Below are 72,089 nucleotides of genomic sequence, written 5' to 3' on the forward strand. Positions count from 1 at the left end.
TTTCTTAAATTTCACATAGAGCCAGTGTGTACATGACCTGGAGGAAACTTTCTTGAGATAATTATGATGTTCCAGCAGGGAGAAGAGAAAAATGAAAATACCATCTAAAAATACAACAACACATTGATTAAGGAAGACAAAAAGGCAGCAGGATTACATTACTGGATAAACATCAGGACAACTGACCAAAATCAGCTCTAAAAGCCTCCTGTGGCTCAATGCATAAATGCAAGCACATAGCCCAGAGTTTGATTCAACACAGTTCCTGACAGAAAGCAGTTGGAGCACGACCATTTGGACTGTGATAGGTCTTAGATATATTATTTTTTGATTGCCTTTCCGGAGATCTTAAGACACCTCCTGAAGGCCCAATACTCGAGAAGTAAGACTTTCAGGAATGTATCTAGAACAGTGGTCCCCAACCTTTTTTTTTTTACCCTTGAGCCATATTCATATGTAAGAAAAGTTAGAGAGCAACACAAACAAACATTCGAAAAAAACATGGGGCTTCCAAATATTGTGATTGACTATTTGTATCCTCTATGTGGACTGGCAGCCTACAGGAGGCTTTGTTTGGAAGTATGCATGATTTAGATGCAATTAAAGCTTGCCTTCAAGCCAGAAATTTAAAAACAAACACCTGCTTTGAGGTCACTGAGAGCAATGGGTTGTTGAGTAACATGTTCACGAGCCACTGGTTAGGGATCACTTATCTAGAAGGAAGTCAGTAATCAACATTGTGTGGCTGCAGCATACCCACAAAACTCAGTAATATAGTCCTTCACAGGTCTCTTCCCTTGATGAAGACCTACTACAGTAGTCTTCCTCCTGGGGTTGTCCTAAATAATAGCCACAGCCTGGGGAAAACTATATCATTTGAGAGTGAACTCACTGCAATGAGCCCAAAACTGAAACTCAAAACACAACAAACTCAAAACACAACGGAAAATAACTACTCCCACTGAAGGCTGTATACTGGAGAAGTAAAACTCTGGGATGAACCGAGAAAGGATCCAGTAATCAAGGAAGGCAGCCACTCCTGGATCTCCCACTGATAACAGTGCCTGGGATGGAAACAGAGCAGCCCCAGTAAAGGAGTAGCAGAAGCGTTAGAAACTTTGTGGCCAGGAACTCAGAAGTAGGCAAGAACTTCTTTGAAAAGAGTGTGGTTACCAAAACAGAAGGCAGAAGGCAAGGTCAGAATGAGGCCAGGTCAGGACAAGCAGCAAAGGATCAGAAAGGGGTATCTAGGCCGGAGTCAGAAGAACCAGATTATCTTAGCAATACATGCAGAGGTCAGGCAGAAATGAAGGTCCAGTAGAATCCAGGGATCAGGAACCAGATCACCAGAGAAGGGGAAAGGGCAGACTAATTACTAACAATACAGTAAAGCTGCCCATTTTAACGCTTTGTTCAAGATAACCTGGTAAAGGAAAACGAATAAAGCTACATCAATGTTGCTTCTCTATATAATAAAGTTACTTCATACTGTATATCTGATCAAGATCAAACTGATAGTAATAAAACAGATTTAAACATTTTAGTGGTATTAGGTTAGCAAGGAAAATACAGATTTAGATTCCCAGAAACTAATTAACACCTATAAGAGTGGTGATCAGACAAACTGATGATGTTTGAAATCTAAATCTACAGTTGTGCCCAAAGGGTTTTGTCACAGAAACCAGAGTAATCAGGATACCGTAAGAGTAACATTAAAATGAGAAAGGAGAGAGACTACATGAACAACAGTAAATACACTTTACTGTTTTTTAAGCATAACTAAGCTTTTTATTTTAAAATCCCCTTAAAGACCAAACAGTTTTCAGAATAACCTACATTTCTCCCTGCGTTTAGTGGACCTATGGCACACAGGAAGAATGCAAGTATTTTGCTGTACTTGCAGGCCAGGTGACTATTGCTTGGAAACATGGCAGAAAGCATTTTTTGAATGATAATCACCTGTGCTTGAGTGCACTGGCTGGACCCAAGTGATTACCATTTAGGTCAATGGAGGCCATTCGAGCATGTCGTCATTCACACATATCTCCCTATGTACTGGGAAAACCTGCATGCAATGACTGAAATTGCACTGTAAACCATCTGTAGTTTTGTAGTGCCACCTAGTGACAAAAGACTACAGTAAAACCCAAATATATATCTGGCAGGTGGATTTGTTTTGGAGCAATCCCGTTCTATTACATTATTAAAAAACAGAAGCAACTTTACTAGAGCCTGCTGTGCAGTAGTGAAAAGAACAGTGAAAACAACATGCAGCTGGTTCCTGTTTCCTCTTGTTCATAGTAAGCCAACTATTCCCTGTTTTGTTGCCTTTGTTAATTTCCACATTTCTTGCAGACATTAGGTGCATTAGCATTTGCAGAACTATGTTCCCTAGAATCACTGAGCCTATTTAGGTAGAAATACTGGGTCTACAATACTTTCACAAATGTAAACACAGGTAAAGATTGCGCCTATTCCTACCTTTATGTTGTCTGGTAAAAGGGGAAGGCTAATGCTTGAACAGAGGGTAGCCAGAAAAAGGAAAACCAGGCCCAATGCCATGTTACAGTCTAGGGAAATCCAGAGTGATTATGATCTAATTTTCCTGTTTATTCGATTGGCAGTAATCATAATGGAACCAGCCCAAACTGTTTCCACATAAAGCACAGAGACGCATAGTGACAACAAAAACATTACTGTACAGTCACAGCTGTTTCATAGACTGTTTTATAAAAATACTGTATTTATGCTGAGCAAACTATATTCAATTGTACATTTTCTTGTACTGACATTACATAGCATTGTAGGCTTCCTTGATTCAGAAAACAATCCATTTGGTTATTTCAGACTTACCCTTGATTTTGCCAATTTTCTGATGGTTTAAGCTCTTTAAAAGCTTCGTGCCATTTTTATTTTTCCTCCATGCAAAGGGATTGGTGAAACTAAAGTATCTTGTTTATATGATAGCCTGAATAGCAGGTCACAGTGATGCTCAATGAGTAGTGACAAGGAGAAACCATGGAAACATTTACAAAGTGCCGAAATTTCACTGAAATGCATGGGGGTCAATGGGGAGTCGAAATTACATTGTGGTTAGAGCATTTTTAGCTCTGCAATAGCATATACATTGTCCTGCCTGTTAGAGAAGCTCTGTAACTATTAAGTTACAGTTTACTAGTGGGTTGCCAACAGACACAGTGCATGGACAGCTCCTAGGATAGACAAGGGGAAGCCTGAGGAGGCCACTAATCCAATTAATAGATGTGAAACAGAAGCAGAAACATCAGTTTGAAAATTTGTGTATTTCATTTAGTGACAGTAGTGGCTTGTGTAACTGCCAAGGACCATATGACAATGGCTATCCTAGGGCCAATGGATGACAGGAACTCTTGTCAGCATGGACAAAGTGGATGTATCTACAATGGGAAACCTCTTATAACAGGGTGCTTAGCATTACCTCTTCCTAATTGAAGCACACTACAATGCCAAAGAGCAGGAAAAACAAAAGCATTTCAGAGTCTATATTTCATTTTAAATTTCTATGCACCTTGGGGCACCTCAGCTACACTGCAAATCATCTTATACTAGACATATCTCTTACAGAAAAGCCTAATTTGAGAACCCATCTCCATTTAAGGTATATACAAAAAGAGTACCCCTACAACTGCAGCTACGTGGGTGCTTCACTAGAATCTCTCTAGTTATTCCAGTAGCACTAAATCCTTATGTACAGATCGGGGATTTAAAAGGTACTTGACTGCAGCACTGTGATGCTGTAAGCCACCTGATGTTGCTCCTAAGCAGAGTATATGGTAGATAATAACATATTGAACTTACTGAGTGCATAACACAATTATATTGCCAGTGTTACACTGAATAAGGGCATTCTATTTATCAAATAGGGAAAATAGGCTACAACAGTTTATCAGGGAAAGTTCAGTGCTCTCTATTTACTTTTATTATTTGTTTAAGTGAAGCATGGATCAAATGTAATTAACACTATTTGCGTCTTTTGATAGTGTGCTCTTAAAAATGCTTCAGGGGGAAACACAAGGCTCCTCATTATCCCTGGAAGGCAACAAGCTGGAGTACTGATTAGCATTGCTGCCTCTCAACTGTACATTACTGGTTGCTTCTTAACCAAATGATGCATAAATTAATTACTGATTAGCTATATGTATCAGCTCAGGGCTGCCATCAGAAATTGTGGGGGCCCTATACTTTAGGCAGCAGGGCCCTTTCCAAGAGCTCTAGTTATTAGTACACTACCCAACTGTGCCCTTTGAATGGTGGTCCCTGCTGACTAAGTAGAATGTGGCTCCAATTAAAAAGAAATGGCCACTCCACCCCAGCCATGCTGCATCATGCCCAGAACTCACCAGTGTTTAAACCAAACCCTGCACATCCCACAACCCTGGCCCCCATTGCTACCCACAAACTGACCTTGATGCGGTGCATGCTTTTAGTGCAATACATTATGAATTTGAATTTAAAAACACATAAACTGATTTTATTTGGTGGCAAATATTATTTGTAATGTTTGTAACTATGTTTGGAATTCTGGTTTCTGTAGACTTTTTATGATTTGGGGTTGCTATTCTTGTGATCTTACTCAGCAACGTTACATAGGCATCCAGTTATTGCCAATCTTACAGTACAAGGCCTCTGGCTATTAGTTTGTCTGAGCATGGGCCTATAGCAATAACACTTCTGACTGTGCAGTGACCTCCAGTAATTACCAATCCGTATCATGCATGATTCATTTGTTGTTACCAGTCCAACTCTGCATCTGCATATTCCAGATATTCAACAAGTATATTTGAGAGTATTAGTCTTTCAGGATTGTTTTCTCTTGCTTATTTTCTCACAATTTCACAGCTCCACATGATATCACAGAATACTAAAATACTGTAGATCAGCACCTATAGCAACAGAGAAATCAGGAACTCTTATAGTGTAGTATTTCAAATACGCTTATGTTATTACCCAGTGTTTTAGAAAAGTGTATTTTCCTTTTTATATTCCAAACAGATATAAAAATCCAAATAGTATAATGCCATTTGATATATAAAATCATTAAAACCAATTGCACTCACATTTAGTCCATTGAGATAAGTCACATAAAACTCCCCACTTCGCAAGGCTACTATCCCATTCCAGAGGAGCATTTTGCTGACCAATAATGCCTGAGGAAGCTGCCCCAGAGATTTTAACTGTCTTTCTCCTTAAAATAACTTCTTTAATAGCCCCTTTAACAGTAGAGCTATCCCATCTTGCTCTAGTGCAATAGCAGATGTAAACAGGGGTCACCGACACCAAGATAAACCCCTGTGTTTTTATTTCAATAAATGCAGTTAAAATCATTGGGCACTTGCAAAAATATGTAGTTAAAGATTAAAACTACTTTTATTCTTTGGCCATGTTAAATACAGTGACCAAGAATAGGGAAAACTAAAGAGTGTGAAAAGACTGATCCAGCCCAGAAGCTATTTTGTGTTATTGTTTGTTGTTGTTTATTCACTTATTTACAAATCCCTCCCTTTTTTGCTATAAAGCGACAGTAACACTAAAACTTTATAAGCAAAAATCCACAATACCCTCCCCCAATAACACTTATATCCTGGACAAAGTTCATTATGTTTAATGTTTTATTCATAAATAATGCCATAAAATCCCTCTTCCAGTTGTGTACTGTGTATTAAAAAAGGGATGTAGCGACATGCACTGCGTGCACTCAAATCTCCTGCTAGCTGACTCTCTTTTTAGATCTGGAAGTTCCAAGCAGTGAAGGCAGCAGCCAGGTCAGCAATCAATCTTTCAGGGACCTGAGAAGACCCCCAACAAAGCACCTCATGCTCGCTCCTTCACAGCTGCAGCTTGTAGCAAAATAAATCAAACTGACCAAAGGGGAGAACAGATCAGGCTTCTAATCCTCCCTGAAGCTAACTTTCGGGTTTAAAAAAAGAAAAAAGTCAACTAGGAACTAGCACATAAGTGCATGTTTCGCCACATCGCCTTTTATTAATATAAAGTACAAAACTGGAAGAGAGATTTTATGGCACTATTTATGTATAAACATAAAGAACTTTGTCCTGGGTAGATGTGTTATTGGGGGAAGGTAGAATGGATTTATGGGCTTGTACATTTTTAGTGTTATTGTTCCTTTGTTACTATTTAAGAACTAAACCATGCAACTGTTGGTGATGCAGAACTAAACTACCATTTCTCTAAAATCTTAAAATAATGTAGGAAATTGTTGTTTTGCAGCATCTGGTGCAAACCATGTGCAATGTTACCTCTGCTGAAAATACTCATACATCTCTAGAGCATAATGACACACCCAAGCAATATGTATAGAAGGTATAACCTGAACACTGTCTTGCACAATAACTTGGCAGCTATTAGTGGAGACGAAAACACAAAAGGTTATATACAATTCCCCACGCAGTGGGCAAAATGCTTGCACACTGTGTGGGGAATTGTATATAGCCTTTTGTGTTTTTTGGGGCATTGTGTGAATAGCTGCTGGCCAGAAGACTGCTGTTTGAATTTAGTCTAGCTAACTAGACCCACCCCACCCCCAATTTGCACATCATTTGCTGACGCAAGTTAGGGAGTCAAAGGAGTAGCAGCACGTATCAGGGTCTTTACTTGCTGCCTGCCCAAAAAGGATGGCTTGTGTCCGGACACTGCTCTCTGCATGCTGGCATTCTACACAGGCTGCAACAACTGCAAGGGGCACAAATTCTGTTAAATGAGCACACTTTTGCTGCCTTAGTGCTCTTGTAATTGCAACCACCCCCCCCAGGCTTGTAAATAAGCCCCTAAAGTCATTAACAGCTGCAAGTCACAAATATCACCCAATATTAAAAACAAGCTGTTGGCTGCTGCAGCTGGAGAGAGAAATACACCAAGTAAATTGCTAAGAGACATAATAAATAAAAATTTGTATCTCTCTCTCATAGCAGATATTGTTAAGTAGCATATTCTTGCAAAAACAGGCTGGAGTTCTTCTTTCACACTTCATATCGTAACAAAATATCAAACCAAGTATTTTATTTTTAAAAGCCTTTGTATGTATATGATATCACTTAAATACAGGAGTTATTTTTTTTTCAAATTGCACTTATAAAAGTCCACTTTCTTGCACTTGTCTGATCTTGTTTTGTGTTAAAGCAGCTCCAATGTTTCAGATGACTTTCAGAGGCAAACAGGCTATGATGTCCAGCGCCACCAAGCCACTTTCATTCTGTCCCAGATCGCACCCATACTGTCAAATGCAGGACGGACATCTAAAATTGTGAACTGATAGTTCTTATCAACTTCACCTCCATCGTAATAGTCAATGACATATCGAACTTCTTTTCCACAGCGGTCAACAATCCAATCATGACGATCAAATGGAAGCTCATACCTGAAGAAGACATTTGAAAAATAAAATTTTACAAGTTCATTAAAGCATTGGATGGAGTGGCGCCCATCATATTGAGGGAGATTTGAAATTAAATTATTTATTATTTTACCAAATTACTGTATAAATATGTAACCTTATCATGAGTGAACCAACACATGACTGGAAGATTAACTGCAAGTGGTGGCATTAAGTCTGAAAACTAAAGCTGGGCAAGAAGCTAACTTCAGTTTTCTTGTGTGCCTCTACAGTAAAAGCAACAGTCTCTAGTAGATTAAAAAGTGTCTATTTACCGGAAAATATTGGACTTAACTGAACACTATCCTCTAAACAGAAAGTTTGGTGGACAGAAGAGCTCTGTAAGGGAATAAGTGCAGTCCTTAGCAAATATAGACACATGGTAGATGCCCACTGCCTTTAGCCTAAGCAACATTAAGGGAAAACAGGCAGGCCTTCTCTCAGGGGTCCAGACTTCCATGAAAGGATCTGGGCTTCCTGCCAAGGGGTATGGCTGGGTAAACATATGGGTCACACTCTAGCAACCTTGCCTTCAACATTCCAATATTTGGCCTGGCATCTGAAAAATAAGTTGAGAGAAACTTGGCAGTGCACCTGAGCAGCCAAATGGTACAAGATATAGTTGTTTGGTCCTTGGTAAAATGTTTTAATCTTTGCAGAATTAGCCTGTGTTTAGAAGATTTAACTCTTATAAATTGTAAGGTGATTTTTGTTCACAAAATAAGTTGTAAAAATCATACCCCATCCATGAGCGCATCCGTGCTCTCGGAGAATACTCCGTTGCTTTTCCGCCAAACCGAACCAATGTAGGGCCACAAGGGCATTCTCTAAATATTGAAAAAAGAAAAAAAAAAAAAACAGACAGACATCTTCTTTGAAAATGGAACATTTGCCCTTTAAAATAACTGAACATTTTTTTCATTAAACGATGTCACAAAAAGAAGTAGGCAGAAAGAGTAAAAGTGGCCATACACAGGCTGATTCTAGCTGCCGATATCGGCCCCTTAGACCGATTCGGCAGCTTATCAGCCCATGTACGGACACTAACAGGCCTGCCCGACCAACATCTGGCCTGAAATCGGGCAGGTTGGATCTGGGACCGCATCAACGAGCCGAGGCGGTCCCTGATCTGACTAAAAATCAAACCTGCCCGATTTACTACCAAATAGGCAGCCTCTATGCACACTATCAGCTTACAGGAGGCTTTAATAGCCAATCTTAGCCCTTATTTGGCACCTCCGTGAACTTTTATGATGCTTGTGTTTCTGTCCAAGTCTTTTTTACATTTGACTGTGGCTCACAAGTAAGAAAGGTTGGGGATCCCTGTTCTATAGGCTATTTTAAGTCTTAGCTACAAAGTGCCTCCATGAATACTGTGCTCCCTATGGTTTCAGCATACTTTAACTAAATACAAAATAAATACACCAAAGAATACTGCTGAAGGTTCTCTTCAGATAAAGACCGCAACTTACTTCTGTTTTCTGCACAATTTTAGCAATTGCAACACTGTGCAAGGGGCCCAAAGGCTAACTCAATATGCAGGCATCTTTTCCAATAAGCTTAAGCATTCAACTTACTTGGCATGGAGGGCTTCCCACTTTAGAATTTCTGACCACGCCTGTTCATTGTTCTTGTTGTGAATTCTGATAATGTTTGTCATATCTTCTGGTTTAAGATCATCCTCTTTCCACCTCCATCTAAAGAACACCCCAACAGTTAAAATTGCCAAATGCAAAATGGTTTTACATGGGAGAAAGTAAACCTTACCAAATGTGTCTGCATCTTAACATTTATAACACCATTTATAGATACACACCCTGTTTATAACAGTTAAATCACAAACCCATGGTTGCTCTTGATTTTATGTATGTATATAGGTTACAAGTGTAACAAGAAGCAAAAGACTCTATATTGTGCACATGTATAACACATACAGATGTCCTCACGGAAGTTATATGCATACATAGAATGACCACACGAGATTAGAGCAACACAAAAGCAGCCCACAGGCAATGTGGATGGTTGTAGAAGAATAATTAGTAATTATTATTTGATTCTAGTGCTTAAAATGCACTATTGGGTGATACTGAACAACATTTGTTAGCTAGCATCTAGAAAGAGAGCAGGAGAAGACTTACCCCTTCCTTAACATTGCATTCCAAAACATCTGTTCAGATGGGTACACCCAATTCTTGTCAGTGCTGGATCGTGGAATGGTGGATTCTTCTCTTGCCAGAGACAAACTGAATGGCTGGTCAGTAGCTGGAGTCTGATTTGGAGGTGGCATCTATAAAAAATAGCAGGGGCAGCGATCTAAATTTTAACAAAGGGATTATTGTAATATCCTTTCTTAAAAAATTTTAGCAGGCTACTTTAACCCATGTGCTCAGATAAAACTGCCATAACTGCAGTTACAACATCACAAATATTAAAGATAAAAGTATGTCCAAGAAATGAATGCACTGAACTAATTTGAAAAATATTACTTTACACGCATGTAAACTCAGTGAAAGCCATACCACCGAGCAACATCTTAGAGTGCAGTAAATAGTACAAAATGAATGCTTGCATGCATAATCAGGGGTAAAACAACCACCAGCTGCATGACAAAATGCTCAAAATTGCCCTGTGTGCAATTGCCCTCAATGCAGACAATGAGATAAAAACGGAGATGAGAAAGACCCCTTCTCACTACAGCAGATTATCCAGGAGGTAAAAAAAAAAAAAAAAAAGAAAAAGAAAAGAGATGGCTGGTTGGATTATTTAGGGAAAGGCTTCTATTTAAAAGACATGTGTTGAGAGTTCTGATTCAGAATCTCCCACACTGCTATATTTCAAGATAACGAATCCAAATTTGAGTTGAGCTACAATAATATACTGTAGAACGAATGTGCTCATACAGAAAATGGCAGGGTTAAGACTAAATCTACATTTTGCAAATTTTCCACCAACAACATTGGAGACAGATGGGCCTATATTAAGGATGTATTATATGTGATTTCCACAGGCATATCATACCATATTGCTGGGATCAATGTCATCCTTTACTCCTGATCTCATTGGACACTGAACATATCTATAGGCCTCTTCTTGATGTGTAGGCCCAGAACAGTTTTCTGTATTTTGTATAGATTCCTTGTGCATGGGACAGCCTAGAAAATACATAAGATTAAAACAAAAAAAAACATTTCCACTCACAATCACCTATTGTCTATCAGATAATAGAAATTATATATGTTAGAGAAAGGGCTTATCATACAAGCAATGCCTCTGAATTATGCCACATGTTAGAACTCTAACTAGAATACGTGAAGCATCAAGACTAAATGCTGAATGGATAGGTAGCTATCCAAAATGGCAGCACATCAAACCTTGCAGGCTGGTACAATTATAAACCACAAGGTTAACAACATTATATGGAGGCATTTAGTTTACAATTTTCTAGTAATTTTTCTAGAAAAATAAGAGATTTTGTTAAAAAAAATTTAAATTTTTTTTAAATTTGACTAAACTATTAAAGGAGAAGAAAAGTCTCAATCATTGGGGGCTGCCAAATGTAAAGTACCCCCCTCAGTGACTGTAACCACTTACCTGATACCTCAGGCTGGTGTTTCGGTTAGAAGAAAACTGCACCGGCCTGGGGCACATGCGAGCAGGTGATCATCTTCTTCGCTTGTTCTTTCTTCAAAATTCCAGAGCCAATGCATGTGCAGTAGAGTGAAAAAGTTGGCTTTTTTGTTAAAGTTCTGGTTTTTGCTCTACTGTGCATGGGCACCTGACGTAAAGTAAGAAGGATGAAGAGAATCGCTCACCTCACTCGTACCCAGGTGAAGTTTTTTGGTAACAGGAGCACCAGCCTGGGGTATCAGGTAAGTGATTAAATCACTGGGGGTGCCTAATATTAAAAAAAGAACATCTTACAAATTCCTTCTCTTAACCTTCAAAGCCCTCCATTCCTCTGCTCCTCACTACATCTCTTCTTTTGTGTCTCTGTATGTTCCTGGCCGACTCCTTTGGGCCCCCACTACTACTGCTGTCTCCCGCCTTAAACCTTTCTGCCCCTTACATTTGGAATGCCCTCCCCGATTTCCTCCAGAGAGAATCCTCCCTCAGTCTTTTTAAAACTAAACTTGACTACCTTTTGGAGCACTCACCCAGCACCTGATCTGGGAACTGGCACTTATATTATATTGTCACCCACTGTAACCCGCAGCACTTATATTTGCCTATTTGTGTCTGTAAGTTACCCTCCCATATAGATTGAAAGCTCTACGGGGCAGGGACCTCCATCCTCTTATGTCTTTGACTCTTAACTTATTGCAACTGTATCTTGTATTTATTTATTTGTATTTATTCTTATACTTTGTATTTATCTATTTTTATCTCAATAACCCCGTTTGTATTAATGTATTCTACTGTACAGCGGTGCGTACATAAGTAGCGCTTTATAAATAAATATATACATATTCGGCACCCCCCAGTGACTGAACCCTTTTTTCTCCTTTAAGGTAAAAAATCTTACAGCATGAAAGGGAAAAGGGTTTGTAGACAACACACATTCTGTAATATCCAGATTACAGGTATTTAATCAGTTTGCACTTAGATTGGAATTAAGCAAACACCAGTACCTTCCATCTTCTTCTGATGCATTGGACATTCTGCTGGGTGGGTCTTTGCTGATTCAGTAGATGATTGTGAAGGAATACTTGATGGGTTTATAGCTGAAGCTCCCATTCCTTCCATCTTCTTCTGATGCATGGGACATTCAGGGGGAGGTGATTCTGCCGAGTAGGTCTTTGCAGATTCAGTAGATGACTGTGGAGGAGCACTTGATGGAGTTGATGCTGAAGCTCCCATGTCAGCTGTTTAGCAGAAAGTTAAACACACATTGTAGCCTCAAAAATGTTAAAAATATACAGAAACTGAACAACAACAAATTAAATAAAAGGTTTTCCACATTTGTAATATGTTTTATATGTAATCTTGCAGCCATTTTAACTCTACCACTGTACTGAGTAGATCCCTACTCAGATACAGACTCTTCATTGTGAATCCTATCCACAGAGCAAGATTATGATTCATATTAGTAGTAGATGGGCTTATTGCCACACTACCTGCCAAACTCAATACCTTCACAGGAAGCAGAACAAAAAACCTTTAACCACCATAACTGTTCTACATTTTCAGAAACAGCAGCTCACAAGGCGTTGCCAAACTACAACTCCCAACTACCTTCCACTTGGAGCCCCCACATGTGTTAGAGATCACCTTCTGCCCTAGACATGTTCCCTGCACCACTCTCACCCATAGAGGTCACCACATAGAGGTCCCAACAAGCCTTTTCTCCTACCAGGAAAATGCGTTGCACATAAATAGTCGCAGCAAAATGAACACAACCCTAGGGACCAGTGACACAAATCTACCTTCTCGCAATGCGAAAGCAATTACCTGCCCTTTACCGGAGCGCAGAACACCTCTAAATGATGGCGCGCACAGTTATGACGTCACCCACTCTGCACGTTATCCTTAGCGTGCCAAGCCTCGATTTAGGTTTTTTTTTTAGCTCCGCCTTAAGTAGTTATAATGAGAACGTTATCTTACTGACGCGTACTACTGGACATGTGATGTAGGTGAGCAGCGCCCCCACCTGTTGGTTTCCTCCGCGTATTCCCGAGCGGCAAGTAGATATTGTTGGGTGATGGCGCCACCTAGTGAACGGCCGCTGCATTGGCTGGGGAGAAGGGGAAGTCTCGCGTTATGTGGCCATAGACATGTCTGAGTCGGCGTTGGAGGAGGTTGCAGCGTTGTCTGCGATATACTGTAGGGTCGGGGAATGTGAAGTACTCTCCAGTTCAGGTGATTCTTTGTAAATGGCACAAATGTTTATACGTGACAACTAGAAGAGTTCGGGTCTGATGGCGTCTCCCTGCTCACTAAGCCACGTCCTTAGGGGGATGTGAAGCCACAAATAAAAATGTCGCTTAATAAAAGAAAATATAATTCTAAGCAACCTCCCAACATGTATTTATTGCACACTACAAGTCGCAAGCTGTTCCCATCCTCATATGCACTGCTGGTTCAGAGTTTTGACAGAAAGTGGCAGCCTTGCATACTTCTTTGCTGGTTCTTTAATCATTTTGACGTCTGCAACATTGTGTGTAAAGTCCGAACCACTAGGGCTTTCAGTAGCAGTTATACTTACAAGTGTCTAAAGTTATATAATCAGTGTATAATGGAAAGTTGCTTAGAATTATATTCTCTTGCAACAGGAAAATGTACTTTGGGTTTGTCTCCTCTTTAAAATGAAATCATCTTGTGATTATAAGCATGAACAGCACTTTACGCTGTCAGATAAAGGGGTCAGGGGTATGTTGTAGTCAATGGAACAGGACACTACCTTCAAGCTGTTGGAGAAGTACAACACTCCCCATTAGTTCAGATGCTATAGACCAGCTGTGCACAAGAGATAGTGATCTACCACACCAGTAAATCTTAATTCGATAAAGAGAAGATCATAGCAGAAACAACTGTTCCCATCACCATTTTATATATTACACATTATCCACTTGTAGTAACTATTGCTTGAAAAAATAATGGAAATTGTTGGAGCAGATGTGTTTCCTTCCCAGGCTTCCATTGGTTTTTGCATACATACACAAGAGTTTTTTTCTTTGACTGTTAATGTGATCATTCCTGGGAAGTGGGATCAGATTCGGAATCTCTTGCATTCGGTTATATGGAGTGAGCCCTATATAGTGAGATTATAAGCAAAGTGCAAATATAGCTCTGGACTCATGTACTACGTAGATAAGGATATATCACTGCTGTCAACTTTGTCAGCTTCAGAAAGGATTCCCTTCATTTGAAATACCATTGATAGTTGTAGAAAAAAAGTTCCTTGGAGGCTGGCTCCTTATATGATATGGCTACCAAACGCAGTGTATCAAATTGGGATGATCTGATCCTTTGGCCCCTTGGCCAGTGATCATAATTCTAGTTTATTCTAGTTTATTCACAGGCTGGAGGGGCAGAATCAGCAGATTTTATCGGCCATGAAAATAAACCACTGGTTGGATTCTTATTCACAAATTGGCATTAAAGTGCACATTTTTGCTTTGTATCAACACTGCAGTTCAATTATTCAAATGCAAAGTGAGTTTTGGACAAAAAATAAAATAAAAAAGCAAAAAACACTGAAATATATGAGCCTTTTTAGTTTAAGGCAATTTCCATCCATGGACATGCTAGTTTTCCTTTAATAGCTATATTTCTTTGTACAAAGTCATGTTCAAGGAACGCAGCTGGCACTTAGGCTATAAGTAATGAGTTCCATATCATTTGTTCATGGTAATAATAGCAAAGCATTTTCTTTATGACTTGATGTTTTTGCAGATAGAAATTTTAGACACGTATGCATTTTATGCTAATCTTTTCGAAATCCCCCTCTTTGAATATTTGTAGTAAATGTGCTGATAAAGCCGCATTAAGAACAAAATGACATCAAAGTTTTATGAGGTCTGACTTTATTAGCACAATGAAAGCCGGCACAATAATAATTCACTTGTTTATTTCCAGCACCACTGCACTGATATACAGTTAAAGGGGTGCAAACATTACAATATAAATTCATCTAATAAAATGAATATTTTTGGAAGTTGGGAACTAGTTCTGTCCTGAAGGATTCAGCTGCCTAAACTGACAGGATCTCCTTGTTTCTCTGTTGCTGCCACTATTTTGCTTTTGGGCTTTAAGTAAGTGTAGAAACTGCCCTGTATTTTAGTGACTGGGGAAACGATAACTGCCCATAAGGCCCCCCATCCACTTTAAGAACTACAGCACATATGAAGTGTGACTGCTGCTGCTGTTTTAAAATCCAACGCTGGCTAGATCACCCGTCTCCCTGTCACTGCTTCTGATAATATCAAATGAGAACCACAGTGGCTGCTGCACACAGAGTAGCGATAGGTGGACCCCTACATGGATGTTATAGGAACCTGTGTCTGCAGTGCTTAACCCCCTAATATGCAGTTACAGCGACACTGTTAAGGAAGGTTTATGTCACATTTTAATTCACATACTTACCAAAAAACTCAAAGTCCCAAATCAGTGTTGATCCCATTCCAAAAGAGCAGAGCAGGTTCTCTTCCACCTCCAAAGTCTCATCTTTTAAACTCTACGGTGACCTTTTAATTCACAAGATGTTTTAGAGGGGGTTTTGGCACATATGGATTTGGGCAATGCTAGGAAAAAAGACCAAATTACTGAATCGGGGCAATAACAGATTTTAATTTTGACCAGTTATGTTGAAAACTACAAAAGTTTGTCAGGTTAACCTCATCCAAACCAGCTATAGTAATTAATCAAAGAGTGAGCCCCCAAGAAAGATTTGGCTGGACATTTTGTACCTTATGTGCTACATACATACATTTTTAAATAAATGCTGCCTGTAGAAATCATTTATTTTAAATTATCCCAAGAATAATGGATGATCTTGCAAGAAGTACTGTTATCTGGTTATCTGGAAGTACTGTTATCTGGTTATCTGGAAGTACTGTTATCTGGTTATCTGGAAGTACTGTTATCTGGTTATCTGAAAGTACTGTTATCTGGAAGTACGGTTATCTGGAAGTACTGTTATCTGGAAGTACGGTTATCTGGAAGTACTGTTATCTGGAAGTACTGTTATCTGGTTATCTGAAAGTACTGTTATCTGGTTATCTGGAAGTACTGTTATCTGGTTATCTGGAAGTACGGTTATCTGGAAGTACTGTTATCTGGTTATCTGGAAGTACGGTTATCTGGAAGTACTGTTATCTGGTTATCTGGAAGTACTGTTATCTGGTTATCTGGAAGTACTGTTATCTGGTTATCTGAAAGTACTGTTATCTGGTTATCTGGAAGTACTGTTATCTGGTTATCTGGAAGTACTGTTATCTGGTTATCTGGAAGTACTGTTATCTGGTTATCTGGAAGTACTGTTATCTGGTTATCTGAAAGTACTGTTATCTGGTTATCTGGAAGTACTGTTATCTGGTTATCTGGAAGTACTGTTATCTGGTTATCTGGAAGTACTGTTATCTGGTTATCTGGAAGTACGGTTATCTGGTTATCTGGAAGTACTGTTATCTGGTCGTTGGCAGCAGTCACCTATCAATAGGGATTGTTCTGAATGACATACTAGAACATGATTTGATGACACTTTCATCACAAGATTAAAAAAATATAACTTTGCCTAATGGAAGAAAATGTAGTTCTAATAAGCCTTCCAATATACATTTCTGCATTGCTGGTTCTGGCTGACGAAACAGTGTATCAAAAGTCAGTTCCATTCCTGCTTTTCCTGCTACCAGCGTTTGCTATACTGTTTCAAGCAGAAGTGCAGGCAATAGAGAGAGACAGACATATACTGTCTCAGTAGCAATTACATTACAAACAATTGTAGAAGCACTAAAAATGTTTAATGAATGTATGCTGGGAACTTGCTTTGAATTATATTTTCTTTCATTAGGCAACATTTTAGGTATGGGCCTTCAACCCTCATTATACTCGCAATACAAATATAGGCTCAAAACCGCACCCGGGAATAGCATAACTATTCTCTTTTTAATGAAAAGCTAATAATTAAAAAAAAAAAATACAGTATGAGGCCCCAGGGGAAATTGGCTTAGATTAATTACATATACAGCACAGGTTCAGGGGAAATCACAACATGGTTTGTACTCGCAGATAATAATTGATGCTTATTTTAGTAGCCCCAGCAGGTAAACAGGCATAGTGCTCTGCTGTAAATCCATTGGACAATGTACCTTCTGAAATATAGAGAGCACCCAGTGTGCCACGTAGGTAGCTGGGACACTCAGGAGGTACAGCTCTTGAAATACTGTAAAACGCCACAGCGCTTCACAGGGTGCAGAAAGGCTCAGCCGTGACCCAATTTGCATTCACCAAAAATTTTGGAAAGGATTGTGAGACATTAAGCTCAGGAATGGTCTTTGCAAAATAGCTCATCCGAGATTGAGGCCTCAAATTACCATATACATATAAAGCCCTGTAACAACGGTGCCCAAAAGGCAGATCATGATCAACTAGCAGATCCTGAGCTGGTGACCAGTAGAAAAGAGAAGCCCAGCATTTTCTGAAAACAGGTCCATTAGATCACCATTTTGGGTAGTTTCTGTTTCCATTCAGATTTTGACTAAAGAGTTTTTCAAATCAGGTGTTGTTTTTTTAAGAAACAAGTGCGAGATCCATGATCCGGAAACCCAGTATCTAAAGAGCTCCCAGTTATGGGGAGGCTATCACCCACAGACTCCTTATAAGCAAGTTATTCAAATTTTTAAAATGAATTTATTTTTTCCTCTGTAATAAGAAAACAGTAGCATGTACTTGATCATAACTAAGCTGCATAAATCCATATTGGTGGCAAAACAATCCTATTTGGTTTTTTATGTATGTTATTTTTGTAGTATGGTGATCCAAATGACAGAAAAAGACCATATCCAGAAAACCCCAGTTTCAAAGCATTGGGGATAATAGATCCCATACTTGTACAATATTTGTTTAAGGTGTACTAGAATGAAATTATTTTCCATGAGAGCGTAAATTGGTAGGTCCTGATATATTAGCTTTGCACAAAGGACACCTAAAAATTTGAAAACGTTTAAAGCCAGTCATAAAGTTACAAGGCAGAGGTGCAAGAGAATGTGTTTAGTTTCATCAAATTATTTCAAATTATAATAAATAGAATATGCTGCTATTAGTGGGGCTTGATACACAATGTTTAGGCTAAACTATAACAATTGGTTTAATAGATATTGCACTTGATTTTAGTTTTCAAAAACGTCTTGCCATAGTTGTCATCTAGAGTTGTTCACAATCTGTTTTTATGGCATTCTAGATTTAATATTTTTTTATTATATTTATACAGTTGTATACCGTGACAGATTAACACTATTGATTCGAAAATTGTGCCCCTTGAGTCCAGAGCTTAGTGTAGAGAGCAACACCAGGAGGTGCAGCTAAACCCTGTCCTTACTGCCTGCCTTAGGGCTCTGGGTAGGGGGCATCTGCCTTTGTGCCTCCCCGCCTGTCCCTCTTGGATCCTGCACTGATTAAGGCAATTAGCTTTGGATCCAGAGGCCGTGCGGCAGATGCCTGCGCTCCGAAACAGAGCACAGAGGCCTGCAGTCATATGCAGACAGTTGAACACACCACGCCGACTGCAGCCTTTTTTTGCACTTTGTGTGCAGCATTTGGCTTTGCAAATGAGACTTATACTATGTTTATAAGTGAGTTTTAGCATCCATTTTTAATGGTTAATTAAATAAAGTATTAGGGCACCAGATAAAATACACCTTTGGGCTGATTTATCAAGTATCAAACTGAAGAATGCAAAAGGATTTCCAGCAGTTTGATATTTTCCCTGGATATCAACTTTTCTGGGGGTCATGAAAGCTTTTAATGATTTGCCACATTTACAAGTGTAGCCATATTCAGTTTTAGGGTTTAATTCTCCTGTAAGAAATGTGGTATTTCACAGAACTGGTATGTGGTTAATGTGCGAGTATAGCACCCCAGGTTTGCTGTTACCATTATTCCTGTGAGCAGTTTAATGTACAGAAATGCATGCAGTGCAAATCAAATTGGCAACAGTACTGTACTGCTGTAGCTCTGAGCTGCCGTGAATATCTTGGTTTGGGAAGTAGACAGTCGTACTTCAGGATGAATAGCGGAAGAAAAATGACCCGAGCTGTTTGAAAATGTAGCTAATCTCTGATTTATTTCTGTCTGTATGTAGCATTGCAGCTGGCTGAAAAATTGTTTCCATGTTTTGCAGTAAATGGAATAACAGTAATGATTCAGACAGGCGTGCAAGGGATAACAGGATCAGAAATTCATCTAAAGCTTATTTTTGACCTGCCAGTTGAATATCCATCCAGCCTGCCCAATATTTCTGTCAGCTCTGAAGAACTTACCAGAGCTCAGCGTAAAGACTTGAGGGACAAATTGGTTGAACAAGCTAAGCAGCATATATTGGAACCTATGATACATGACTTGGTTGTGTGGACACAACAGAATCTAAACAACCTCATTGTGCAACCTGAACCATCTATCTTAGAGGGACATTTCCCTCTCTCATTAGACACCATAACAGAAGAGACGACATGGACAATTCTTTTGCGTTTAGATCACATGAGGGCTAAGAGCAAATATGTCAAAACTGTGGAAAAATGGACAAATGACTTGAAGTTGTGCGGAAGACTAATGTTCTTGGGCAAGTTAATACTGATTCTTCTTCAAGGGGACAGAAAAAGCACCAGGGTGAGTAGTTGGATTGAAAAAATCTGCTCTAGCGTTGATTTCCTTTGGGACTGTATTTGAAATTCATTTGTAAATTATTGAATGTAACCAGCGGAGCAGAGGAAGTAAAGAGCAAGACAAAATTATGGAACATTTGTCATACCGAGCAATATTTTATTATTTTCATGTATATGTTTCAATGACCTTTACATAGTAGTTCTTGCATGTTTAATTCATCCATCTTTCTGTATTCCTTTATTTTTTATTTACCATTTAAAATGTCTCCAATTTAAATTCTATTCTGTTCACAAAGAAGAGAGAAATGAAAATCATTTAACAGATTTCAATTGCTTAGAAAAACAGGTCTTTTAAAGAAATTACTGACATCATCCCCCATTCAGATGCTAAGTGCCATCCCCAGAACCTGATGTTGGCACTTTTTTTTGTTTTTTATCACTGTTTTTGTCACTCCAGCAGCGCAAACATACAGTCCACACTTTTCTTGGAGCATTAGAAATAGGGTTGCTGCCCATTATTCCATATAACTGAAACCTGATCTCTAATGCTTTTTGATAAGCTGTATTTATGGACTGTTGTAGCTCTGAAAAAACAGCAACTTTGTCTAAACATATATACTAGCCGTGTTTTACTGACACTCTAGTGTTGTAGAGGAAGACACGTAGACGTCCTGCCAGGCACCCAGTCCCAACGAGGGGGTTCTGAGGTGCCACAAAAGGCTTACTTATGATATGGGTAGGGTTTGGGTTGGTCATGATGTGACAAGATGGGTGCATATGGCCCCATGATTTCTGGAGGGAAAAGCCATTATTATTATTCCAAGGAAAGCCATTATTTCCTTTATTCCAGGATTCCATCACCATATGTGAGAGATGCCTTTGATTTTGTTTTTTTCATTAACACTGAAAAAAAAAAATCCTATGCTTTTTCTCAGTCTTTTCTTCTTGGATATAGAGTAGGTTGCAGATAAACTGTACTTCCTTCCTGGGCATTTTTTTTTTTTATATATGCTTTTAGTGCTAAGGTATATAGAATAAAAAACACCTGTGTGCATAGAGCATTTACGATAACATAAATATGGGCTTTTATGGACAGTAATGAGTTCAGGGAAGGATTCCACTAAAGTACATGATGTTACCTTGTGACATAAATATATATGTTTAGCTGTTTCATTCTGTTTGCAGAGCTACATATATTAAGAATTCATGTCGTTTTTGACTAGATGGGTAGGAAATATCTCTGGGTTATGTCTTGCTGTGTTTTACAATTTTTCTTATAACAGGAGAGATAAGGGGCATATTTATATAGCACTTTGCTCCTGTGCAAATCAGAACAGAGTTTACAGAATTTCAGAGAGACAAGAGCAGCACGGGGAGTGCAATGCAACACTGTCATGGCTTGGCTTTATATTAAGAAAGCAAATATCCTACTTTGTTTTCTATAGAGGCAGCAGTGCTGCCCCCCGTACTCTATTAATTCTTTATTTTTTGACCAAGCTCTTTTTCTCTTTACATCAGTTAAAATCTTAAGTCTGCAATTGCTAGTGTAATGTGACTAAAATTTTGTTGGCGTAGACTGGAGAAATTCACCAACAAAGAATCTACACCATAAACAAATGACATGGGATATTAGCAAGAGGAAAAGATGTAATCAATGAGATGCAAAAGTGGCTGCTCTATCTTTAGAATGGTAGTGAAAATGGTTTCTTGTGCTCTTGGTCAGTTGGCGAATAGTTGATGTTTCACACTGGAGAAATACAAGAAAATGTCATTTTGAGCAACTTTTCAGTATAAATTGAAGATTTAAATTAATTTCTAAATGTAACTGCTGGTTCTGACTCTTAACACAATGTAGCTTAAATAGCCAGCTCTTCTAGCAAGTTAAAGGTGACAAGAGCCTCTGCACTTCATCTGCTTGTGCCTGCAATTTGTTTTATTTTTTCTACTTATACCACCGGTTTTTAGTTCTCTGCATCTTTTAACTCTTTTAGGGTGCAGTCTTTTTGTTCTGTTTTTTTTGTAATTCCACAGACCCTGTCCCCCATGGGTATTGCTGTTACTCAGTAGACCATTATAAATCAAGTTTTACACAAGCTGACCAAAAATAGTGAGTGAAAGATATCTTTCTATACAAGTATGTATAAAATTATGTCATCCCTAATATTCAGTTTTTAATGATGTCACAGCTCACCAAAACATGTGATTTGTAAAAATAATGTACAATCTGTTGTAAACTATAAGGATATTAGATGTCACCATCACGTTTTGTGACCAGAGAGTACTTCACCTGTGTCCTTGGCTATTATATAGGTGTTACCATTATATGTGGCCAGTTGAATATCCTTTTATTTGGCAGGGGGTACATTAGGGTAATACATTAAATAGAGTGTATGTATGTGGGTTGTACTGATAGTGTTGATGTTTTGTTTCTACAAGAAAGTTTCCTAGATGATGATACAGAATTTACCAGCAGGGTCCATACATTGTGTAAATGCCCCAAACTCCAAGTAATTGGTTATTTACAGTTTTGTGATTATTTTTGCAGGATTATTTAGTGCTCCAGAAAACCTGTAAAGTAGATGTGGACTCAAGTGGAAAGAAATGCAAAGAGAAAATGATCAGTGTTCTCTGTGAAACCATATTACCGCTGAAGCAGAAAAGGTAATTTACTTTTACTGTTTAATAAAGAAATAACATTAGTCTGATATAAAGGCAGAACATACACTTTCTTATTCTCTTACAGATTTACTACATTTGAAGTTAAAGAATATTCATCAGTAAGTGATTTGCAAAAGGAGTTTGAAGCAGCGGGACTTCAGACAATTTTCTCTGAATTTGTGCAAGCTCTTTTCTAATGGATGGAAAGTACATCGGTATCTGAGGGAAGCTCACTTGCTGGCAGAAAGAGCCAACGATATGAAAAGCAGTTGGTGCCAAAAAATGGAAGCACTCTGCTGCGATAAGTCTGTCCTGATCTTATTTAGTACAAAAGGCTAGTACCACCAAAATGATATTTTTATAGCACTCGGCGCTTAACATTATGTGGATGGCTGAAAATTAGGGGTGTCGTAGTCCAGCAGCAGCTAAAACCCATCAGTAAGGCGTCCCATCTGAAAAGAAGAGCAGCTGATCCTATGTATAAAATCAGTAGTGGGAAACGTGACATTTACTAGTAAGGACATTACCACTGTTCCAAGAGGTGGAATGTAATGGCTGTTGTTAAGGCAAAAATATGTATAATGCAAAAAATGATTTCATTGTGCAAGCAATCTTACCTTTTCTTGAATTAAATGTAGCTTTTGTGAACACAGGAAAATATTTAGTGGCCCCAGGTGCACGAGAAAGAGAAATTGCATATTTTATGCTCCAGTGTGCACCTTATGTAGTAAAGCTTCTTACTGAAAAATTAATTGTAGTTAAAATGTTCATTATAACAGTGGTCTAATGAAGAATATTTCATTGCAAAATATGACTTTTTGTTCTTATTTATGGATTTTTTTTCTCCCCATTTATAACTTTTATTGCATTTCCCCAAAAAAGCCTAATAGTAATAGTCTGTTGCAGTGAGAATTACAATGAGGCAATCAGCCATTGACTTACATCCTGGTCTTGTCAGGCAACAGAAAGTGGCAGTAACTTCACATTATGTCCCGTTATGTCTTATTGCTTTCATTTTTAATAAAAACAAATACAAATTTGTGAGCTGGGACCAAAAGCTTTACAAAGTGAAACAAGTAATACACACTAATTGTGCACTGTAGTGAATCTGGTATGGACTGGAATAATATACTGAGGCATAAAAGCTGTGGGACCAATGCATGCAATTATTTATTCAAGTAATGTGGAAATAGTTACTAAGGTTATATTCTTCCATAATGCTAGGCCTTGGCCTATTTGCAGGGGTTGGATTTCAGCAGTTTTGTACTTGACTGGGTAAATCAATTGTTCAGGAATTGGCAATATTATATAGCTGCCTTACTGTTGGCTGTAACACTTATATTTGGTTTCCAGCAGTAATATTCCCTAACTCTGCTTGTTACATTTGAAAAGATAGGTGCATAATGCAGGAAAGGACCAATTTCTTATCACATTGATACATTATGGAGTCCCTTACAAAACAATGATAGAAACTAGCCAAAATTATGTTTACATAAAAAGTAAATTATCTTAGACATTGTTGGGCCAAGGTAACAGGGAACAAAAGTTTTACTAGATACTACTGATGAGCGAATCTGTCCCGTTTCGCTTCGCCATAAAATTCAAAAACCGCATTCGTCACGCGGCTTTTTTTTGTTGTTGATGCGACTGCCCAATTTGATGCGCCTGCAACTTTTTTTGATGCACGATTGTTTCGCAAAACAATTTGCCTGTAGAAAACATTTGCTCCTCACGACTAGATACGGAAATAGTAACTGGCTCCTCGATGAGGTTGCTGCCCAAAAATACATCTATATATAAAGGCTTAATCCTTGTCCTAATAAATGAGTGAGCTCTAGTTTCACACTTTGAAAAATCTGCCCCTTGGAGGCCCATTTATAAACATTCTCATTTTCGTGGTTTTTGAAACCATGACTTAAATCATTTTCATGAAAACCACAAATGTCTAGTTGTTTGTATTGCTGCACAAATGCAAGTGTCAAAAAAGCCCCAAAACCTCTAAAACCATGCCTCCTAATTATCCCACTTTACGCGGGACAGTACCAATTTTTATACTTTGTCCCGCTGTCCAGGATTAATTTTTAAATGCCCTGCTTTGCCAAAATTGCCCTTCTCTCTCAGATTTAAAGTTCCCTGCTCTCTGCGCTTTTCACCATGATGTCACATTCTCGGCTCTCAAGAGGGAGCGCTACATATTTTCTGCATCGCTCAGTTCCCTGAGCTCTCCAACAAAGCAGGGGTTTAAAGGTTGAATCTCAGGTGTAAACAATGCAGAGGGGCAGTTAATCTCAGTACTGATACCATTTAAATCTTACATAAAGGTAAGCAGTCGCAGCAGCCAGTCAGGTGTGGGGCAACACAGGGGAGGCTGTGGGCCACCAGTTGGACAGCACTGATCTAATGTAGATGCTACTACAACTACTTCATGGGAGAGAATTATGCAACTTTACACCTGTGACTACAAAAATCCCTTTTCACATCTTAAAGTGATACCTTCATATACTCTAGAAATAGGATTGTCACCTTTCCCAGTCCTAAAAGCCGTACAGGGGAGTGGGTCTGTGACATCAGTGGGTGTGGCAGTGGGGCAGTGGGGCTATGATGTGGCTACCACCATTCAGTCTAGGAGAGCCCTGTCTTGTTTTTTTAATTTGGTAAAACAGGCAGGCTATGTATTAAAAAATGTTTCCCTATAATCCCAATCTAACATAGGTCTTTCTTTTTCCATGCTCATATCTGAAACACTACTGTCCACAGCTTCCTGCTCTCTATAATATAAAAAGCTGGTACGTTCGTTTAACGTTATTCATTCATCATAAAACCTTTGTCAAATACTGCTCATGATCCTATTTTCCAAGATACATTTTTTAATTTGAACTCTTACCAAGCCCTTTTACAGTAATATTTATGTACGCAGGAAAATCAAAGAATGCATAGCTTTTCTACTTCCCTTAATACTAATAATAAAGCTGTTTTTTTTAGCTTTGTATTGCTGATCCTTGATGTGCCATATAGCACTCTGTAGCTTATGTATAATAAGTATAATATGTCTGTGGGTGGATTTAAAACAAAATCTGTGAGCTGTGTCGATTTCAAGGAGTCGATTCTCCTTAAATTTGTAAGTAAATTCACTTGTGATTAGTTGCAATCCCCTACAATATAAAAGCACACATTGAGCCAGTTTGACTTGCCTGTGTGCACCACACAACTGAATAGAAGAATTGTCTGATCAGGCGAGGCAGAAAACTGAGAGAATTTCTTGTTTACAGATAAGAAAAAATAAGACGTTTTTGGTAAATTACATTGTTTATTGGAAAAACATCAAAAGGAAAAAACTCTAAACCCTAAACATGTAGGAGGTTAACTAATGATTTGGTGGATGCCTGAAACCCAGTGTCGGAAGGCTGGTCTTTGTTGCATATCATGGGTCCTGAAGCAAACATCAAAAAGCACCCAGGAATGGTTAAAGAAGTGGCCAACAATGAGTTCAGTTCTGAATCTCATTGAGTAGGAGTTGGCCTAGAGGTTAAGTAAGGCCTTTGGTATGAGAACTCAGGCGACCCTAGGCAAGTTCTCTTAATCTCCTGGCGACCCTGGGCAAGTTCTCTTGATCTCCCAGCATACTTAGTGCTCCTATAATGGCTGCCTTGCTTGCTGTAAACTGCAGAAGGGAGAAGGCACCCTCAAAATCTGGGGCCAATAGACAAAACGTAGAAAGCTTATTTGTGGCTATAGGAAGCGCTTGATTTCAGTTATTCTTTCCAAGAGTGTCAAACATTTTGCCAGGGTTTTTTCAGATCTGAAGAGTATAATAAGTTCCGAAGGGAATAACAAAGTTGTGCAAACGAAATAGTGCAACAAGGAATTGGGAAAACCTGGTTTTGCAGTAGATCCGTTTATTTTTTTTACAATAATTTGTAGTTTATTTAAAAAAAAGTGCAAACATGCCATTTTTTTGGCCCTAACTGTACAGCTGTATTTTTCAGTGTGATTTAAACCTAAGTTGCACTTTACATATCTTTTATAATAGAAATCAATCTACTAAAGCCATCACAAAAGTATTCAGGTTTCTTTACAGAGTTTTAATTTGTATATATTTTGCATCTAAATACAAATGCCATATTTTTTTTTCTCTCTGAATGTAGTCTATTTTTACCAAAAATGTGCTTACAAAATTGTGCAATTTTTTCAGGTAAGTGTACTCATCCTCGCAGGAATAAAAATCAGTTCTGCACTTTGTGCACTGCCTGAAAGAATAGACATTGTAATCTTTCTTCTTTGCAAAGAACCATCTACATTGTTTTTGTTACTGAATAGCTGTCAGTTTGTTTAAGAATAGGCATATGTACCATTTTTCGAAAATGAAAAAGTTCTGTGTTAGTGACAGTTACAACCGTAGGACTGACTATAGATTTTCTGCTTAATCTGGCATACTTTAATAACCTTATACTGTGGCAGATGATGTGAGTACATCTCGTCGGCTGTTGAAACAGAACATAAAAGCGAACGCCGTTCTTTTATTCCATCAAAGACAGTGCTTCAACCCTCCAGTCAATCTTCTGTGTATGAAGTGAATTAAGAAGCAATCTTGTGTGAAGACAGGGAAAACCTATAATGTTATTTTGTTAAATACTATACATGAATGTCTATATGTGTTCATGGTTCTTGGGTGAGATATTTAAGCACCTGTGAATGGTGTGTGCCATTGAATAAAGAAGGCTAGAGGTCAGCTCTTTATACCTTCCTCTAATTCATCCAATCGTTTGCCCCAAGGAGATTGGATCACAATTATTGTAAATGCAGGCTGTCAGGGCGAGGACTACATCAATGGGTCTATGTGGTACTCAATCCAATGGGGTTTTTAAACCTGCCCAATCAATATCTAGCCGGTTTTCAGCCAAATATTTGTCGGGCAGACCCACCAGAGGGCCCCATACATGGGCCAATAAGCTGCCGAATTGATTCGGAATCGGCTTGTGTATGGCTACCTTTAGAACAGGTAAAATTGATCAGCTACTTACAGGATGATTGCACTGTAGGCTGCTAAGAAAGCAGAAATAAATAATTACATTTATAAAGGAAAAGAAAATTAGGTACATAGCATTCTTTTTTTGATTTGGTTAAAACTGTTTGTTTTTTTTACAGATAGTCTATAAACACAATTTGGAGGTATAAGTAAGTATAAATCACCACCAGAGCATAGATCTATTCCAAAATGTCTCTACAAAATAGGACCAGTTAGGGTAGACCAGGCCATATAAATAGGTCATCATTAGGGCAGATGTCAGGCATTAATGGGTTTAACCTATGAAGCTGCTTATGGGTCAGCTTCTTACAGCATAGTGGGTGTGTTCTTCATAGCCAAAAACATATTTTTAGATTGTAAATAATTCTCAAATTTAGTGTTTTATGTACACTATACTGATCACAACTTTTAAGAAGGCACTGGACATTGTATGAGATTTCTTCAGTTTTTATAATTAAAAGTTATTTCTTCATTAAAGGCTGGTAAGAATTAGATAAATTGTTTTTCTATGGTTATGAAATCTTTACCTCTGGAATAACAAAAGTTGTAACCAATCACATTACCATTTTAAAAATGGAACTAAAATTATAGTTGGAAATATGCCATTACTGGGTTCATCAGAGAAAAATAAGTTGCATTCACAGATTGGCACCTTCAGAAAGAAATGTTAGTGAGCTCACTCAAGCTATATAACCCACAAAAACACAACAACGTATTTCAATCTTAAGAGATGGGTAAAAAAATGAAAATACATCTTTTGATCTCTATGGCAAAATATATAATTTATATTTATTTAAATAAATATAATAACATATATATATATACAGTATATAATTAGTATAAGGGAAGGCTAAAGAGAACTGCGCACAAAGTGTGTGGTGAAAACATAAAAACTTCCATGTTTATGTGATAAAAAGTCACATGATTTTAAGGATTCGGATTAAGTTCAGCTAGAGACATGGATTCAGCCGAATCCTGCTAAAATAGGACAAATCTTGGCCAAATCCTGGATTTGGTGCATCCCTAATACTAAGTGATTAGTAATGTAATTTGTGCCACATGTCACACTGAAACATTATAGTAAATAATGTACCCCCTGTTGTAAAAAAATTGATGACAGCCCACTGGGCAACGAGTCACGGGGGTGATCATGTCAGTCCTGCATTGTGATCGTCTCAGGACTGACTGCAAAACAGCAGTCACATCACAATCTCGTCTCTGCTGTTTGGGCAGAGCCCCCTGCACCACCCCTCACTTCTTGCTGCACAATACTATGCATGAAGAATGATCCACCCCCTGCTGCAAAGTAAAGCTAGTAATAGTAGACTTTTTCAGCAATAAATAGAGCTGACTTCTTATCCTCTTTCCAAATATCCCAGTATGTATTGATAATATTATGTACTCTGTACTAGTACTTTGACATGATAATATTTCCTTTTTCCTTCTCTGTTATCACCGCTCTAACAATGTTGTTCTGTTCGATGATCTCCCAGTGTCTGAAACAGTTCATCTTAACCCAAAGGAACTACCCAATCCCATCCATATAGGGCTTATCATGAATACTCCAGTACTCAGTATATGAATTTGAATCTACTCACTTGAAATTTTACCTAGTACTGTATATATCTATTTTTGTTCAGTTTGAATATACAATTCTGTAAGGTTACTTACCTGTACCAGTATCCTTGGGCACGCTCTAATTTCCAGAAAGGTGTGTGCGCCATCCAGAAGCAAACATGCTGAACCGATGCACACTTTTTGGTGTCAAAGTTAATTCCTACAGTGGAGTGTAGCGTTCTGGTACACTCACACTGGGGTCAAAGCCTCTGCCAATTTAAGGATGCTAATAGCTCGGTTAATTGCCTGGTTCTCTTGGTTGTTCCCTGGAAGCCTAGCCTAGCCTCAGATTGGATTTCTGTTGTGACCTAACCTGTCTGTTGACCCTGCTTTTCTCTGCCTGCCCGGACCTTGGCCTGATCCTTAACTGCAAACCTGTACTGCTTGTCTCTTATACAGTCCTATTGACTGAAATTTTGCCTAGTGCCTGTATATCTCACTTTTGGCTTTGGACCTGCTACTTTGCCCTTTACTGGCCCCTCATAGAAACCTCAAGTGCTCCTGTGTTTGTGAGGCGCTTGTGAGTTGCTTTCTGCAAGAGCGTGACTCATTTGATGCTGGATCTCACTGGTAAGCCTGACACAGTTAGTGTCATTTGTGAAAACCTTTAGTGAAAAGACTGCAAACCCTCTCAGTTTTTAGTATTTATGCACTATTAGAAAGATGTGCCTAGAACTAGTCAATTGTATTTTTATCTTCTTATATTGATCACTTATGATATCAATTATCTGTTGATTAACAGAAAATCTGCAATGTTCAGGGGTTATAGCTTCCCTTTAAAATACAGTTTTTTTTCCACTTTCTTTAAAATTAAATCATTGACTTGTTGCCTGTATGATTCCAAAGGATGTACACAGTTCTGTATCTTTTAAAATGAACATCGCTGTTTCTGCCATTCTCTTTTAGGTATCAGTTCTTCTAGATGTAAAGCTGATACACACATGGCCTCTCTTTGAATGAATGACTGAATACTTTGTACAAAGGTGGCTCTCACATTAAAGATGTCCCAAGGGGCTCTCCATTTTTAATTAAGTTGGGATTTAGATTTTCTGCTAATACTTCAATCAGATGCATGATATAATTCACCTTCACTTATTTGAACGTTGATACGTAAGGTTCAGTAAAATCTAAGAAGAATTTCAATATTGTGCTGTTTAAAAGCACTGAGCAGCAACTGATATGCAGCAATTTTTACAAATACAAACCAAATACAAACAAAAAGCTAATTCATAGCCTGTTTAAATTTGTATCGCATCTGTAGCACCGTGTTGGGTTTTTTGCAGGATAAAATGAGAAAAATAATATTCTACCTAAAATAAGGATCTGTGCATAATATGCACCACATACTGAGATGCATAATATAAATACAAAAGCCAACAAAAGCTATTATTTCCAGGCACAAATCTCCATTGGTGTCGATTTGCTTTCCCGTTCTGGAGGCTTATGAGCTTATAGAATTTGTTTCTAAATTGCTTCTTGGTAACCACTACAATGTAATGCATGTTAAGGTATCTGTTTACAATAGTGCCTTTATTGTAAGCACTCTCAAGTATTAAATCTGAGAATTGTACATTTCCATCAGTGGTTCTGGGATCAGTTAAAGATGTCTTCGTCTCTTACAGTTATGGATTTCTTTTTAACCAACTGTGGTTATTAATCAAGGCAGAATAAAGGACAAATCTAAGTCCCGATACTTAAACTCAGTAAGACATGCTTATTTCCCTGATGCCCTCAAAAAAGCTGTAGACACTAACAGATATATGCCTATGAACATAAAGTGGTTGCTGCTGGATGCATTCGTTGTGCCAGTCTTTTAGTGGCATTTGGGTGGCATTTTATCCAGTACTCTCACGCATTGGTAGGCATTTAGGAATGGGCAGTCACACAGTACATACTGAAAGCTGCCTTTTTCAGTACAAGATCCATTGCTACATGTGTTTTTGGTCTATCAACTATAGCTTTAGATTTAAAATAAAAGTGAATAAAAGATAAGCATTGCAGATTTTGCCTTCACGGTGGTGCGTTAGGGTCCATGCTTGTGTATAGCTGCATGATGGGTGTGTCCCACCAGTTCCTTCTTCGCTCTTCTTTGGTAATGAGACAAAACCTGCAGCAACTTCACCAAGCAACTGATACTTAAATTATTCATTTATCAATTTTCAAAAGTAATTTCATTGCCTCCTACTACTTAAATGGTTCCTCTCATTCACCCTTGACACCAATGCTTTTCAGAATTTAAAGGAGAAAGAAAGGTAAAAACTATGTAAATACTATGTAAATACAGCCATAAGCACTCACAGAAATGCTGCACTGAGCTCTCTGTCAAAAGATTTGTTGTGTCTTCCTCTGCCAGAGACACGCAGCTCTCTCCTACTCCCCCCTCCCTCAAGAATGCTAAGAACTCACTCCCCCCCCTTAGGAATATGTGATCTGAGCCAATCAGCAGGAAGCTTTCTCATAGTCTTACACACTGAGCATGTACATGGGTCTTGGTCTGGGTGCAGGAGTGAGGCATTATGGGAAATTTCTTTACACAGCTCAGCGTTTTTTCTTCCTGTTTGGCTTCTGATCATCTGAACAGGAGAAATATGGGGAGACTAAAGGGCAATATTGAGACAACTGAAGGTATGCCTGCAGCTTGAGATTAACTCTTTACTAGCCTTTGCTTCTCCTTTAACAGTGGGCAGCACAATTACTTTTGGAGAATATGCTTATAGGTCAAGAAAATGCTTATAAAGAAACCCTTCCTAGAGTTCACAAGACATTTGGAAGTTAATTTTGTATTTCGACATATACTGTAACAAGCATACCATAGGATGCGCAACACATGGGTGCCACAGACTTAACATGTCAATGTCTTCTTAAGTCTGTAAGTACAACATATCTTTTAGCACAGGGCTCAAGCCCCACAGCTCAGTATGTTCAACAATCAACTTTTTGGTTGTTGCGCCTATTAGTTTATCTAGTCATCTCTGCTGTCAGCCAGTTTTGTTCTCAACAGGGCAGCTGTTGTTTTAGTCTTTTCAAATACAGATGCACCTAATCCACAATTTTGAATTTGTATCTGCTAAATATTATTCCAAGCCAAATCCAGATGTTCATTCCATCCTTTTTTTTTTTTTTTTAGAAAACCAAACCCAGTAAAATTACCAGTGTTGAATGCATTGTATGAAGAGGTGATTGTATGTAAAAGAAGCTATATTTATAAAACAGAAAAAAAACCTTTGCCATATGGCAGGACTGTGTTGATTGAGTGATATTTATGTATTGACAGCCCACACAAACTGAGGTTTTTCAAATTAAGATTAGTGGGAGGATATAGCATATGCTTATTCATTTAATAGCAAAATATCTATACTTAGTATATTAGTATGTTATAGATAGCTGAAGACCAAATGAGTTTCAAGGTAGCCAAATGTTAGGCACCCCCAGTGATTGTATTAACTTACAGGACGGTTCCCCTGTTAGCAGAAATCTGCACCGGCCTGGGATTCTTCCAGTGAGAACCACAGAGTGATCCTCTTCTTCCTGCTGCTTCTTTTTTCTTCTCCAGCTTTTTTTAAATTAAAGTTTGGCTTTTTACTCTACTGCACATGTGCACCCGTGTGAAGAAAGAAGAAGCAGGAAGGCTCAGTGTTACTCGCTAAGAAATACACCAGACCATTGAAGTTTTTTGCTGATAGGAGCACCGGCACGGGGTATCAGTGATTAAAATCATTGGGGGTTGCCTAACCTTTGGGGGGTGCTTAAAATACTGGCCCTATAATTGTTTTCACTCTAAAATATAAAGACAGACCATTAATGAGCCATACAAACATAATCTCTTTTCTAAAGTTTTTCAAAGCTTTCAACCATATTTGACCATTATTGCTTTGTTTGTGACCAAAACACGTGGTTTACCCAATCAAATCCATGAATCATTGATGTTTTCTGAGGTTGTTAACTTTAAAATGCTTTTGAGTTATGGTTGCGTGTGTTCAACCATTAGCTAACTGCACTAATTAGCTCTTCCCTATTATACATTATTCAGCTGCCTTGGATGTGCTCAGATAAGCATTATATGGCGCACATTTATGGGCAAACTTGCAACTGTTCCACTTTATTAAAACAGGTCATATAGCAGGTATCATAACACATAGCCTGTATTACTCTTTTTTTTGCACAATATCCGCTTCTATAGTTCAAATCATAATCTGTCTTTTACCAGATTTATAACATTTTTACCATCTTCAGATGGTAGATATATATTAGTAACTGGCACCGCACTCACAGGACTTATGAAAGTACAAAAAGATTTATTCAAAAGTTATATATATATATATATATATATATATATATATGTACAGTAGCTACTGTCCTAGCCATAGTAATATACCCTTTTACAGTGGACATGCCTCTCTATGTACTATCTGGCATAGTGGACTATGGAATGATACACATACTCATTCATATGTAATATTCTGTAAGATATTCTTAAAATAAGGTGCTTAGTGAGGTCACCGGTTAAAATCCGTGCTTATTGACGTAATCTCGGAGTTTCATGACCTGCGACTTCTTATATCCTTATATTTTAAAATAGGGTTACCAGGGTTGGACTGGGCCAGAGGAAAAAACCTGCTGGACCCTTGGGGGCCCTGCCAACCCAGACGGGGTTGGGCATGTGGGCAGTCGATGAGGGCCTGTGGAATGGCAGCCCTGGTGGGCCTCGCACACCCCCGTCTGATGCTGGGGGTAAATTATTCACGGAATGTTCTGAAAGTGCAATTGCAAGATATTAATGAGGAGGTTTAGTTAGATTATGGAATTGGAGCATGCACTGTTTTCTTTGTTTTAGATTTTCTGGCTGGGGAGTGACTGAGGATGTGTGGTCAGGGACGCAGCTTGAAATCCAGAAGCAACATCTTAAGGTCGGGAGAACATCCACAGATGTTTTTCACAAAAAATTTTCCTTTTGTAAACAGTTATAGAATGCCATTCTTGACATGCTTAGATAAATGTGCACTTTGCATTCTCCCATACTATCAAGGATCAAAATATTTCGGCTAAAAAACAGTTTGTGCAGGCTGATGTCTTACATTGCTCTTCCTGAAATCTATCAAACCAGCATTTAGAATTTTGTTTTAAAAGGAAAAAAAAACCCATAAGCCAGGTTATAGCAGTTAATTGGTGGCAGAAAGAGAAAACAGAAGGAAGTCAGGCCAGCTCCAATAAAGCTCCTGTTTGTGGTGCTAATGCACACGGCGAGGCCTGCATTTCATCAATAGACTCCAGTATTGTCATTTCCTGACATTAATTTATAATGAGCATAAAAATATTACTGCTGCAGAGCTAATTAAGTTCAGCATTGTGTGGCAAGCGCACTGTCTCCCATGTTCAAGACCAGTCTGAGATTGATTGGAATTTTCTCCTTTGGATAATATAGCCTTTGTGTGCTGCGAGTGTGCAGAGAACCATGTGGGGAGGAATTTGTCTCTACTCGAATGATCTCTGGCAGTCAAAAGTTAAATGCAAATGATGCTGAATTAATGTAAGTCAATGGGGGGATTCAGCATGACAGTGCATTCTAATAAACCTGAGCAATTTGATTTTTAAATGATGTGCAATATCACATGAGTGCTCTCTGCACCACACACTTTGTTCAGCAGAATGTGGTGCATTTGTGCCTTGGGTGTCCCAGCTATGTGACTGAGTGATGGGGGTCAGGCTTGTCCGTGTGCTCATGTGGAAAGACACATGTTCTTTTTGTTCTCCCCGCAGCAGAATTACACATTCCTTCCCTGCATCACTGTACGCAGCAATACTAATGTTGTCAATTGTCATTGCAGATATATGCATAAATGAGGAGCGGTCAGCCATTACTTGATTACTTGGGTAATGAAAGGAACAAACAAAAGCTAAGGGAAGCAAAAATGAATTATTTAATTAACATTGTATTTTGTTGGTAATAGCCTGTGATTATTGATTTTTGTTGTTTTCGTGCTCCCTTGCTGCTGAGTGACAAGGTAATTCCTGGGGTATCCAGTCTTTTTTCTAGTAGGTCTCAGCTTAAGGAGGTGGGAGAAGAACACATTGAATTGGTTACTCTGTACCCTGTACCTGACGAGCAAGGACAACAACAAGGGACCTACAGCCTGAAGTAGGAAATGATTAGGTATAAGCAAACGTACATGAATATTCACACCATAATGTGATTGCTACTGAAAATCGCCACTTTAGAGATGAAAGGTGGCTATGTGCAGATGGGCATTTGTTGATTTGTTAGATTTAAACTTCTGTTGGGTAATGGTTGTATGTGCGTTCAGTTGTGGCTGACTGCAGTGAATCACTTTCCTCCATTTATCATTTTGAAGTTTTGCATAATATTATGGTCCACAATGTCTATGGGCAAACTGGAAATAGTCACATAAACACATCATGGCTCAGCTCATAAGGCAACGTTTCTGTGTTTAGCCAGCATTACTTTCCTTTCTGGATACCAACAAATTATTTTTGCTAAATGTATAATTACCATGTTCAGGATGTTATCATTCATTTTAATGAATCTAGGTATATTTATCTACTTGTAGATAAGCAGTTTCTGTCCCATCCATTGTGCCTTCTAAAGGTGGCCATACACGGGCCGACTATAGCTGCCGATATCGGTCCCTTGGACCGATTCGGCAGCTAATCGGCCCGTGTATGGGGAGAGCAGATCGGCCTGGCCGACCGATATCTGGCCTGAAATTGGCCAGATCTCGATCGGCCAGGTTAGAAAATCTGGTCGGATCGGGGACCGCATCGGCTCGTTGATGCGGTCCCCGATCCGACTGCCCCATTGCCGCCCACATAATCCGATCGTCTGGCCCCAGGGCCAAACGATCGGATTATTATTTTTTTTACCTAAATGCTCCTCGATATCGCCCACCCGTAGGTGGGGATATCGGGGGAAGATCCGCTCGCTTGGCGACATCGCCAAGCGAGCGGATCTGCTCGTGTATGGCCACCTTAACAGTGTGTATGTGCTAGCTGACAAATTTTTTGTCTAAGCAATCGTACTACTTCTCTGTTTTCCTTCTGAGGGTATATCTGTTTGACTGTTACACAGGTCTGAATTGGGATTCAAAAAGGCCCAGGCATTTCAAGTACACAGAGGCCCAAACAGCCCTCCACCAGCCCATAATAGTGACTGTCTATAGCATCTTACAGCAGCCCCTCTGGCATTTGCTAGAATCCACAGATTGCCAGTCCAGATCTGGTGTACAGTTACATGAACTGACCAGCATGTGGTGCTGTTGCTAAAAAAATCTATATATTGCCACTTAATGAAACCTTAAACAGCTCTGAAAAAAATAATAAAGATTGTAAATTTTACATGAAACTTTTTTTAAGGTTTATTTATCCTTTAGGGCCGTGGCAGACAGGGAGATTAGTCACCCGCGACAAATCTCCCTTGTCACGGGCGACTAATCTCCCCGAAATGCCATCCCACCGGCGAGAATGTAAATCACCGGTGGGATGGCATATGCAGCGCCGTGATTTCCCCGAAATTGCGGAAGTTGCCTTGAGAGGAGCAAGAATGTGAAGTGTTTTGGGACAGACAAAAGCATTAATGCAGATGCAAAAACCTTTAATTCTGCATACCAAGTTAATGCTTTCTAAATAGTATAACTACAGTAAATATTATCTGCACATAGACAGTAATAGAACATATCAAGCAGGGTAAAAGAGGCTGTGATGTGTAGTGAAAATAATACAAGAAAAGTTGTAAAGCAGAGATGGATATCTGATGGCTATCATGTAATGAACAGATGCAATCATTTCCCCGAAATTGCGGAAGTTGCCTTGAGAGGAAACTTCCACGACTTCGGGGAAATCGTGGCGCCGCGCATGCCATCCCAACGGCGATTTACATTCTTGCTGGTTGGATAGCATTTCGGGGCGATTAGTTGCCCGCGACAAGGGAGATTTGTCACGGGCGACTAATCTCCCCGTCTGCCACAGCCCTCAAAGTAGAGTGCACTCCTACCAAATGTCATTATTTTTCCTGTAAATGTGTGGGGCGGACATTGGTATGTACAAAATAGCTATAGTATTTTGTGCAACATTACTATAAAACTATTGTATATCCAATAGATCATACACATTTTTTATGGTTTTATTTTGCAGGATCCTACGTAAAACCTACAGAGAACACAAGCGATGGGGCGATGCACAGTAATGTTTGCTACAAGCTTGTATTGCACCTTTGATAACTTGATTTGAGATCTAAAGAGACACATGCCATAGAGCCCATCTGAGCCATTTCATAACCTTTTTGTTGTTGAATGATCTGTATCCAGTTTTTGAAAACCTTTGCCCCCCTGCAACTTTTAATGCATTGTCTCCTTCTGTTCATTTCAGACAGGCATCCCTCACATCTTCATTTTATTTGCATTCCCTCTTTATCCAGCCACAGTTTATATACCGTGACATTTGTTCTACCACTCCTGATATATATGCATACTATATCCCTTTTCTCAACTTCACATTCCTGGCACTCCTCAAAGCCGAATTCCAGACCCTCATTTCTCAGGTTCATATTGCTGCCCTAGTTTCATTAATGTTGCCCAACCTGTGCACCTTCATGCACAAATCCCAATACCCACTGAAGACCCTATGTGAGACAGCTGTTCTTTATATAATTAATGGCATCCCTCTGAGTCTGTTTAAAGATAATTTTGTTTGTGAAGCTTTGCATTTATTGCACAGGGTATGTGTAACATTTTCCAGCCACCTTATTTTCCAGATGAAGAGCTTATAGCCCTCTGCCTACAGGAAACATTGACAATAAACTTATATTCAGACTACATATTGTAATTGCAATAGCCAATAAAAAGGGTTAATATTATGGGACAGAACAACACATTGTAATTTGACTTTCCCTATTGAATATTTGCATATACTCTGCACAATGTTACTTTTTTGCAAAAACTAAAATGTAATACAAACACGCTTGATTGGTCCTGCTCTAATTTTCTATTTATGGTTATAATTTTAAAAATGACACCTTCTGAGAATCAGGGCCATATCATTATGCAAAAAAATAAAAAATAAATAAATAAAAGTGCCTTTTATCCTGAATTTTCATTCACTATGCTTTATGTTTTTTTTCTTTCAGTGTGACAGCCAAACCATTAGGAGGCAATTAGCATAACAAAGACATACATTTGTACATGGTAGAGGTTGTATTCTTATCTTGACAAACCAGTAGCAGCAGTCTGATGGCACTGCTTCCGTACCCCCATAATTTGTCCCTTTTCAGCTCAGCAGGAATGTACAGCCTTCAACTATTCTATTTGGCATGGCCACTGCAGATAGGTGTAATCAAAGGGCCGGTGTCAGTATCACATTTCCACCAGGTGGTGCTGTTGTACTTCCAGAGAAATAATGGGATGGAAACGGGCCCCCTCCTATTAAAACGTACAGAAATTGCAGACAAATAGCATGGTATATTTGACGTTGAGTAAGTGTCAATGGAGCCACAAATGAAATAGCTCTTAGTACTTATCATATTCCATACATCACGAACATCAGCTAAAGCTATACAAGAGACAGATGTCCAGGGAGACAAAGACATCTTTTAATTATTCTTTAAGCATATTGTGTGACACCTTTTACTTCATTTCATTATTTGTTGCTCCTGGTGATTTGTGTTTAATGCTCAATATTGGCAGCATGATAATTAATCACCATTCTCATTGCAGTGATAATAATTTGTGGAGTTTATTCTGATGTAAGACGGATAAATCCATCCAGCTATCTCCAGGATACAAATGCAGTAGCACATATTTGGCAAAAAGAGAAAAACACATGCCTTCATAAACATTCATCAACCTGGTGCATTGAATACTGAAATATTCATATCACAGAGGCTGTTGCTCGATACCTATTCGGTGCAAGGTAGTCATAGTTCAACAACAGCTGGCAGGAGACTGAGTAGTCAGACCTGATATGTAATCATTGGCAATTAGCAACAAAGATTCATTGTAGCACAATGCCTAGATATGCTAAATAGCATTTTCCCCTCTCTTCCCTCATTAGGCAGCTATACTTTATGTTGGTCCCACCACTTCAGCTGTGTTCCTTTCATGGGGCAATGTAATAAACATTGCACATTCTGCACCAGATCTAGTCATTGATAAGTAGCATTCGTTGGTCGTTGTTTAAAACCCAAACATCTGATTGGTTGCTGGGAGTAATAAGACCCTGTAAAATGATTGCATCTGTTCATTACATGATAGCCATCAGAAATCCATCTCTGCTTTACAACTTTTCTTGTATTATTTTCACTACACATCACAGCCTCTTTTACCCTGCTTGATATGTTCTATTACTGTCTATGTGCAGATAATATTTACTGTAGTTATACTATTTAGAAAGCATTAACTTGGTATGCAGAATTAAAGGTTTTTGCATCTGCATTAATGCTTTTGTCTGTCCCAAAACACTTCACATTCTTGCTCCTCTCCATGCCTTTTTTATATTCAGCTGAAATAAAGTAAGGTGCATTAATATTCCTCAACAGTGTGAGTGATTTTTATGCTATTGATGATCTGATTTTATCTTCTTTCTTCCTGTCATAGAGTTCCTTAGCCAGAGCTATCTTTAGAGGTCCTAACAGGGGCAAGTGTGCAGCGAGGCACAAGGGCTTGCCGGTAAGGCACCTTCTGGTTTAAAGCTAAGTCTTGGTGACTGACAGGTTTGTTGAAACAGTTGGAAGGCATCATACAACACATACTAATACATTTCACTATATAAGACAAGGCTTTTCTCTTTGGGGTAAAACCATCAGGTCCTGTGAGATGCAGGTTAACGATGGGAAAAAATAAATTGGCATAGATTAGCAGCGAGATGTAGTTCTGCAGACAGTTACACCGATTAGACAGAAGTACATGTGCTGGTCTATACCTTCCTCGGTGAAATCAAGCAAAGCTCGAGGGGTTTGGGAGATGTGCAGCCTGTCTATCTGTCCATATGCACATATTAAGATTAAGTACGAGCCCTGTAAGTGTGAGCCCTGCAAGTGCCTGATTGAGACGTATTGACAGTGTGAGACATGGAGATGCGCCACAGGGAAATAATTTAACTCAGCAGTTGCAGGTGGAAAGCTACACTAACTGGAACCATCTATTTAGGAATGATTCAATAACATAACATATCTGACACTGAAAGCCATGACTACAGTTCTTCACCCTGGATACATTTGACTGTGACTCAGAGCTACTTTTATAGCAGAGAGAGTACAAACACTGAGTCCTAGATACTTTTGTTGGGCAATTTACTTTTTTATTAAACTGTGTAAAACAAAAATATATATGAAAGAATAAAACCTAAAAATTTCTCTTTTGATGGTGACATTATCTTGCGGAATGTGATGTAGTTTTGTTTCCTTAGTTGAAGCAATTTGCAGAAAATTCTAGGTTTTAATTGCCTTGTTTCCTTTTCTATTTATATCACATTGCCCTATGAATGAGGCGTGATTAGATTACTGTTGTTGGTTAAGGGAAGGTAAACCTCTAAAGAAAGAATCAAAAACCATCCTGTATTTAACAGATGCTACACAGTATTATTCAGAACAGATATATTTTTTGTAGCTTTTTTGTTAAGGGTGCAAGTCCCTTGAAACTACCTGGCTAAGCTACATACTGCAAGCAAAGCATGGCTGATGAGTATTTACAGACAGTTGGTGTGATCAATTCAGTCTGCGCCACAATGATTGCCCTTTCCCTCTTAAAGGAGAAGGAAAGGCTAATATAGAGTTAATCTCAAGCTGCAGGAATTCCTTCAGTTGTCTCAATAGTGCCCTTAAGTCTCCCCATATTTTACCTGTTCAGATGATCAGAAGCCAAACGGGAAGAAAACGCTGAGCTGTGTAAAGAAAGTTCCCATAATGCCTCACTCCTGCACCGAGACCGAGACCAAGGGGGTATATTTATCATGCTGTGTAAAAAGTGAAGCGAAGCATTACTGGTGATGTTGCTCAGGGCAACCAATCAGCAACTAGATTTCAACAGTTAGAAAACCAAAGCAAAGCATCTTATTGGCTGCTATGAGCAGCATCACCAGTGATGTTTTACTCCACTTTTTCCACAGCATGATAAATATACCCCAAAGTGTACATTCTCAGTTAGTAAGGCTATGAGTCAGCTTCCTGCTGATTGGCTCAGATCCACATTCCTAAGGATGGGGGAGTGAGTTCTTAGCATTCTTGAGGGATGGGGGAGCAGGAGAGGGGAGAGAGCAGAGAGCTGTGTGTCTCTGGCACATGACAATGATCACAATTGGATAATGGTGGTTTACTCCATTAAACAATGTTGTTAAAAAATAGTTTTCTTCCTTCAAGCTTTAACAAATATTTATTTTTATATACTAACAATAAACATCAGAAAAGGTATGTTTTATTCAAAAGGTACTTTTCCATTACTCTGCGTCCTTTTTCATTTATATCTATAGGTTTGCAGCTTCAGCATAGTCTGCACATGCTAGTATAGATAGATTCATAAATCTGGGATCAGCATAAACTGCTAGAGTTTGATATGGCATGGTCTACTTGCATTGTGGTTATTTTAAATAGAACAGGGTTTGCACACAAAAAGATGCATAGGCACTGTGGTAGTATTAAAAAAATCTTTTATATAGCATACAGAAGTTTTAACAGCAAAACAATTTTAATTTACAAATTTAGCAAAAAATACACCAATTAAATCCCCTTGAGAAAGGCTCTCTGCCGAAACGTTGTGGTAATTCTCATTTGTGGCAAGTGTATCCGCTAAACCTGTGTGTCCTTTTTGCTTGTGCAGTTCTTGTGGTATGTATTACATTGTTTAATTGGTGTATTTTTTGCTAAATTTGTAAATTAAAATTGTTTTGCTTTTAAAACTTCTGTATGCTATATAAAAGATTTTTTTAATACTACCACAGTGCCTATGCATCTTTTTGTGTGCAAACCCTGTTCTATTTAAAATTATTGTTGTGGTTCCCTGTATGGGGGAACTTTTTTGGGGGTTTTTTTGCACCATACATACAATTTTTCTTTATTTTTTTCTGTTTGTATGCAAAGTGAGTGCCCTCCATTTATGTATATTTGTTATATACGTTGCGGTTATGCCATGCAATTGCAGTTTGTTTCAGTCATATAGCAGATCCCACCATGCAAGAAGTCACTCTGAGTTCAAGTCTGTGCCAAAGAGTATTGATTGATTTGGAACAGGCAAAAAAATGCTACATAAAGGTCACTCTAGCCATTAGCATTGTCTAAAACAAGCAGATCACAATCATGCAAGTTGCTTATACATTTGTGCGTTACGTTTTGTCATTCTTACTCATGGATACATACGTTTATATTATTGTTAAAGTTGTCACCGTGTCACATATTAGGATATGATGTGGCTGTGCTAAAACTTTTATTACAAATATTCCATAGTAGGCCCTGGCATTTCAAGTACACCAGTACACTATTCATACCAGCACAATAAATAGTGACTGTCTATGGCATCTTACAGCAGCCTTCTGGCATTTGCCAAAACTCACAGATTGCCAGTCTGCACAGTAGAGATTATAGAAACCTGTGGTTGGTTTTTGTCAGTATCAAAGTTATCAGATGCCCTGAAGACACTTCTTACTGAATACATAGCCACAGACATTTCCTAAGCATGAGAGTAAAATATGTTGGAAGAATTGTAGATGCTGACATTGCTAGGCACATAATATAAGTACAGGTATAGGATCCATTATCCAGAATGCTCGGGACCAAGGGTATTCCGGATAAGGGGTCTTTCTGTAATTTGGATCTCCATACCTTAAGTCTACTAAAAAATCAATAAAACATTAATTAAACCCAATAGGATTGTTTTGCATCCAATAAGGATTATTTATATCTTAGTTGGGATCAATTACAAGGTACTGTTTTATTTCTACATAGAAAAAGGAAATCAGTTTTAAAATTCGGAATTATTTGATTAAAATGGAGTCTATGGGAGACAGGCTTTCCGTAATTCGGAGCTTTCTGGATAACGGGTTTCCGGATAAGGGGTCCAATACCTGTACTTTTATTAGTGCTTCTTAGTGCTGCTTGTATGTTTGAGGGCTTGGATTGGATGAAATTATTTTGTCATACAAAGAAGTCTGTGGAACCCATGAGCAAAGTGGGGGCCATATTTATTCTTTAGAGGGTCACACCCAGCCTTTGGGTCTCCAGTTGAACAGCTCTGCAATATATCATATAGTATATTCCAAGCATGCCAAGCTGTGTTTTACTGAAACAAGCATTTGCAAGTAGCATCCAAACTTGTGTTACAGCGGCTTTTAAAGAATAAAAACTTTCCCTGCATTAAAAAGACCTTAAGTAAACTCATAAGAGAAAAGTGAAGACCTAGAGCGATTGCCATCAATCCGCATTTCAGAGGGATTGACCCCATTTCAGATTCCCTGTCACTATGGAAAATTGACCCTGGCAAACGTCTCCACCTCTGTAAGCTTCCTTGGCTGTCCCAGTGACAACAGAGCCAGGTGTTGCTATTCCAGGACAGGAGGAAGAAAGGAGTGACACTTTTACATTGAAAAATATAACTTATTTTCAAGTAAAATAAAAATATTCGGTCGTACAGAATATATTTCATATACATTAACACACAGATAAAATAACATTTCTTTGATAGTTTCTAAAATTTGTATTCTTATCACTGGATTTGTTTTTAAGAGAATGCACTGTTAAGCTTGTATTTTACAAAAAGGTTTATTTTAGGAGATGTAAGAAACTTTGCTTTCTAAAAGAGTTTTTAGTTAATGTTTTGGAAGCACTCAATGCCATATCTAAGTAGGTACATAATTGTAACCTGTATAGCACAATTTGAATAACAGCTAGACAATCTGACAGCTTGATGTATTCTAGCAGATATTTTCTCAAAGCAATTTTTCATTTTTTTCAGCCTGTTTATTTTTAAAGTGGCATCTTTTCTTTACAATGAATACCTGCAAAATATTGCCAAGATGGGAAGTTATATTGTTGTACTGATCCCTGACCCTAAACTGTTGTTGTTGGGCTCATCCGCCATAAAGTGAAATAGATGAAAGTACAAGTTAGTGATCCTTGTGTTGGGAGCTTACACAGGAAGCAGGGATCTAATTATGCTTTCTGCCCATACAGTTCCAAAAGGACAAGCTGAGGAAGCTGAGACTGAACATATATAATTAGAAGAGCTTCTGCTGTTTATTAATGGGCCATGGTACAATTCAAGTGCGTGGCTTCTACACTAACCACTATCTTTTTAAACAACATTTGCAACATCTGTGCAGTCTCAGTTCTGGGTTGATTTAAGAATTACTGCCCTGCTTCTGGAACAGCTCCACTTTCTTTTGCCTATGCATTAGCTTTAGAGTCACACAGAAGCACAATAATTGGTACACACACATACTTTAATAATTAGTATCACATACATAGGGGCACATTTACTAAGACACGAATCTGAACCGAATTGGAAAAATTCCGATTTAAAAAAACGAACATTTTGCGACTTTTTCATATTTTTTGCGATTTTTTCAGCGTCTTTACGACTTTTCGTAAATTGTCGCGACTTTTTTGTTACCAATACGATTTGCGCGAAAAAACGCGAGTTTTTCGTATCCATTCCGAAAGTTGCGCAAAATCTGGCGATTTTTTCGTAGCGTTAAAACTTGCGCAAAATGTTGCGCCTTTTTCGTAGCGGTAAAACTTAAAAGGTGCGATGTTTCGTGCAAGTTTTAACACTACGAAAAAATCGCAACTTTTTGCGCAAGTTTTAACACTACGAAAAATCGCCAGATTTTGCGCAACTTTCGGAATGGCTACGAAAAACTCGCGTTTTTTCGCACAAATCGTATAAGTAACGAAAAAGTCGCGACAATTTTCCAAAAAAATCGCAAAATACCGATCATTACGAAAAAAACGCAATCGGACGCATTCGGCCTGTTCGTGGGTTAGTAAATGTGCCCCTTAGTGTGTGACCTTTCTGGCAGCAATCTATGGTCTTATTTCTTCACCTTTCCAGAGAGACAATAAGGGCTCTGGCACACGGGGAGATTAGTCGCCCGCGGCAAAACTCCCTGTTCGCGGGCGACTAATCTCCCTGAGTTGCCTTCCCCTGCCATCCCATCGGCGACAATGTAAGTTGCCGGCGGGATGGCACACGCGGCGGGGCGATTTCGGGAAATTCTTTTTCGCCGATTTGCGCGAAATCGCACCGCCGTGTGTGCCATCCCGCCGGCGACTTACATGTTCGCCGGTGGGATGGCAGGGGAAGGCAACTTGGGGAGATTAATCGCCCGCGAACAGGGAGTTTTGCCGCGGGCCACTAATCTCCCCGTGTGCCAGAGCCCTAAGAGAAGGCAAAGACTTTAAAGTGATACTGACACCAAAAATAATTATGTTTTTTAAACCTTTCATTTGCTTTATCATTGTATTATCTCTTTAATTTCAACCTATAACCATATAGCTATCACTTTTACAATGCCATTCTGGTCTCATGGGTTTCTCTCTGAGGGGGCTGCCATGTTTGGGCAGTAGCTGTTTGTTGTTGTTTGAAAACACTCCCCTTAATTTTAGTTTAAAAATGCTAGCCAATCGGAATCAGTGCTGCACATACAAACTATTTCTAATGAAATCTTTTAATGCTGAAGTACAACAGTGGACCGTGGTGTTTAGGAACAAGGTATTTGTATCCCTTTCTAAGCATATTTGCTCTGATACCCTTTGAACTGGCCGTCTCTGTCATGTACACTCTATAGTAGACACACGCAGAGTGTATACTTTTTATCTATATGGGAGCGCATTCCTTTCAAATAATAAATCACAGCAGGACTAATTAGTATAGCTCTGGTGCAAAGATTTATTGAGAAGACACTTACAGGCAGCGCTCGGTGAAAGTATCTTGATGTCTGTGATGTGGGGGAGGCACAGACTGCAAGGAAGTAAGGGGAATAGAACCGCCCAGCTTCAGCTGACGTCAGTGAAGTGAAACAGTAATTGACAGGTTGAGAAGTGCCAGTCGGGTTTGCAAAACAGTCGGGTTTTAGACATTCATGTAACTTTACTAAATAAAGCAGACACCTGGGCAAAAAACAATCAGTATAACCCATAGCTAACTTTTGATGTACACCATTATTTTGAGGACTACATTTTTCATGTCAGTATCACTTTAAGATAGAAAAAGGCAGATAAACAGAGTCTTGTATAGTAAAGGCTAATGAATTGGGATCGGTGAGGTGACAGATATCTGACAGAAACAGGTTGATGAACTTGGGGGAGAGATTTGAAAGATGCTGTTTAAATGATGGTGCATAGGATGATGAATTTGGTGGGGCACAGAATCAATTTGCAGTGAGAAAGAGAGTGCATTTGAAGAGGTCAGTAATTTGGGGCAGAGAAAGAGCAAGAACTGGGGTATGACTTGGAAAAGAGAGAGAACAAGAGCTATAATAGGCTTATACAGAATAGGAGAAAGATAAATGGAGCATTGTTATAAAGGGGTAACTTGGAATGCTAAATTAGTGGGGGAGAGAAATAGAAGCAAAAAAATTTGTGGAAAGAGATAGAAGAGACAGATTCTTGGGGTGCAAGGGAAAATAGCAAAGACTAAGGTACTAGAACAGAACAAAACTGGCTGATGGACTGTATCAAGAAGTGCAGAGGGTTATAAAGTAAGAGAGAGAGAGAGAGAGAGAGAGAAAAACATATGATAATTAATTTTTAAACGGATTCTTTCATGATTTTTATGGTGTAGTTTTTATTACTAAGTTACACTCTGTGCATTGGAAAGATTCCTTCTACCGTTTAAAATGTTATTCCAATAAATGTATTTTTTAATTGTAATATTGGTGTGCAGGCAGCCATCTCAGTGCATTGTGCCTGAGTCTGAGCTTTCCGGATTTTATTAAAGTCAGATTATAAGATGTGTTGGTACTTTTGACTGTTGTAGATCTCAATCAGACATAAAGGTTAATATTTTATTTAGAAGCTGATTAGCACATTTGTCATGTATACAGTACTAAGAGTTGGCTAATCTTATGATTTCTCGTTCTCTGTTTCATCATAGAAGTGTTTTTAGGTTTGTACAATGCTACAGTTTGTGGACTGGAAAATATCTGACATTCACTTTTTTTCTCCATTTTCAATTGCAGTGCCTTTTCTCTAGATGTTTAAACTATTTTTCTTTAAGACAATATGCAATTAAGTTCAATATATTTCCATATAGTTCCATATAATTACAAGATCTTCCCAGTAGATCATGACTGTGTTCCATTAGATTGGTAAAATAAGCCCTTCTCAGCTCCAAGTCCCTTAAAGAAGACAAATCACTTAGAAAGAGGCTGCATCATGGGGTTTCCTGAATAGCTGCAATCAGGATCACAACATTTCATGACAATATCAATAATAATCTGCCTTACAGAAAAGTTATTTTTTTTTCTCCCTCTGATTCAGGATGCTGACAGACCAGTATTCACAGTACCTATCCTCAATCTTGGTTGAAACCTGTGCTGGCTGATACATTTTGTTACAGCAGTTCCTAGTAGGATGCCGAACGGATAAGCATATTTGCTGAACTAAGGTGAAAAGAGGTTTCCCCCTAGCGAATCACACCAAAAATAGCGTCATTGTTTGATGTTATGAAGACAGATATTTATTCTACAACAGAGACATGTTTTATGATAGTGTATTTGCAAGAATAGATTTCACTCAAAAGGTATATTTTATCCCCCAACCTTTCTCAGCTAGGGGCCCCTCCTGAGGCTTCTTACATGTTTGGTTGCTCTAGTTATGGAGATAATAGCAAAGATGATTTTGATGACTTACATTGTGAAGGTATTTCACATAATTTTTTATGGCTCCTGCTGGCATGAAATGCAGTGCAGTAAATTTATGTTTTTTAAGTGGCCTTTTAAGAAAGAAAAAAAAACAGAGAAATCCACATTCTGTTCACAAATCCATACTATAATTATTATGAAACTGTGAGATTTTGAATCTTGTTCAGAGTTTATAAGTTGATAAATTGAGACTCTACAAGAAAATACAGTTAGTTTACTGTATAAGTGTAAATAAGTGTAAGAAGAATGTGCATAATAGGCTTGATACCAAATATGATACAAACTGTAAAATGTAACCATTGCAACTTAACCTCAAAAGTAATCTGCTTTATAGGTACCCAATTCACTGTAGCAACTAGGCATTTCAAATAGAAGTTTAGGGAGATACTCATAGAAAGACAAATAATATAAAAAAAGTTGTGATGTTGCTTATGCTAATACCATCAATCGCATGCTAAAAACTGCATTTTAGGTGAATTCCCCATCTGTACACCATGGGGCTGATTCACTAATGTACGAATCCGAATCATGAAATCCGATCATTTCTGATGATCGCTAATGTCACGAAAATTATTTTCATTTGAATACGAAAATTTCGTACTTACGATCTGAAAGTTCAGAAATTTTCGCATTTTTGTATCCTAATGATTGTAAACAGCGCAAAACCCTTTCTGACTTTGACTCTTCAAACCTAGATGTGGGAAGCTTTCCAAAGGACTCCATGGCACTGTGCAGCTCCAACCTGGCCAAAAGAAAGTCACGATACTGAAGCTTGAATGAACTCTTTCGTAGTCGTTGCAACAAATACGATTTTGATGCACAAGTTGTCGCGCAAAGTACAAAAAAATTGCGAATTTTTTGTATTCGGACTCAATCGTACATTGATGAATGTGCCCCTAGGTAATGGAGTTGACTGGAAATCAAATAGGGACAGATTTGTTACATCAAATTGAGGAATGAAGAATTATTTCCAACATTTTGATATTTATTTCCTATTTAACAACACTTTCTTGACTGTCAGGGAAAATTAGTTCTGCTTTATTAACAGTTATTATTAACAGTTCCATGCAGAATTCTGAAAGATTTGACTAAACTGGTAAACTGGGCAGGAAATTGTCAAATCAGTTTTGTTAAAGGTAAGGCAATGCACTTTGGTAAAAATAATATAAATGCTAGTTATACATTAAATGGTAGTGTGTTGGGCATCTTTAAGTAAGAAGGATTTTGAGATTTTTGTGGATAATAAACTGTATAACTCTAGGCAGCGTCAGTCAGTGGAATACCATTTAGGATTCCAGCCCAATATCCAAGGCTATTGTCATCTTAAAACCTGCAGTTAGTATAGGCATAGGTCTATATAGTTTATATTGAGTGTATAGATACGCCTGTATAAGTATGTGTGTATGTATATGGAGTTATGTGTTTGGAGGGGTTGCACTTAATGGACTTTTTGTCTTTTGGTCTTTTTTCAGCTTACCATAGTTAACTATATAACTAAGTAAGGTTTATTATTTTGTATCAGATTTTTAGGAGCCTATGTATAAAAGGGAGAACTCTCACACCCCTTGAAACATATTACCCTAAGTATGTCACTTTGGCAGACTGGCAAGCTTTGTTTCCTTATCTTTGATAAATATGCCCAAAATGCGATGAGCAGCTGAACACATTTAATTAGTATAGTCTGTTAGTACAGATAAGCAGCAGTGCTGAGTGCTATCACCCAGCTGAACCCTTAATCCCTGATACAAAATGCATGCAATTTGCAATTTTTCTACCATTATGGTCCAGCACAAAAATACATTATTAAAGGGGGTAATACTGGTTTCTTTTTATGGGCAGGATTGATACTGTTTAAAAAAAAGATTTTGCTGAATTATTGATAATTTGGACCATATACTTCATAACACCTACAACATTCTTTCAGTCTCCCTAGCACAGGTTACATACTAGTTAGAAGACTTTTTTACTGTATCTTGAAACAGACAGATGGTACAACTGCCATACAAAACAGGAAATAAACACTAATTCTTTCACAGACCCAGGTGTTTAGCGGTAATAGTGTAAAAGATAAAGGTAGTAAAGAGAACAAAATGTACTCTTCAAAGGGTCCATTAAAATCCCTTGTTAAACCCTCTAGAGATCCCAATCTAAATGAGAATACAAGAGTGGAAGCACAGAGGAAGAAACACTTCAACAATAGGACCATCAGAGGAGCAGAATAGCATGTTAATGGTCCTTTAGCATCAAACAAAACTATTCCCAGTGGCAAATAAGCAGTTTACACATGGCATACATTTTACTTTCTAAATGAAATTCAGTCACACATATAATATACTGACAAAAGTATACTGCATCTTCTCAAATTTTTAAACTCTGAATGTCTTAATTGACTTGGTTATTTCCATTACAAATTCAGACTTAACCTGGACTGTTAATTACAGTTCTGGTGACTGTGCTTACAAAAAAATCTATTTCTTTTAAAGTTGTTGCACTAAGCATATGGTCTTGTCTAAGTTATGAGAAATTCTGTAGATAAAGTGATGCCTTTAATGCAGTGTTTAAAGAAAAACAATGAAAAGCATTTAGGGGGTAATATAACAAAAGTTTTAAATGGTCATTTATGAATGCTGTCCCAAGTGCAGTTGTGCTCAAAATGAACCCAAATGTTGCACCTAAAGCCCTCCATTAAACATAATTCTTACACTTCTGTATAGTTGCACTACACATACTGGAAGCAACACTATTCTAATTCTAAAAATGTTATCTGCAACTTGCATTCTATATACAAATATGCACACAAAATTGTTATTTTGATGTGTCATTGTTAATTATGGTGGGCTTAACTCCTGACACTGCTGGAATTCTGGGGGAAATGCTGCATTGTTGGTAAAAAACATGGTGATTTGCATCCAAAAATTACACTTTGCATTGTGTTCATAATTTATCTTTAGAAAGGTTGCATCTAGTAACCCATAGCAATCAATCAGCAGGCAGTGTTACTAGTCACCATTCTTTCTCAAGGAAAGGCTAAGTCACTTGGGGGTGCCAAAATGTTAGGCACCTCCAAGTGACTTTAATCGGTTTCCTTTTACCCTGGGCTGGTTCCCCTGTTAGGAGAAAACCGCTCCAGCCCGGGGTAGCTGCAAGCGTTTCCTCTTCTTCTGACCTAGACCAACAAAAAAGTTGGCTTTTCACTCTACTGTGCATGCGCTGGCCCAGGAATTTTGACTACAGAAGGATGAAGGAACAGGAGACGCTCGCTCACAGCTACCGTAGGCTGGTGCGGTTTTCTCCTAACAGGGACACCAGCCTGGGGTACAAGGTAAGCGATTACTTGGGGTGCCTAACATTTTGGCACCCCCCGAGTAACTTAGCCTTTCCTTCTCCTTTTAGAGTGTTTTGGATGAGTTCTTGAACAAGCATAATATCCAAGGCTATTGTGATATTAAAATCTACAGTTAGTATTAATGTTTGTATATATAGTTTATGTATGTGAGTGTATAGATGGGTCAGTATGGGTCTATATGTGTGTGTTGGGGTTAGCTTGAAAAAGCTGAACTTGATGGACTTTGGTCTTTTTTGAACCCAACTTAACTATGTAACTATGTAATAGTAGGGACTGTGGTTCTTAATAGAGCCTTTTTTCATTTACATTTTTGAACCAACTCTGCAGCACCATTAAAGGATTTGAATTGAGTTATTTTGGGGTTGCTACCTGTTATGTGGGGGGGCTGAATGAATCCCATGATGTTTCTGGCATTGTTTTTCAGAAGCTGAGAGAAGTAAATTGTACTCTAGCTACAATAATTTTGCTTTAAAAAAGCAAGCAATTATAAAACAGAGGAAGTTTAAATCTTTTGTGCTGCTGATAAAGTAAGCTGCTGAAAATAGGTTGTTTTTAAGCTTTAATCTCGCAACAACTAAAAATATATTTGAGGCACACACAGTATTATGAGAAAAGTAGCAGGTTGCTAGACTTTACTCACAGTATAATCATGTGGTGTTTTGCTCCTCTGCTCTTATGTAGCTATTAACATGGGTAAAAATACACTAAAGTATGTTTGCCTGCCCATCTGTCCTTTATTCATTTTAGAAAGATCATGCAGCGCATGCAGCCTTAATGTGAGCTTACAATTATACCGCTTTACCTCTAAGTGCAGTTATATACAGTTCATAATACAATTAAAGCTTTGCTTTTATAGTAGCAGATTTCAGAGTGGGGCATATAAAAGCATTGAATCCTTATAACTCTATGGCCAGCTGAAGAAGGGATTGGTACTTCAGGCCTGTGCTGTAGTGCCCTGAGTGCAATGAAGGAAGTACCTGCATAATAATTATACAGCTCACATTCTAAACAGCTAGTGCTTGCATTCTATACAATGCTTACAAGATATTCTTGTTTTTTTACCTATACAATGTATTTTAGACACTACTCACCACTGAATGCTTTCCATTCAAATTACTCATATAGGCTGAATGTTGACCTGCACTGGCTCATTATTGACTGCTATTCAGATCATGTGAATAGCAAGTGATCTATAGCAGGTAGTGCCATTATGATTGCCTCCGTTAGGAATAAATTGGCATTTACTTATTTCTTGCTGTATAAAACAATGGTAGTTTTATATTGCTGAGAGGCTCTGTTTAGTAATGATTGTTTAGTAAACTAATTCATCTGTTCTTTTTCCTCAGGGGGCAATGTATCTTTGGAATTTACAGTATATATAGCTCATTTTAATATCAGTAATGGATAAAATATGTATAAATGTGCGCATCAGGACCAGAACTAAGAGTAGGCAGAAGGGGCACATGCCTATGGCACAATTTTAGGGGGTGCTGGTCATGTACCTCTTCCATCTGCTTTTCCCTAGTTTTCCCTCATTGCACTGAGACTCCCCTCACAGATACAGCAGGCTGTGCCCAGGTGCTTGGCGTGGGTGCCCTCACCTGTAGGCCTGGCACTGGGGCCAAATTAATTACTGTCCATCATTGCCAACCATTGTTAAGTTTTGCTGTCTAAAGTCCAAAGAAGAGTGTGGATTCTGATTGGCTTGACACCTAAAATTTGACCAAATCAGAATCTTGCTAGGGTTCTGCTGAATCCCAAACCAGAGCCTGGATATGGTGCTTTCCTACTGATAATGCTTTACTGCCATTACTGCTATTGCCAGTGTAGAATCTTTCTCTACTGTTGTGAATGTATTGTTAGCAGGAGTCCATTATGTAGGGGGATTATTTGTGTTCCGGTAACTGACAAAGACCAAACAGTAGCTTCAATATCCCTGTTTGCCATGTTTACCTGAAGAAATAACAAAAACCCATAGATTAAAGCAATAGGCATAATATATGTTCGGCCCATATCTTTGTTATTTAAGGACCAGACAACCCTATGGTCCCAATCTTGAGTTTGCCATATCTTGTTATGTATAATATATGTGATTTTTGATGCCATGGTATATATGATATTCACTTTGTTTTTAAGAAATAAGTCTTTTTACTCATTTTAATATGTCTTGATATATTTGTATCCACATGCCTTACATTTATTATTGTGCATGAGATTGTAATTTGTAGTACCTCCCTTTAACATGATTGGTTAGAGTTCCTTTAAATATATTAATTTGAACCAACTTTATTTAGCCAATGATTAAGTGCCCCAGGGTGGCCACTAGTGTGATTGTTTAAAAATGTAAAAATAAACTGAAATTCTTCAACTGCTTCTGGTCCTTTACCTATTGTGGTCTGGAGAGAACGGCTTCTTTTGACTACAATGACCCATGGGGTAGGCTGTAGACTTTGCCCCATGCATGGCCTTATAAACTGGTGCCTCACTAGTATGGGGATTGTTATGCCAATTGCCTGTCACTTGAAAAAACTGTGATAAAAGCCAACTGGAGGCACATAAGTAATGCTGAATATTTGAAGTGACCATAAGGAAGCGAATGCTTGGATGCCTTTAGCTCATCTCAATCAAGGAACAGGTTTTCTAAAAAGCACAGTGTGTGACTTTTAAACATTGCCCCATTCACCACTTTGTTTCATGTGTATTTGTTTTGAAGGAACAGTGCAGTATGAGAGAACACACTCTTTTTTTGTTTTTAGCCAAGCAGTTTTATACTGGGCGTACTTTGAAGCTTTCTAGCTGCTCAGGTATATTTGTATCCTTAAGCTTAATGTTCAGTTGAAGTTTTTCTCCCCCCATTCATATACTGCCTGTAGAAATCAAGTTTTCACTGAGCATTCTGCAAAGTAAAAGCCAAGCTGCATTTCATACTGTTCAAGGTTTCTACTCCCTAAGGCAGATGATTTTGTGGAGAAATCAAATGAAACGTATTATTTTTCTTGCTGAACTGTATCCAGTAAATATACGGCAATGCTGTTTCAAATGAGCATATTATAATTATAATTATCATGATGTTTGCCACACACCACTTACTACACATTCAAATATACATAATAGGTAGGAATTTCTGAACTGAAGTGGTGATTAGATAAAGGTAAATAATGAATGATACAGAATGTATGGTATTTGCAGAGCTTATGTATGAAATCTGCATCATTGTACTACTTACTGCTTTATAATAGAACAGTGCTATGAATATAACATTTATATTCATTTGTCCTGCATTTGTGCCAGTATTAAAATGAATGTACAACTACAGTATGGGCACTTTGCATGAACTTTATTGCATATGCAGGCAGGGTCAGACTGGGCCAACAGAACAACTGGAACCCGGTGGGCCCCTGCCGACCAAGATCCCCTTCAGCAACTTAGGCCCTCACCCCCTAAGAATGTAATGCAGAATGCAGTGTGGTTGCTTAGAATTTCACAACTGGAGTGGGGGCCCCCAAGGTGGCAGCCCTGGTGGGCCCCAGGCACCCCAGTCCGACACTGTATGCAGGTACTTTTCAAAGTATAAAAAATCAACTCTTTTGAACTGTGCACATTCTGATGCTCTGACTGGGGGCTGATAATAGACATGTGAATGTTCTAATGGTCTCATTGAATACAAAGCTGGTAATGCAACTTAGAGCAGGGTGCAAGAGTACTCCAGAAAGGATAACAACAATTTAGGGTAAAAGTATCAGTCTGTCTTTAAGAAAAATAAGGGCTCATTTATATTTCCCTTGGGCACAAGTTCTAGAGCACTAAGGGGTGCATGCGATTGTACTGTGGTAAATACTGCACTTCTCCTCATGCTGGATTAAAAATTTGAACATATGATCAGACTGCAGTATTGGGAGGTGAAGGCAAGCCCTGTTCAGGACAAAGCTCTTTTGCATCTTGCATCTCCTGTCGTTCCTTAACTTGTCTGTTTGAATGATGTGCAAGTCAGAAGATGCATGGAGAATTGGAGGGGGATGTCTCTGTACTTCCCCTGTTCAACCCTCAGCAAAGTACTCAGTGGTCTAACCACAGGTCTCTGTTCTCCAAAATGGAGTGTGCTAAGTGCAAAACTTTACAGATTGCACCCTTTTTTGCCTTTGCACACTCCTCCTGTGCAACATGAAAAGACCCCTTTAGGTTGTTTAGCCATTCAGTGAAAATATTAAAAGGAGGGATCTTGGACAAAACATAAAATAGTTTTGTTAATGAACAGGCATAGATTGTGTTCAGAGGAATACCATTTAGGACATTGGTTCCCTTTTAAACGGTCCATAAAATAAAAAAAACCCAAAATACTGGAGATAAGTCCAAAGTGAGTAAGTTTATGTTGCAACATCAATACCATGTAAAAAGGAATTATTGTGAAAAGCTCTAGCCCAGGGGCTGGGATAATTCTATGTGTTAGTGTGTTTATTTGTATAGAAATCTTTCACCCGTTGGTAGTCCAGAAGCAAATGTGCAATGCCATACTCGCTAGCCCTAGCTGTATTCTATAGTTGCCAGGAGGTGTGCGGCACAACTGTAAAAACAATAGATGCTTCTGTACAGCAGGGGCACTAGAATGGGTGATCAGGGATTTAGGGACTGATTTACTAATTTGCAGTAAATTCTACCGAGAGGTAACCATAGTTACAGCTTGTTAAAATGTTACTGACACTTTCAGATTTAATTGTATATTTTCCATGTTGGCAAGATTCTTTGAAAATATTTGTCTAAATCCTTTCTCCCTCATGTTATTTGCATCAGGGAGCAAGAATTTAAATTCGTGATAGCGTTCGCATCACTGAGCTGTATGACTCCATAGGGCAGAATGCCATTGGGCTGCTCAAAGAACATATTCTGATGAACTGGCAAATGTATCAGCTCTGATAAATGGGTGAATTCACTAAAAAGGTATACTGATATCTATCTGGATTTCCCAGTCCAGTCTATAATACTATTCCCCCCAAATCTTTGCTTAAATGAGCAGACAGCCAAGTAGCACACACAGGTCCCTTCATTTTAAGGGGTCTCTCAGCAACTAAATCATGTGCCAATTAGTACGAGTGCAGCAAACAGGCCTGTCTATCAAATCTGAAATGTATGAAACTGTTTCTTTTTTAAAGGACAAGGAAACCTTTTAGGGAAAAAATGCAATGACTAGGAGAAAAATGTTAGTAACTTAATTCACTAGGGAGATGCCTAATATTTTGTAACCCCCGGTGCATTAGCCTTTTCACTGTCCTGTAAAAAAGGCTTTATGATTTTTCTTATATGTACATAATAGTGTGGCACAGTTTTCTCTCGCTGGAAACTCCCAAACAGTGTCAAAGCTTTATATACCTTAAAATAGTTCTAAGTTTATTCAACATTTACATACCCAGCCTATATTTATGCAACAGCAGCACTGTTTTTATATCCATGGTGTACATCACATAGGGAGAAGGCAATCAATGATATATGACCTCTGATTATTTCCTCCTGTGCACTAAAACCTGTGTTTTGAATTGCTTATTTGTTGCCTGCTATGAAAGCTTCCGAAGCAAACACAGAATTTTTATAAATGCAGAATAACTGCAGATTATATTTAAATGGATATCAAGTTTTTTGTGCTAGTGGTTCTTTAAGCTACAAAATTGACATGCTTTTTAAAAAATATTCACTTTAAAGGACAAGGAAAGGCTAAGTTACTTGGGGGTGCCAAAATGTTAGGCACCCCCAAGGGACTTTAATTGCTTACCCTGTACCCCAGGCTGGTGCCCTGTTAGGAGAGAACAACACCAGCCCGTGGTACCTGTAGCGATGCGCTTCCTCCTTCTGGCTTCGTTTTGCTGGGACTAAATAACAGGCGCATGCGCAGTAGAGTGAAAAGCCGACTTCTCTGTTCAAAGTTCAGCTTTTCACTCTACTGCGCATGCGCGCGCGATCGAAAAGATGGAAGTGCTGCAGCTACCCCGGGCTGGTGCTGTTCTCTCTGAACAGGGGCACTAGCCCGGGGGAAAAGGTAAGCAATTCAAGTCACTTGGGGGTGCCTAACATTTTAGCAACCCCAAGTGACTTTGCCTTTCCTTCTACTTTAAGTGACAAAGCGCTCAAAATGCCTATTGTGCCTTATCCTAAATACTGTGGCATATTATCCGTTGTCCGATTTCTGCAGAGACATACCCAAAGCTGCCACTGCTACCTTCAATTAATATGAATAGGAAATGTGTAACAGTGCCAGTATTGGTGCTCCAGTTTAATGTGGCTGCTGAAGCAGGAGTTTATCTAATACTTTTCCACAAAGCGACATTTGATCATTTTGCTTGTACAGGAATGGGGCCTGTTACCCATTTGTATCGTCATACTTTAAAGGGATTCTGTCATGATTTTTATGGTGTACTTTTCATTTCTAAATCACACTGTTTACATAGCAATTAATTTACTCTACTTTTTAAAATTGTATTCTTGAACCATCAAATGCATTTTTTAGTTGTTATATTGGTGTGTAGGTGCCATCTCAGTGCATTGTGCCTGAGTCTGAGCTTTCAGAAGGAGCCAGTGCTACACATTAGAACTGCTTTCAGGTAACCTATTGTTTCTCCTACTCCCATGTAACTAGAGGAGTCCCAAGCTGGACTTAAGTGCTATTCTGATATCTACTGGGAGCTGCTATCTTGCTACCTTCCCATTGTTCTGCTGATCGGCTGCTGGGAAGGGGGGTTATATCACTCCAACTTGCAGAGCAGCATTAAAATGCGACTGAAGTTTATTATAGCACAGGTCACATGGCTGTGGTACCTTGGGAAATTAAGAATATGGCTAGCCCCAGGTGAAATTTCAAATATAAAAAAAATTAAATATAAAAAAAAAATCTGAGTTTTTGAAAAACAGATTTCAATGCAGGTTTCTGCTGGAGAAGATCTATTAACTGATGTGTTTTCCCATGTCAGTATTCCTAAATTCCTAAAGTCTACTAAAAATCATGGCAAACATTAAATAAACCCAATATAATTGTTTAGCCTCCAATAAGGACTAATTCTATTTTAGTTGGGATCAAATATAAGGTACTGTTTTATTATTACAGAGAAAAGAGTAATTGTTTTTAAAAATCTGACTTATTTGAATACAATGGACTCTATGGGAGATGGCCTTCCCATAATTCAGAGCTGTCTGGATAACAGGTTTCCACATAATGGATGCAATACATAGAAACAATTTAAATGCACGGAAGGTACAAACTGTCATTGTTATTATGATTATTTATATATAGTACTACCAAGAAGACACAGCGCTGTGAGAAGAATTTTTTCAGCCAACGCACATTTCTGGAGAATGCAGATGCACCGTTACCTTTACTTTACACTAGATTAAATCAATTTAACATGATGCATTAAGTAACAGAATCAACATGAAATTCAGATATACAGATTATGAGTTAAGTGCCTCATGCTGCTATACAATATGAGTAAATACTTGTGATGCTATAGAAGCCCTTTCATGAACATGATTAAATGTAATAATGCTTCTTATAGATACTGGACATGTGTGAATGATAATCTGCTTAGTTTTACTCCAATCACATTTAATATCAAATTACAAGAAATATATCACATAGGTTCTATAAATACAGAAAATATATTTGTAAAAGTGGGAAGAAGTCAGGTATTCCTGCTATAGATAAACTGACAGAACCAAAAGTACCAAGATGTTTCAAACTCATTTCTATTACTTTTTTGAAAGTTAAAAACAAATATGAACTAAATTTTAACAAGGGTGTTGTTGTAGACACAGTGATACATTGCACTCTTTGGCAAGCATGAACTATAGGGCTCAGATCCCCAGTATATCACATATAAAAACCTTAGGATAACAATACAATTAGAAACTCCTGATTTTAAAAGCAACTCTTCTGGTCCAGTACATCTACCAACTAAAAACTATACCCCCAGAATGAATACTTAACCAACAAATAGTTTATATTATGTTAAGTGGCCTATTAATGAATCTCGCCAAACTGGAATATATATATATATCTATCAGTAAATATTGTCCTTTTACATCCTTTTTTCTACAACATATTCCCTAAATATTCAGTGCCCTGCAGGTTGGAGTGTTAATGAGGGACCCGGGACAGTGATGAATATACAAAGCAGAACCTGTCACTGAAAGATTGTAGCACCGTGTTTGGCTGAACATGAAGGAGTGTCTCCCAAACCGTTTTAAATTAGGCAAACCATCTGCTGTACATCATGTTCTGGGCTTCTGTACCAGCCCAAGGCAAGACTTACATAGGCATGTTCTATTCTTGACTTGCTATCCACCCCCAGGCATTTGGGCAGGTCAAAGAATAAGTCTGATCTTATGTATCTGGGGGGTAGGGGGGTGTATCTTTAGAAAACTTTACCCCTCATTAAGTCAGTATGTGTTTGTATATGTATCTATGTATGTGCCTGTGTGTATGAACTTCACTGCAAGTGTGTGTGAGTATGAGTGAACCTGTTTATATGTGTGACTATGTGTGTGTCTGTGTTCCTATCAGAATCATTTAATTGTTGTAGCAATCTGATGCAGAGGGAAGAGGGCTCATGTACATCCACAAGTGCAGTTGCTTTTCCTACAATTTCCCCACAGTAACTTGCACATAGCAGCACTTTCATTAATGGTACTTGCGTCAAAATGTGCTCCTTGCACTTCCATATAGTTGTACTCAGCACCACTAAGTCCTTCCTGCTTCTGTTCTGAATTGAATGCTGCTGCGCCTATTGAAGCAGGGGAACCTTGGAGCTACTGCTACCTCCTTAACAGGCAGCAACTCCAAGGGGTTCCCTTTCACCCAGCCTTTATAAGTGCTACACTTGCACCTAAAGAATCAGATGCAGATGTACCTTACACAGCAAACACCTGACATGATGCCAGCCAGACTTTCGCACAATTGGGTTTGATTTGCGATGAAATGCAGCCAGTTGTGAAAATTCTGACGAATTGGATGCAATTGTGATAGGTGCAGCGCAATTGTGCCAAGCACATCACCCCCTGTGACCACAATGAAAAAAATTGCACTTGAGGATGTCCATGATCCCTATGGTGCCCAAAGCAAAATTACCATGACTAGGCCCTTTCTGTCAATAAAGTTCCTATCTAATTTAGAATAAAATGTGCTGAAAATGACTGGCCCAAGCTACAGGGGAGGCTTGGACAAATCCAGCCTTGCACACAGGAAAAAGAAAAGTAGTTGCAATAATGATATTTTACAGGGGATGTATTAAAAAAATATGTATATAGTATGCAGAGACATATAAAGTGTATTTTAGATTATGTATTCAGCTTTGCATACCTGTTTGTAACTCCTCTATGGATAGAAGCAGAAAATGGAGGCAATTACCATAATACGTGGTGGCTTAGCAGGAACATGTTCTGCTTCAGACAGTTAAAAGGTTTTTTTGCCATTAGGAGCATGTTAATGCTCTTAATAATGTCTCTAGTTGCTTTGTAACGTCTCTCGTTGAAGTAAAGAATTCTTTTATCTTCTTATTACATTATGCTAAAACTTGAATTGAAAAGATATTTGTTGGAGCATTTAAAGGAGGGCATCAATCAGTTATAAAAAAATGAGAAAATTTTTCTTAGAATAGCTTATAAAAGGATAACTGCCAGTTTCATTTTGTGTGAACAAAGGAGCTAACATAAAAGGCATGTTATTCTGAAGGCACACTGTGCAATTCAATAAATAAATTGTATACATATAATAAGGAAAGGTTTATAATTATCACCCAGCTTTTGTGGTGCTAGCTATAGCCTTGTAATACAAGATTAAGCAGGGGGGTGCCAGACCTTCTCCTGTAGTACATTTGCTATTAACGTCCCTTAGTCAACAAATCTGCCTTTGTCTGATAATTTAGTATGCTTTCTATAAACCTACTGTAATTGTATGACAAAGGTCATTTAATATTTTAGTAATTATGAGCCCCTTTCTTAGCGTTATCATATAACAATACAAATGCAAATCACTTGCAAACAGTGGTTTTAAAAATACAGGTATGGGATCCCTTATCTGGAAACCTGTTACCAGAAAGTTCCAAATTACAGAAAGACCATCTCTCATTATAAGAAAATAATTCTAATTTTTAAAAATAAATTCTTCCTTTTTCTCTGTAATAATAAAACAGTAGCTTGTACTTGATCCCAACTTAAGGTGGCCATACACGTGGCGATCCGACGATGTTTCGTACGACCATCGGTCGCACGAAACATCGTAAGATCCGCCACACACCATTCAGGGCTGAATCGGCAGGTAAGGAGGTAGAAACAATAGGATTTCTACCTCCTTCTGCCGATTCAGCTCTGAAGGGAGAATTTTGGTCAGGCGCCTTCTATGGCGCCCGATCAAAATTTTCTAACCTGGCCGATCGGCGAGTCGGCCGATATCAGCAGCTTCCTGCGATATCGGTCGACTCACCGACATACCATACACGCACCGATTATCGTACGAAACGAGGTTTCGTACGATAATATCGGTGCGTGTATGGCCACCTTAAGATATAATTTATCCTTATTGGTGGCAAAACAAGCTTATTGGGTTTATTCAATATTTGAATAATTGTTTAGCAGACTTAAGTTATGGAGATCCATATCGTAATAAAGATCCCTTATCCGGAAACCCCCAGGTCCCGAGGATTCTGGATAACAGGTCCCATACCTGTACTATAAAGAAAATTCTAAAGCTTATTATAGTTTTTCCAAAATTAATACCAATATATTATACTTATTCATAACAAACACACAGCTTAGACCAGGGGTGGCCAATACGTCAATCATGGTCCACCAGTCGATCCCCGGGGATTTCTGGTGGACCGCGAGGAAGGCGGGGATGCGGAAGTTCTGCGTGAATGTGTACATACGCTGCATCATGTACGAATGCATTCACGCCGCACTTCTGCATTTCGCATCGGTCTGGTCGATCGCGAACAAAAGAAGTCTGGCCACCCCCTACAACTTGGGTCCCTGCCCTGGCTGCCCTACCACTGCGGGCCTAAGCCCACTACAGGTTTCTGTTAGAGCTTGGGTTGCTTGATTACCTAGCTCTAATTTCCTGTTGATCCCAGACAAACTCTGTAAAGTTTCCAGCTCTGCAGACAGTAAATCACAGTTTAGGATTGCCTAGTGTAAATAGCCTACTGATGGGGAATACTTGCTTGAAGGAGTTTCAAATGACTTATCTAGAGCACTCTGCATTTTGTTAATCTTGGTGTAAAAACAAAGTGGTGATTGGCTGCTTAACATGCTGCAACATGCTGTAATGCTGACCGAAAACCCCTTGTCACCATCTCAGCAAATATATTAGCTATTGTTTCTTGGCACAAAACTCTTGCCAAGGAGCTGGTTCTCTCCTCAAGTGATGGATAAGGTAGTGTACTTAATCCAGCACAGGCCATGGTATTGCTAACACCTCTTTCCTCCCCGGCATCCTCCTGTTGTTTCCTGTGCTCAACTCTACTAGTACTTCATATTAGCAGCTACATATCTGTTTCATGGACAGCATTAATCCCCATGTATTTGGTGGTGTGCCAGGCATAATTACTTGTGTATTCAGCAGCCATAATAAAGAAATAATAAAGATCTCAATATTGCAAAACAGGCAACTCTATTGTATGAAGTATCTGATGAGAGAAGAAGGCAGTGTAACCCGTACTATCTAATAGCTAGAATAGAGGAGTGAAACTGATAGCTCTCATAAGGGGCACACTCTGCACAGCTATTTCTCCCCAACATACCACTGTCTCTGTGTCCTAATTAACTCAAGGCACACAAAATAAGAAACCTATGTAGTATTATGCATTAGGAATTATTAATCTGCATTTGTTGGTTTAATTTCAAATACCCAGTCCCCAAGTGCCCCTGTTGCACATGTTGTGTTTTGATTACTTTTAATTGTGGAGGTTGTCAGAAGCTTTCTTCCTGCCACGGATCTCTTCACAGTCAATGAATGGAAAAAGACAAACTAATCCTGCATTGCTGGACAGTGCACGACTGCTGTGACTTTGATTACTAATGCCTGGTACAGGACAATTTGAGACTTTTAAACTGGATCTGCAGTAAGTAACCATGTTTTCATTGCCACCAAACCAAACCCACAGCAGTGGAATTCAATGTCTTTAGTCTGAAAAACCCTTTGTAAAAAGGGTTAATGTGTTAATAAATGATAAAATTCAAATTCAGTAGGCAGGAATCCCCAATTCAGATTTTAATAAAACTCCCTCTTGTGTGTGCTATAGCCCTTAGGGGTGCTTGAGGACTGGATCTGGGAAATCAAACCAAACAATGCTGGGTTACACTTTCTGGCTGATAAGCTCCTTATCGTTTTTATGTGATCAAAACTGAGTGAAAGCTGTTTTCTAAAACAGAAGCTTTTCTGTATTGTAGTGATTATATCCCTGGATTAGCAATGCTTTTTTTAACATTCCTTCCTTGTAGCACTAACTTTCTGTAACATGTTATGTTCCCTGTGAAGGCAATAAAAGTGTTGAAAGTTTATTAAAAAAGAAACAAAATGAAGATGCAGTGTTTTCATTAATCGACTGTCTTTCAACACAGTTTCAGTCTCAAGAGATTCTGCCTTAATGTTTTTTTGTTTAAATTTCTGTGCCCCACACAATGCATTTGGGGGGATGCAATGATTTTTATATTACTCTCGGTAATTGAAGACTATATTCATCATATATATTACAAAGGAATAACTACTTTTCATAAAGCCCAGTTAGAATGTTTTTTTTTTTTTTCATTTTTTTTATTTCTATTTGCTGTTTAATATTGTTTTTAATACTTTATGTTACTGCCACTGTTAAGTCCTACATGTAGCAGCTTTCCAGATAAAGTAGTGTTGCAAAGGTTACTCTATACTTCATTATGAATTTATAATGATTTATTTTTGTGGATATTCTTGTTCTTCACAGTTATACTAATATTTATAGCACAGTGCTTAGCACACATTTATTATATTGTGGTTTTATTGCAGAAGAATATAGAGCTGTCCTTGAGAATTGGTCCCAGCCCTTCTACTTCCTGAATAATTTAACTGTATATATAGGCTTATGTTTAGTCTTTGCAAAACGCTCTGTTAGGGGCACATTTACTAATCCACGAATCCGAATTCTGAATGGGAAAAAATTGGATTGGAAACGAAAATTTTGCGACTTTTTCGTCGCCATCGCGATTTTTTCGTATTTTGCGTGACTATTTCGTCGCCGTCGCGACTTTTTTGTATTGAACGCTCGTGAATAGCGGAAAAACCTTTCCGACTTTTCATGATTTTGGAAGCCTTCCATAGGAATAAATGGCACTGTGCAGCTCCAACCTGGCCCAAGGAAAGTCACAATACCAAAGCTCGAATAAATCCGAAACTTTTGTACTTGGCGCAACAATACGATTTTTTCGTGACGGTGACGAAAAAGTTGCGGAAAATATACGACAAATTCGCGACAGCGACGAAAAAGTCTCAAAAATACCGATCATTACGAAAAAAGCGCATACGGACGCTTTCGGTCCGTTCGTGGATTAGTAAATCTCCCCCATAGGCTCATGATTTACTAAGTGCAGTACTCAAAAGTGCAATTTTAGAGACAATTTGAGACAAAATGAAGCATTCCCCCCCCCCACGCAAATCCAGTATTATTACTGCAAAACACATCACTGCCATAACTGCATCAACAAAATGAATGCAATAGCTCAAGCATTTGCTTATTTAAGGAGGAATGCATACATAGCAAATAATTCACTCTACCATTTAAAATGTATTCTTGAACCAACAAATCTACGTTTTTAGTTATAATATTGGTGTGTAGGCGCCATCTCAGTGCATTGTGCCTGAGTCTGAGCTCTCAGAAGGAGCCAGCGTTACCCATTGGAACTGCTTTCAGGTAACCTATTGTTTCCTGGACCCACCTATGTAGGGGGTAAGATTCTACTTCAATACGATAATTGTGTTAGTCTGTGAGATTTATGTATATATTTATTAGAACCTATTGTTTCTCCTACTCCCATGTAACTGGAGGAGTCCCAAGGTGAACTTCTTACTATTGAGTGCTATTCTGATATCTACTGGGAGCTGCTATCTTGCTCCCTTCCCATTGTTCTGCTGATCAGCTGCTGGAGGAGAGAAAGGAAGGGGCTGATATCACTTCAACTTACAGCGCAGCAGTAAAGTGTGACTGAAGTTCATTAGAGCACAGGTCACATGGCTGTGGCACCCTGGGAAATGAAGAATATGGCTAGCCCCATGTGACATTTCAAAATGAAATATAAATAAAATAAATTTGTTTGTGTTTTTGAAAAACAGATTTCAGTGCAGGATTCTGCTGGAGAAGCTCTATAAACTCAAGCGTTTTGGAAAAAACCTGTTTTCCCGTTACAGTATTCCTTTAAATTTTTGTAGTAGAGAAGGTGTCACTTGTTTGGTGTTGAAACTGCACTAACATGTGGGCCCAGATAAGAAGTAGTTTTGGCTATTGTTTTTCATTGATTTTACATAGTTAGATGCCATCATCCTACTGTGGAAACACAATGGGACAAACAGAAAAGTTTTTTTTCAGATAAGGACTAAAAAGGGAATGTAGCCTGTGCTACAAACTCCTTCAGTTATGTCTCTAACATCTCTTTAATAACATTTTTATTTTGTTTGTCAGAATTTATTTTGACTTAATGGAAAGTTGCTTTATTTTTACTTGTTCTTTTATTATGGCAAAACTTGATTTGGATGGAATTATGCCACAAACAAGTGTTTGCCTCTTCCGAAGGGTTAAAAATCATGAAATCCTATGCAACATAATTATCTAATGTTTCAGCATTCTGTAAAAATTGTTGATAAGAAAGTCACAAAAATGTTTCTATGAAGGGGAAATGTCACTAAATGGCAGGCTGTTAGAATGTTTGCTTGGGGGTAATTATATATTTTGCATGAGAAAACATTATTGTAAATAATAATACTCTAAAAGACAATTTTACCCCCAGAAAACAGGGGAAACAATCAAGAATTAAAAATAATATCTACAAGCCCAAGTAAAGAATGATGTCTCTGTAAAGGCAAAGCAATCTGGATATGCTTTATTTTTCTACTCTAGTTCCATTGTATAACATTATGAAATATATTGACATTTTATAAATTCTGACATTTCCATGATTGCGCTCTTTCATAACTCTTCTCTCTTTTTTTATTGCCATTTGCTTGTTTCCTTCATTTCACTAAAATTTGCCATTCCATCTTCAAAAGTATCCTGCTCAGAACTATAGACAATAAAACTTTTAATCAGTAATATAAAAGGAAGGAACTCCTCTTAGTGTACTCCAGAGAAAAGCATTCGTTTTCTTACAAGAATGTTAATGGGCAATGCACATCTGTGCACTTCCCTGTTCAACAGAAAAATAAGGACGTTTCCATAGCTACAAACACATCTTTCAGAACCTATACTACCTGTGACATACAGAGCTTTTTGTTGAACCTTATCTATCTCCATATTTGCTATAAAATATAAATGTATTCATGACAATAATAAACTCAATCACTTCGCTGTTTCTATCTACCTACATTTTTATAAGTAATTTGGAGAAAACTTTTTTGATAGCCATCAACCTTCCTATTAATTTTTATAGGAGCTGAAGTGATTTATAGTAATCTTAGTTTAATAAACAAATGGATTATTGGATTATTTAAGATGTCTCAGCTAAAAATGTGCCTAAACAGTGGTGCCTGCTTAGTAAATATTTTATGCAAGAAGTTTTTTAACAGTTTATTCTATTAAAGTTTTTAAAGTATTTGATAATGCATTAGTGCTCCATGCATGTTTTTTTGGCTGGTCAAACCAGAGAATCACTGATTGGCACCTACTCCCTTGGTAGACTGGGTGATTAGTCGCCCGCGACAAGGGAGATTTGTCGCGGGCAACTAATCTCCCCGTCTACCACGGCCCTTAACTTAACAATTCTCACCTAGTACAAACAGTTGATTCTACTTTCAGTCAGGGAGAGTACAAGTCATTTTTTTCAGCAGAAAAAAGAGAATGAAGGATCGTACAAATAAAATGTTTACAATGTATTTATGAGGCATTATAGTAGTAATGTTTACTTCTTTGACACACATCACTAGTTTCTGTCAATGTTGCCATTTAGGTTTCTGAGCATAGTCAGAGCATTTGGAATTTAGGTTGTAAAATATTGATATATAAATTTAGTTGAGTTAGTAAAATATTAAACTGAATTATCTCTATTTAATAGCATTTGCTACTGCAATGGGTACATTATCTTCTCTTGTTTTGCCCAAAAAGGAGTTGGTGAAATGATATCAGTTATCTTTTCAGGGGTCAGTGTTGACATGAATTGTATTAGCACAATTAGTATGATAGTATTCTCTCATAAATAAACACAGACAAGGAGGTAAATAAGACTCGCTTTTCAGAATAGCCTCTGCCATCCTAAAAAGCTTTTAGCAAGGAGACATGAAAATTCCATGTAAAAGGAAGGACCAAAACTGGATTTCTCAACATTTCCACTGCTTTGCATACAAATGAGGAGAGTGTGGGGCATTATAGTCAGAAAGGGTAGCTGTTTTTTAAACAGAAAATAAAAACAATATATTTATCACAAACCAATATCTTTACAACCTGGAGTACTGGGGATCAGATCTACTAAAACGCTTTGACTTATTGGTTGGTGGGTTTCACAGCAGTTTGTATCCCATTTAGTCTCTTTATTGGAGCATGTGCTGCTTAGCTACAAAAGTGTGACACTCTTGTGCTCCTAATACATTCTAAATTGACATGTAGCCCTAGCACTGGCTAATCATTCATGTAGACAGCGGTGTAACAATGGTGCGCCGGGTCCACCTGAAAAACAAACTTTGGAGGGGCCCGGTGTGCACATACCCGGCCCTACTTCCACCCGGTTTTCCGCTTTGTCCACACTTGTGGCCAGCTACGAGGTGAGAGAGCGGTTTGGCTGAGGGCCTTCTTACAGCTCCTCTATAGTTATGCTACTACATGTAGATCCTTACTGACTCCTTATATGATGCAGGATCCTGTAACACTTCTGTCACTCTTTTCTTTACTCAATCTATTGGAGAACAATGATAGCCTATTACTGTTACTATTATTATTGTGCCTGCTTTTGCAATTGTGTCTAATTTGACTTCAATAATAATAATAATACATTTATTTTCCAAATGCTGTACTTAATGTAGTAAAGATGTATGTCTTTAGCATTACAAATATTCCCTTCTGTTTGAAAAGAACAACCCCTGCAAATCACAGTATTTCACAAAAACAAAGATCTATACCAAATTATTGGTCAATCAATTAAAAAAAAGACTCCCAGTAGAGTATTTCAGACATTTTATATCAGTCATTGTACTAGTTTATAAAGATCGGCCCAAAGAGATGGTAGAAATAACATTTGTAAATTGTAAAAATAACACAAAGCAGAACCATCAGAGCATGTATTTTCTAGAGGAAATATGGAGAAAAGTACGATGGAATTACTTTTATGGCACATAAATGGATCTGAAGTGTAGGTTGTTATAATTAATGGAGTCTTGCCAGGAAGACACATATATCAGATGCAGCTAAGTATGTATCTTTCTCTTCAAGTTCAGAACAGACTACTGATTGTCACCCTGGCAGATGGTGATTATGTTTTTTTGCTCTAATAAAATTGTGATTCACACAGCAAAAGAAGAAAGATTTCAATAAGCATTTCACAAACTGCAACTAGATTGCTCTTAAAGTTCACAGAGTTTTCACCTAACAGAAATGATATATCAGAAGGAGCTTAACATTTTATTTAGAAACTAAGGGAAGCAACTTTATAGTCAGAACCGGGAAAAGTGACTGCCATTGTTTTTCTTTTGCGCTCTGTTTAGAACTTTTTAAGTCATTTAATAAAGGTCAGCTATTGTATTGCTTCTAATGGGCGACAGTGAATGTCGAAAGGATTAGTCGTAAATGTGCATTTCCCTATTTTAATTAGTGCAGTACTATGTTTTACAGTAATATTACAGTTTCCTCATACAAGACCCCAGATGTCCATGGGGATAATCCCTGCTTCATTATTTGTTTTCTGCAGTTAGAGAGCTCACACAGTGTGGAAAATAGCCTTGTCCAGATATTTTTCATTTAAAATACAATAAAACAGCTAGAGGTTGTATTTGAACCACAGTATGAATAATAACATTGCCTAAATCTAGAGTATGCTTTGAATCAGGATAAAAACAATCAGAAACTCCTTCAAAATAACTGCAGGACTGCATGGACAGAATTGAAGGCACACAATGGCATCCAACGGTGAACTTAATCTACTCACAAAGGGGAAAAAAATACTTGCGCAAATATATAGCAACATAAATATGTATATTTGAAAATATATCATGTAACCACAAAAGAGTTCATTAGATCAATAGTATCAGATACCATACACATTTAGAATCTTCATTGTAGGTTGGTTTTATTGTTCCTTATAATTAGATATTAGTGTCACTCACTGTGACTATTGGAAGTCATATGGGAAATGTCTACAAATACAAGTGGCTTCATGTGGATTGCTTTTGGGCCGTGCTACTTTTGCTAATAAAGGGATTAAAATTATAACCAAAAGACAAATGATAGGCAGATTAGAAAATCATTATGAGAAACATCCCATATTCAGGCATTGCTGCGGCACTTCAGAACCTCAAGTACTATTAGAGAGATGGTACAAAATAAAATAGCTTTGACAATGTGCTACAGGGGAAAAGTTTTTTTTTTAAAAAAGAAATTGACAAAAGACAGCAGGAAAAGCCAAAGCAGAGTTTCTAATAAACCTTCATACATTTATTTTATGAACGCAGCAGCTGCTAGTAATACTTAGCTTTTAGGATCCTGATTCACTAACAAAATTAGGAATACTTGGATATAACCAAAGCAAAATTTTATGGAAGATTATTGGTAGTCCATTTACAAAATGTTTGGCTTTGGTTCAGTAAATCTGTTAGATATAAGCTTTGTTATCAAGGCAAGCTTTCATCACCCCCAAATTCTTGTGTATGTGCCAGAATGGGGGACCTGATGCCCATGTCCATACGCTGGCTACACTTTTACATGGTGAGGAAGGAGTGGGAACGTGAGTGCTGAATGGAAAGTGAAAGTAATTGTCTGCCCTACACTTATGCTACAGGCCTAGGGGCAGGGCAGGCAATAAATGATTGACAGCTGGGATTTTAAATGCCTTTTTAATGGGTATGGATGCGTTAATAAAAAAATATTTGTGTTTCATGTTTAATTTAAAAAGGGACTTTTATTATGCTGCTTTTTATATCTGGGTGACAGGTTTCTTTAATCAAAGGGATAGGTCGCCTTCAATGTAACTTTTATTATGGTGCAGAATGGCCTCTTCTTTGCCTTAAGCTACCAAGAAATGCCCTCTCCTTTAAGCAAGGGCATTTCTTGGTAGCTTAATGCACAACATGTCTTAATGACCTATATATATTGATAATGGGTGAGTGTAGAGGGTCTCTTGTTGTTGTTGTAAAATATTAATGAGGTCCTGCTCATGTAAGTAGACAACATGTTGAGCCACGATAATTATTTTAAAATAGGAATTGACAACAGGTTGATTAATGCCAATATTTGGTATAAAAATATTAGGTATAAAAAGTTTCATACCCGAAGTTAATCAAAACCACCTCTGACTCTATTGTTGTACAATTCAATACAAGACTGTACAAAGGAACTAGATATTAAGATATATTTGAGGATACTTAAGCAGCAGGTTGAACAGTATTAGGCATCAATGATATTTAATCCCATTGACTGTTGGGCAGACACAGAAAACAAACATTAGTCAGGAAGATTTTGAAGGAGAAAGGAAAAAACTTCCTGGATGGTGGACTTGCAAGGTGGGGGCTTTTAATAGGGACCATACTGTGTAAACAAAATGACAAGGAGAATACAGAACATTATTATAGTGGTAAGCAGAAAAATCAAACAGCAAAAATAAATGCATGATAGAATGGTGATTTTGAAGAGAATGTACAACAACCCTATTAAAGGTATAAAACATATTGGAACAGATTCAATGTAAAAAACTGAAGAGAAGTCTGCTTGGTACCTGGCGTTTTGCAGATAAAGGGTCTTTTTGTAACATGGACCACCATACAGTAAATCTTCTAAAACCATTAGAAATATGCCACAATTATTGATTTATGCAGCTTAGTTCATAAGTACAAATGACTTTATTATTAGTGGTGTTCTACAATACTGCAGGACCCAGCACTTTAAGTTACACCATTGTTTATTATTACAGAGAAAAGTGAAAAAATTATAAAAAAAAGAAGAGTTATATGCTGAAAATAGGCGCTCTGTGAGATGCTGTTTACTTATTGCAGAACTTTTTGTGGGGTTTTACGTATAATGAATCCCACCATGAATACCATAGGATTATAAGTAAATGTAGCTTGTAGACAGATGCAAAGCTATCCACTCTGACTTGAACATTTCCCTTCATTGCACCTCACTGACCATTTGATTCATTGCACATTTTATATACCTTTCCATTCCTTTTCAATGGCTAGTTTGTGAATGTGTGGTGTGTAAAATGTAATTCTGGAAATCACTGGTATGAGAAGCCGAAGACAGGAAGAATTGACTTGACTTGGTCAAAATCACTTACTATTATCTGTCTTGTTATATTCCTTTGTGTGAAAAAGGCTTTGTAGTCTACTTTTCTTTTTAGTTTCCAGAAATGTTATTTTCATCCAATTTGAAAATAGAACCTTCACCTCCATATTAATTGACAGCCTCCCATATACAGCAGGCCAGGGGA

The 72,089-nt window shown here is 38.2% G+C and overlaps 2 protein-coding genes across 5 annotated transcripts; one reads left to right on the plus strand and one right to left on the minus strand.

Moving 5' to 3' along the window:
• Nucleotides 1–7,026: 7,026 nt before the first annotated feature.
• hccs (holocytochrome c synthase) lies at nucleotides 7,027–12,965 on the minus strand. 4 transcript variants are annotated; one of them, NM_001005708.2, is given in 7 exon segments: nucleotides 7,027–7,414; nucleotides 8,170–8,256; nucleotides 9,007–9,126; nucleotides 9,568–9,716; nucleotides 10,448–10,581; nucleotides 12,058–12,291; nucleotides 12,878–12,965. In NM_001005708.2, coding segments are annotated over 6 exon segments (918 nt in total). In that variant the 5' UTR covers nucleotides 12,287–12,291; nucleotides 12,878–12,965; the 3' UTR covers nucleotides 7,027–7,215.
• Nucleotides 12,966–13,173: 208 nt separating this feature from the next.
• rwdd3 (RWD domain containing 3) lies at nucleotides 13,174–23,205 on the plus strand. Its single transcript, NM_001017275.2, is given in 4 exon segments — nucleotides 13,174–13,285; nucleotides 19,266–19,750; nucleotides 22,292–22,407; nucleotides 22,490–23,205. Coding segments are annotated over 4 exon segments (798 nt in total). The 5' UTR covers nucleotides 13,174–13,200; the 3' UTR covers nucleotides 22,602–23,205.
• The last annotated feature ends 48,884 nt before the right edge of the window (nucleotides 23,206–72,089 follow it).

Source organism: Xenopus tropicalis, chromosome 4 (assembly GCF_000004195.4).
Source record: "Xenopus tropicalis strain Nigerian chromosome 4, UCB_Xtro_10.0, whole genome shotgun sequence".
Taxonomy (NCBI): Eukaryota; Metazoa; Chordata; class Amphibia; order Anura; family Pipidae; genus Xenopus; species Xenopus tropicalis.

Excerpts from the sequence above, each read along its gene's own strand:
- hccs (XM_012960825.3), bottom strand. The coding sequence starts at position 12,286 with ATGGGAGCTTCAGCATCAACTCCATCAAGTGCTCCTCCACAGTCATCT. Across the intron at positions 8,257-9,006 it reads TGGGAAGCCCTCCATGCCAA|AGAATGCCCTTGTGGCCCTA; the intron begins GTAAGTTGAATG and ends TTCAATATTTAG. Across the intron at positions 7,415-8,169 it reads CGGATGCGCTCATGGATGGG|GTATGAGCTTCCATTTGATC; the intron begins GTATGATTTTTA and ends TGTCTTCTTCAG.